General features: G+C 40.5%; 5 protein-coding genes and 1 non-coding gene across 6 annotated transcripts; 2 read left to right on the top strand and 4 right to left on the bottom strand.

Moving 5' to 3' along the window:
- Positions 1–1904: 1904 nt before the first annotated feature.
- On the top strand, positions 1905–4634 carry LOC138979222 (uncharacterized). Its single transcript, XM_070351999.1, has 4 exons — positions 1905–2074; positions 3408–3612; positions 3972–4051; positions 4392–4634. Exons 1-4 carry the CDS (start codon positions 1966–1968, stop codon positions 4565–4567), a joined length of 570 nt encoding a protein of 189 aa, XP_070208100.1. The 5' UTR covers positions 1905–1965; the 3' UTR covers positions 4568–4634.
- A 5344-nt stretch (positions 4635–9978) lies between these two features.
- Positions 9979–10115, bottom strand: LOC138979315 (U4 spliceosomal RNA). Its single transcript, XR_011459995.1, has one exon. It is a non-coding gene; the product is annotated as a U4 spliceosomal RNA (small nuclear RNA).
- Positions 10116–12514: 2399 nt separating this feature from the next.
- On the bottom strand, positions 12515–17948 carry LOC138978455 (gamma-aminobutyric acid receptor-associated protein). The gene is made up of 3 exons (XM_070351199.1): positions 17588–17948; positions 15515–15712; positions 12515–14293 (listed from the first exon to the last, which is right to left on the bottom strand). The coding sequence occupies exons 1-3, from the start codon at positions 17675–17677 to the stop codon at positions 14228–14230; spliced, it is 354 nt and encodes a 117-aa protein (XP_070207300.1). The 5' UTR covers positions 17678–17948; the 3' UTR covers positions 12515–14227.
- Positions 17949–18813: 865 nt separating this feature from the next.
- Positions 18814–26829, top strand: LOC138978454 (60S ribosome subunit biogenesis protein NIP7 homolog). Its single transcript, XM_070351198.1, has 5 exons — positions 18814–18973; positions 19261–19347; positions 22271–22412; positions 23962–24102; positions 25561–26829. The coding sequence occupies exons 1-5, from the start codon at positions 18918–18920 to the stop codon at positions 25678–25680; spliced, it is 546 nt and encodes a 181-aa protein (XP_070207299.1). The 5' UTR covers positions 18814–18917; the 3' UTR covers positions 25681–26829.
- Positions 26830–32440: 5611 nt separating this feature from the next.
- Positions 32441–40500, bottom strand: LOC138978453 (DDB1- and CUL4-associated factor 17-like). The gene is made up of 6 exons (XM_070351197.1): positions 40217–40500; positions 39445–39554; positions 36490–36577; positions 35032–35127; positions 33986–34141; positions 32441–33135 (listed from the first exon to the last, which is right to left on the bottom strand). The coding sequence occupies exons 2-6, from the start codon at positions 39537–39539 to the stop codon at positions 32875–32877; spliced, it is 696 nt and encodes a 231-aa protein (XP_070207298.1). The 5' UTR covers positions 39540–39554; positions 40217–40500; the 3' UTR covers positions 32441–32874.
- On the bottom strand, positions 40205–49975 carry LOC138977816 (DDB1- and CUL4-associated factor 17-like). Its single transcript, XM_070350424.1, has 9 exons — positions 49824–49975; positions 49620–49681; positions 48959–49000; positions 45939–46038; positions 44397–44545; positions 43870–44047; positions 42088–42201; positions 41494–41629; positions 40205–40353 (listed from the first exon to the last, which is right to left on the bottom strand). The coding sequence occupies exons 1-9, from the start codon at positions 49935–49937 to the stop codon at positions 40205–40207; spliced, it is 1044 nt and encodes a 347-aa protein (XP_070206525.1). The 5' UTR covers positions 49938–49975.
- Positions 49976–60969: the final 10994 nt, after the last annotated feature.

Here is a 60969-nt window from a genome sequence, read left to right as displayed (position 1 = left end):
CGCCCAGCCGACCACGAAGGGCCGGCATATCAGGGCGGTGCTGCTTTGACATAATTATAACGTGCGCCACACACAAGACAGAAATCGCAGCACAGGCTTCATGTCTCACCCAGTCACATTATTCTGACACCGGACCAACCAGTCCTAGCACTAACCCCATAATGCCAGACGCCAGGCGGAGCAGCCACTAGATTGCCAATTTTAAAGTCTTAGGTATGACCCGGCCGGGGTTCGAACCCACGACCTCCCGATCACAGGGCGGACGCCTTACCACTAGGCCAACCGTGCCGGTATTATAGAATATATAGAGTCGAAGTGAGAAACAAAATGCTAGTAATAACATAAGTCCAAAACATTATTTGGCAAACGAGTCCGTACCACGGAACCACACACACGTACACCAATAAAACAAACTCCACTCAGAGATACTAGGGAGATTTAAAAGACAGCACGTTTCGTTTTGCAGCTCGTTTCGTTTGGTGAATGAGTCACCCCGCGAAACGGAACGTGAAACGAGACGGCATAGGCCGCAGACAAGATTTAGATGTATTCACGTTTCGTTTCGGAATCAGTGAAGGAAGGGCGATAAATCTTCAAGTGAAATTATCACGTCTGTCCTCGATCAGAATGGAAAAAAAAAACCTAGGAGGTGGTCCAGAATCGGGCATACTTTGATTATTTTCAGTCCAAATAAATCACACAGACTTTGTTTATACAAAATCACATACGAAGCCAGAATAAAAATTCGATGCGATGACCTACTTCTGCTTCGCCATTTGCTTTCTCACCATGAAGTTGGATAAATGTACCAGGATCAGCACCCTTCAAAATATTTCAGTTCACAACAGTTGTCTACCTCCAATGAACACATTCTCAGCGCTGAAAGACTGTGAAAGGGTTGATGAATCTAGCAATGCATAAAATGGCCAACAAATAAAACTGTTAGTGTGCAAAAATACTCACAAAAGTTGACGAAATATTGTTCGTTTTTTGGGGGTGGAAAACGTGACTGCGTTTTGACGTTCCACGTTCCGTTTCAGTTGACCTTCACCTTTCCAGCGAGAGACCCCCGAAATGATGACGTTTACCACAACTTCAAAACGAAACGTCCCGACGTTTCGTTTTTTAAATCTCCCTACTACTGTTGCAAGGGGATCCTTGCTACAGATCTCTGCTCCACTGTTACCGTCCAACGAAGCATCCAAATATCGGAGCACGTAAAATGAAATTGAACAAAAGCATGGCGGCTGCCAAACCAAAACACTGATCTAAAAAAATATAGATCAGTGAACTGAAAAGGGGAAAGGGAAGTAACCTGCGGGAATTCCCGCACACGTCAGTGGGTTTCGTCCCCTGGTTTCGTCCCCTGGCTCGGTTTGTCCGTTAAAAGCTAATATCTTCCGTTTGACTACGGTTAGGAATGTAATTTTGTGCATACAAAAAACAAAGCCTATTCCTAACTATTTCACAAAATTTGAGCTTAATTGACCCAGAGATACAAGTCTTACCCGACAAACACCGACCGACTGACTGCCCGCCCGCCCGCCTCAAGCAAACCAACAAATAAACAAACAGACAGAGCAAATCCAGTAAGCCCCCCCATTATTCTAATGGCGGCTTAAAAATTGCTATAAAAAAATGAGAAAGATGGGAAGGTATAACAAAAATTATCTCTCTCTCTTAAATCGTGAAATCACTCTCAGTCCCGCCGCCCCCCCCCCCCCTCTCTCTCTCTCTCTGTCTCTCTCACACACACACACACACACACGCACACACACACACACACACACACACACACAAGAACAGCCACACCAGGCCTCTCAGTTTCTGCAGCACATTCCATTATCGATCCAGGAATTCCTATCCGGCGCTGATCCGCACTTGGTGGCATTTTAGGCCCGAATCGATCGTCTGCTGCATTTGTAATGCGATGGTGGCAAACCACAGCGAAAGCTCGAAGACATCATGAAAGATCTGGTTGTTTGCATCGCGTTTTCGCTTTTTCTGACTTTCACTGGATCTGAAGAAGTTCGATATGAGACTGAGGAGGAGCAGAAACCGTGCTCATATTTCTGTAAGTAGTTGGGATAGTTGCTTTTTGACGTTGGTTGTGCCTTCAAGTTACTATGCTAGTCAGTTTGACAGTCTTTAGGTCGATAATACAGTTGCTGCAGAAACAACCGAGCATTTTCAGAGAAGGCTTATATTTTCGGTATTTGGTGACTGTGTCTGCATTTTTTCTGAGGAGTACGGGGGGGGGGGGGGGGGGGTCAGGTATTTGTTATACCAGTCTTGTGATCAGGTCATTGCAGGAACAACCTACAAATGTCAAAAAATGCATACTGTCCTGTTATAGTGTAACAATGTTAGATTTTGTCAGAGGAGAAGTAGAGGATACGGGGGTGGGGGGGGTGGGGGGTAGGAGAGGGGGTGCAAAGCAGATTTGTGTGTGCATAAAATGACTACAATGATTAGTGTCTCTTAATTTTGTTGTAATTTTTCTCTCTGGCTCTGGAATACTCGGCATGCTGAAATGCTAGTTGTTGACTCAAGGGAAGTAAACGTTGAAATACTTCATTGCCTTGCTCTGTAAAGTCTTCTCCCTTGCTAATCTTTCAAACTACTGTAACGGGTACTATAGTTTTGCAATTAAATTACCGAGATGCCTTTGAGGTGAAGAACACACACAATACAAACAGTTTAAGGACGTCGCTAGGATTTTATTTTCTTCCTCAAATTTGTCAAACTGGCCATAAATGTTTCGGCAATTTTCGGAAGTTAGAGTTGTTAAAAAGCCGTTTTGGCCAAGCCGAAAGTTCTCTGGCCAATTCGCTGTACTGTAAATAAGTCAATCCTAGAATGATGAATTTGAGAATGATCAGTAACTTTCCTAATTAATGAAATCAATATAAATAAAGTTACGATTGCTGTCGGCAAGATCATCTGCCTTAAAGTCACCATTCTCTTTATTTGATCTATTATTCCGGCTTTAAGTGCTGATAATCATGTATAGCCTAACGCTAGCACGCGAAACCCGTGCAAATTAAGGTTCTCAAATCTATAATCTAACTTGTTTTGAAATTGCACAAAAGTCAGACCATTTGATCACTTTGTGGACAAGTCTTGCATAAGCTGAAGGCAATGTATACCAAATATGAAATACTTCGATCAACCGATGTATATAAGCATGGATAAGCATTTTTTGTGGGTTGCATTTTTTGGGGGGCCACCGTGTAATTTATGAAGCGATTTGGTCCTTAATGTGACATTGAAAGAGCTGGTGTCTGTGCAAATTAGTCCACTTTTCAATGGTGTAAACTTTTAATTCTAAGATGCAAAAGAAACAGCTCAGACAATAAGCATGATTTTACTGAGATAATGATGTATGAGCACCCATGCTGTTTCAGATGCAGATCGTTACGCGAAACCGGAAGGAGGTTTAGTGAACTGCTCCTGGTATTCCAACCAAGCCTGCTGCAAACGGACGGAAGTGACGTCAGTGTTTTCCAACATCGAACCATTGCATTCGGCCAGCCGCTCCTGTCGCAACCAGCTGAACTACCTGATGTGTTTCTTCTGCAGTCCTGACCAGCACCTGTGGTTTATCAAACAGTGGGTCAAGTTTATGAGAATTGATTGTGTGTTTGTGTATGTGTGTGTCAGTGTGTGTCTCTCTCTCTCTCTCTCTCTCTCTCTCTCTCTCTCTCTCTCTCTCTCTCTCTCTCTCTCTCTCTCTCTCTCTCTCTCTCTCTCTCTCTCTCTCCGTACCACCACCTCCTGTCTAGTGTCTACTTTTATACCTGTCCGTTTACATGGCTTTCTATATACCTGTATTTTTGTCTGATTTTGTTCGTCTCCTTAAAAGAACTTGCTTGTCTGTCGGGTGTTTGGGGTTTCAGTCTGTGGTTTGTCCTTTGGTAAAACTCACCATGGAATCGGAGATTATACTTTTTTTCCATTCTTTCTCACAGAAAGTTACGGGTGTGCGCGGAATACTGTGACTCCCTGTATGAGGATTGCTTGAAGGCTGGTGTAGGTAAAAGAACATTTGGTAAGTTTTAGACTTAAAATACTAATAGCAATTAATATTGATGACTGTGATGCACTATACCTCTTTGTTAAGACCCTCCCTATTTTTAAGACCTCATTTTGCCAGATATGTTCTGTAACTTAACTTACAAACCCAGGGTCCTCGCCACCCCCACACCCCCCCCCCCCCCCCCCCCCCCCCGGAAAAAAAATTAGAAAGAGAGAGGTTATATTAAGCAATAACATAATTATATCCCCCCACGCGGCCAACCCCGCCGGCCGAACCATCCCCCTCCGACCACAAACTCATACACGTTACTCAACAAAAACGTACGTTCAATTTTGTTTCCTTTCTTTCACAGGTGAGGAATACGACAATGGGACCATGTTCTGCGAAGCTCAGAATTTTGAAGTTATTGATGGGGCCAGCTGCTTTGAATACGACCCGGATGTGTTTGGAACGGCTGCCTTGACAACCGTCGATTTTCTCTTGTTTTCTGTTGTGCTCCCTTTCTTAATTAGTTTGTGTGTATTGTAGTTCTCTCTCTCTCTCTCTCTCTCTCTCTCTCTCTCTCTCTCTCTCTCTCTCTCTCTCTCTCTCTCTCTCTCTCTCTCTCAAATGTTCTCCCACCTACCTGTATCTGTTTCTATGGTAGTATTAATAGTACTGTAGCAGTTGTAATTCGTTACCAAAGATTTTTTTGACTTTGACAGGGCTGCACACCCCGTTACCAAAGATTTTTTAAACTTTGACAGGGCTGCACATAGGGCCAGGGAGGGGGGGGGGGGGGGGTAGGGGGAGAATGGAGGAAAGGGGGGGATTTTTAGGGGGGGAGGGGTGGGGGAGGGGGTCAGAGGAATTGGAGAGGGGTGTTTCGATTCACACGTTCAAAGCGAGAGCTCATTTATGTCAGTGCAGGTGTATGCAGTAATCTGCCCAGGTGATGCCTATTTGTTTGGCCACGTACCAGTCAGATCTTGCCCTGACAAACATACACGAAAGAAATAGGTATATTAGAAAACACTAGTGCTATTGTGAAGAAAACATTCTAATATCTATTTGAATGAATTACAACTTATAAACAGCGTTCTAAAATGCAGACTAAAAAAATATTTTTCTGAAGAAATTGAAGAATCAGTTGTTTAAACCTCCAACTTTAACTGTTTGCAATGTGGGCTGGGATTATGCCATGTAGTATTGTGTTTTATTGGGTTGTTATGGGCGATTTCTGATGTAACCGATGGTTGAACCGTAGCTGACTGTGATTAATATACATGGCAATGATTATCATTAAGTACAGAACATAGTTTCTCATTGTATTTTTGTATAGACCTTTGTCCGCTTTTGATATTATTTTGTACAGATGCATATGATATGAAAGTTTTAAAATGTGTTCATTTGCCTTCACTAGATAGCTGAAACATGAGTTTGTGATTTCTGATTTCAATGTAGTTTTTTTTATTTTATTTATTGTAAAGCTTGTGCAAAAGATGAATCTATCTTAAATTTCGCGTCAAACAGGCTAGCTGGTGGTTCATGGAGACACTGAATTTCTTCTGAAATTATGTTTGTTTCTTATACATAGTAATATTGGAATTATATTAATACTATTTGTATGAGCACTTTGCATCCACGTTTTTCTTATAATAATTTACAAATAACATACCCCCCCCCCCCCCTTTCACCAGCAGCACACCCACCACCCCTACCCAACACCCCGTTATAATGATCAACACACTGCCACCGTCCTACCCACGTAAAAGTGTATTGCAAGTTGTTAGTGTAAGCCTCAATCCAGGATGCAAAAGAATTCCGAGATGTTTCCCTCTTTCATTATTTTCCATTATAATTGTGTACATGAATTTATCGACTGCATTCATCGAGACAACGAAATATACTGAAGATGGCTATTATCACTGTGTGCGAATAGAAAAATAAACTTGTTTAAACATTCAACAAATGTCTCTCTCTCTCTCTCACTTCACAAGTGTAAATGTGTCACAAATGTGAGTTTGTTGTGTAGTGCAGTAAGTGTCAGCTGGTATAACTCAGGTCAGAAAGTATGTATAGTAAATGCCTGACCCCAGCTCATTATTTAATCAAATTAGTAAGACAGATATAAACAAATGATTCCAAGTCTGTCAAGAATATTTTTATCAATAAATGACAAACATACAAAAACAAATCTACATGCCGCTCAATGAGAACCCTGAGCACTGACTATGACCAAGTCAGGATGAACTTAAAGGCCAACATCCACAAGAATTTTTCTCCTGGAGCGACCTAAACTTGAACCCGTCGCTATTCTTGCATGTCTGTTTACTTCGTGCTGCACGCAAAAATTGAGCGACTTCCTTGCTGCGTGGATTGACGAAGCTGTTTTATTCTCGTGACTGAAAACACTGCAGTGCGTGCAGTTTTTGACGAGCCGTGGTCTCGGCTCGAAAGCTGTTTGTGGAGGCTGCGTGCTATAATTAGCTGACCTGCTGCGCGAGCAGTCACTGCAGAGTTTTGAGATAACTTTGTAACACGTTTTATTTTATGCTCCTCAAGAATACAACTTTGGGCAACGTGCCACGTAAAACTACACGCAACAAGGATTCAGTAGGTACCAAACATGCCTTGGTCAGAATGTAAATTAATCTTTATAAAGAAGTAGGCTACTTCAAACGACAGCCACAGCCACGGTTGGGTTCACGGCATCAAACCGATGCGACTCTCCGTCATATCATACACGTAATCAATCAAATAGATGACTAATAAACATGTAAACTACATGTATACGTCTATCGTCGGACATAAGAAAGTGGAGCTTCCCCCTGGCCTGTGCATGTGTTGTTCGTTGTGCGTGTGTAAATGTACACAACAAACTGACCACAAAACTGAGACAGACCTCTTTCGCTTCAGTCTTGCAGAATTTAAAGACGAATACAGGTAGAGCGTGCATTATACTAACTGTTTGGTAAAAGTATCAAACGTTTCTTTTTATAAATAAGTGGCAGGCTTACAGGAATACAAAGAGGCGCAAGTTGAAAGTAATGGATATATCTCTGGAAGATGCCATCAGTCCAAGTTGTCAAATGAAATCAAAGATGACAGAAACAGAAGTTTTCCATACAAATGTTGGTGTTTCAAAGGAAGTTTGCATTCTTTCAGATAATGATATAGACGAGGTGGCTGTTTGTTATGAAGTTTCAACAAGCCAACATTCAAATGATTTTACTTCATCTACAGATTTTTTAAATTCAGCACTTCATAACTGTGATTATGAACTTGGAATCAGAGAGAGACCGTCTTTCCATTGTCATTCATGCCATAGATTTTTGTTTCAGAATCAATGTTTCACATGGCGTTCACAAGAGAGCATGCGAAGTTTCCGACAGTCTTTAGGATTTGTAAAAAAGGCCGTGTTTTGCTGTACATGCAAAAACTACCTGTCAAAAGGGAAAGTGCCTAACAGATTGCAACAACATTCCTATTTTAAGCTCAGCCACACGCCGACATGGAAGTTCAATGGTACTTTCAAACTTTTTCTTCTCTTCGTCGTATTTAATTTCTTTCTATTTCATAAGTCGAGTGCATATGATTTCGGCTCGTGTTCATCGTGAGATGGACTTAGTTTCTTGTATTCTGTGGGTTCGACAGATTGACTAAATGTTGTAATTTTGCCTTACGCGACTTGTTCTCTCTCTGTTGGCAGCGTGTAATGCAGCTGGTTAGAAATTAGAGTTTTATTTTGCAAAGTGTGTACCAAAAGTTTGTCATGAGCTGCTTTAGGTTTGGGGTGTGGGTTGGTTTGATATTTCCTCCTTGCAGATCAAATCTGTATTCATTTTTGATGTTGTGTCTTATTTTGTGAAAGGAAACATGCAGACTGACTGAACGCATATATATAATTATGTAACTCATAAACACATGGGTGTAGTTATGTTCAAGAACACACACACACACACCTGTGTAGATGTATCGTACACCTGATATATTACTCAAACAAAATTGAAGTTCACGAAGAAATCGTTTTATTTCTGTGTCATTCAACATCTAGTTTGAATCAGACAAATTGAAACTGGTACAAATATTCAATAATGTTGCGATGTGGAAATGGACACGATATCGGAAAAGATAGACAACGGCAAGATCATTCAAGTATGTACATGCTTGTTGATGTCTACTTAGGCGATGCTCAGAACACTAGTTAGATCTTCCGAGATTAAAAAATGACGATGATCTGTAAACAAACCAGGACAAGGAAAGAAAGACAAAACGTATTTGAAAACAAATCATACTATACAGATTGACAAACTGAAACTTCGAACTCTGTTGATATTTCACGGGAGATGAGGTATGGTGCAAACGTATATAATTATACTGACTACATTTTGTTACGTACTCATCAACAACAACAACAAGAAGAGCAAACGCTCGATCGAGTCACTTTCGCAGTTCTGAATATTATATGAGGCATCAGATGGACAGGAAGAAATTGCTATTCACAACACAATGAGTCACGTTCACATAAAATTTGAGCCCGGTCACTTTTATAGTTTCCGAGAAAAGCCCAACGTTAAGTTGTGTGTTGCCGAACAGAAAAGGCTAGTTATCTCCCTTGTTTTTCTGATAACGTTCGTAAAAGGCTACAGATGTAAATACTTTGATGTAAAGAATAATCCTACAAAGTTTCAATCACATCCGATGAACTTTGTCAAAGATATAAAATGTCTAATTTTTCCTTTGACGCTGACCTGTGACCTTGAAAAAGGTCAAAGGTCAACGAAACCATCGTTAAAGTGTAGAGGTCATTGGAGGTCACGACTAAACAAAATATGAGCCCGATCGCTTTGATAGTTTCCGAGAAAAGTTTGTCAAAGATATAAAATGTCTAATTTTTCCTTTGACGCTGACCTGTGACCTTGAAAAAGGTCAAAGGTCAACGAAACCATCGTTAAAGTGTAGAGGTCATTGGAGGTCACGACTAAACAAAATATGAGCCCGATCGCTTTGATAGTTTCCGAGAAAAGTCCAACGTTAAGGTGGTGTCTACGGACGGCCGGCCGGACGGCCGGCCGGACGGCCGGCCGGACGGCCGGCCGGACAGACTAACACTGACCGATTACATAGAGTCACTTTTTCTCAAGTGACTCAAAAACCGATAAGGCACACACACACACACACACACACACACACACACACACACACACACACACACACACACACACACACACACACACACACACACTTTGCTGGTTTGCTGATGTCACAGGAAACGAATGAACAATAGAAAGCGTGATAAATTCCTGGCCAGAAATCAGTTACAAAGACCTGAAAGTCTGCTGAATGGAACTGGTTAATGTACACATTTGAACTGCTGTCAAAATTACTATGTAATACGATATTCGGGTTTTAAAATTGGTAGCACATTACAACCAATAATGATGTTTTTTGCTTCGGCATTGAAGCAATGTTCACTATTTACTAACAAAATAATGACGAAATAAACACAATTTAACCAAATCAGTGAGGCAGAGGGGACAAAAAGCCGAGCGGGTGTGTGTGTGCGCGTGTGTGTGTGTGAGCTAGTGTGTGTGTGTGTGTGTGTGTGTGTGCCAGTGTGTGTATGTGTGTGTGTGCGTGTGTGTAGAGCGATTGAGACCAAACTACTGGACCGATCTGTCGAACCCACAGAATACAACTTCACGCACTGCAGTGTTTTCAGTCACGAGAATAAAACAGCTTCGTCAATCCACGCAGCAAGGAAGTCGCACAATTTTTGCGTGCAGCACGAAGTAAACAGACATGCAAGAATATCGACGGGTTCAAGTTTAGGTCGCTCCAGGAGAAAAATTCTTTTGGATGTTGGCCTTTAACCCTTCAAAGAAGTCAGGTGTGTTAAAACTACGTTGCAGAAGTAAAGTACAGAGAAGAGTAGATTATTTTCAATTGTATATTAGTTCCCGTAGGAACCGTCAAAAATTGCGTTTGCCGACCCGAAGGTCGTCCACGCGGGGTATTGGGAATAGTTTTCAACTAGCAATAACCACGTCTCGGATAAACCTCATCGACTATGGTACCGCCACTGCGCAAAGCTACCGATTATGCAGAAAGTTTGAAGCCCGACCAAAACAAGAATTGTAAACATTAATGGTGTTTAACATAACCATTTTTAAAGTGCCAGAATTTGTTTGTTGCTTTCATTTAAATAACAATGAATCCTTAATTGCATGCACAGTTATAAGTTTTCATTTCTTATAAAATTCTAAAGACTTTTTTTATGAAAATCTACCCTAAATTGTTCAAAAACTGCACATTTAATAAACACAGTTGCGCGCGTAGCTTCTACGTTCTCGGGACTACTTCCGCTTCGTGTTGGTTCGTCGATAGCTCACGGGTAAAGACACAGAAATACTTTCACTGACCGTTGTTGCCTTCATCTGACCTTTAATGCCTAGTTGTTATGTAATAACATGTTAGAAAGCAAGCAAATTACAATTTAAAGCAGGATCGATGCATCAAAAGGTAAAATCGCCTCGATACAGGTAGCACAAAGTACGTTTCGTCGATGCAAGGGAAAGTACTCTTTCATTTTAGCTCAGATCCTTGTTACCTCCCCTGTAAGAATTTCAGGTGTGCCTGCGACTGACGAATATAATGTATGTGTAATTCTGTGGTGTCCCTTTATTGTTGTTGTTGCATTTCGTTTCTTGGTACTTATGTGTATTTTGCTTGTTTGTAATGTTGTATGTTTCTGTTTTTTTTCTCTTTTGGTTGTTTTTGTGTGTGTTGGGTTTGTTTGTTTTGGAGGGTACGTACAAATATAAAAATGTTATATCATCGTGCTAAAATCAAAAAAAGCAAATGCCTATACGACCTGCCTCTGTCATATCCGATTACAGTGGAACCCCCCTTTTCAAAAAAAAACCATTAGAACACTCCCTCCCAGTTCAGATAGAAAAATCCTTTTTTTAAATTAGATTTTCTCAGATTTGTTTTGAGGTCCTGGAGGATTCCACTGTATATGAACATCCTCCTCCCCCTTCCCAAACAAAATAATAATAATAATATTTAAGAGAACTTGTTGTCCATATTGGTGAAAATGTTGTATGGAAACAAATGTCTAAAGGTGGAGAAAATCATATTTATACCCACCTTGTGAAAAATGATGTCAATTTAAAGTGCATGGAAAAATGGCCTAATTTAATAAATGTTGATGTAAATGTTAGAAAAGTGTTTTTTGACAATAATGAGAACTACACAGAACATGTACCCGAGATGGTTCCAATACAGATTATTACATAGAATTTTGCTGTCCAAATGTTAATGTTTTTGTGAAAATTGTTAAACAAAGATTTTTGATTGAAAAGTATAATGCTAGTGTAAACAATAATTATGGTAAATTTTAAAGAGATTGGTGTTTATATAAACACTTTTTCATTGATGCGTAGGAAGATTTCATTGATACATTATGAAGATTTTGTAAGTGACTTACCCTATTCCATTTACCCGCAAGTTCATTACACAGATTATACAGTATGTGTACGCCTATATTTGTACCCGATGAATCTATTGAGGCAATATGTTGCAACAGTGCCAGTATATTCTAAAGTGTGACCACGGTCCCCCATATTGTCCATGTGTGTGTATGTACGTGAAGTCAATGAATAGTCAGTAATACTTTCTGTTGATAAACCTTGTGAATGCTGAATGTTATGTTCATGTGTATATAAAAATAAAATAAAAACACACATACACAACATATTCAAGATAACTTTCAGGTCCGACTTGCTGACACAAACTTAAACCTAATGTGACCTGTATCAACTCATTTAGTTATCCAACCTTGATAATTTCTCTCATATACAAACTTGCATCAATTACTCAAGTGAGTCAAAAAGTGAACCATTTTCAGACTTTCTGGTAGAGTATGCTCTAAATGCTGCTAGTAATCTTCAATGTGTGTAGAAATACAGTGGTGGATGGAGGTAAATTAAATGATGCTACAAGAAAACGTCTAAACGAACAAACAACTCCTCACACAAAAGAACAATGCAACCTCATTCAGGTTCTTTCACGAAGTATTATATCTATATACTATAGCACTGTGTATAGGTTTCCTTGCATGCAAACTAATGTGTGCAATTTGTTGACAAATAATCTTCCATTCCTTTCACTGGTAAGTAAATGTTATGCCTGAACACACTGTAATGCATAAGGATGTCTTCTGCAAATATATTTGTGTGGTGGTTGCAATGTGTCACAGATAAATCTGCACAAACTTGGAGGTCATGACAAGCATTAACTTTTCATTGCATTACTGGCTAGTTTCTGAACTTTTCGTTTTCCTGTTTTGGGATGCATGCAGTACAATCAGTCATATGTACAGATAAAGATGGCAGCGTTGTGGTACACGTAGAAGGAAATTTTGTTGTAGCAATCCCTTCACACCTTTACCATCTGCAAATTCACCCAATTTACAGCACACACAGACCATATTTTTTCCATTTTTATTTCCCAAGACAAATCACAGTTTAGTTTTATAATTCACAGAGACACTAAAAGCAAACTGCAATATCAAGTGCAACTGCTGTATGCCAAAAACAAGTTGACCACAATAAAAGCTAATGATTTTGAGGAAACAGCCTTTGTGTCGGTGAAATGACACATAGTTCTAGTTGAATGTTCACAAATGTTCAAGTCTTCTTATCTTTTCAAGGAGGTTAAAAGTAAAATAAAGATGTTGATTTTTTGCCAGTTACAGCCCTTGGCCTAAATAACTGAAGGAAGTCTTGGGAATGCCTTTTTTAACCTATATATATTCTGTGTACAAGCAAACATCCCATTTTCAAGACACACATTCCATGAAACCAAAAAACCACACTCGTGCAAAATATGTACACATGTACCCAAAAATTACAAGATAAGAACAGCAAATATGACAACAAATCCCTCCTGTTTGTCTAAATCCATCTGGTGTCAAATTCATTAGTTTCAAAGATTCTATAAAATAACACCAGTTACAGTGTACTGAAGATAGCTTTGCAAAAAACAAGCTGCAATTACACCCATCCAAGTATATTTCTGGCTTTCATAATCAGGTGATAGCTTGACTCTGAAAGTCTTAAACAGTGTGGACATTTTTATTTTAAAGAATTACATGGAAGATGTTGAGTTTCAACTTGGAATAAGTTCTTTGCTCACTCAGCCAGTATCATAATTACGATATTTTACCACCCACAAGAGGCATCTGTTTTACTGTGTTATGTTCATGAAAAAAATAGCGGAAAATAATTTTGAACAGCGGAGAAACTGAAAATCTTGTTGGAGAAAGTTACCTACAAGACTGATCATAAAAACTTACAAAAATGACTAACCCTCTGAGTCTCCTCATGAAACAATTCAACACCCACCTTAGACCTACATGTACTTCTAATAGTAATAGTAGTACACACATAAAAGCAAGAACGAGTTGTAGACCTAGGAATAAACAAAATAGCAAGAAAAAAACGCTATGCACGACAATAAGAAGAGAAAAAATAAGTACAGAAAAAGACTAACACTTTTACATGTGGCAGTTTCTTACAACACAAATGTTTATTACTTATAAGTTATAAATACATCATATACTATCTGACGGTTGACATGAAGAAAACACCATGAGGCAAGCATACTCTGCATTTCCTTGTGACATTCCTTCAAACCCAAACAGCCTGGATTTTTTTAACAGCTCCTGCAGAAATGACACACGTAACCCCTGCCATTAAGAACAGGAGCTTAGGTTATGTGTCCTCTTGGCCGATATCATCAACACGAGATCTGAGGTGGCCACTAAAAATAGTCACAAACCGCCTAAGTTCAACAAACACAAGAAAAACCACACACACATTGCTGGCCTGAGTGATAAAACCAACTGCAAAATTCAAAAGGCTAGGACAAAAATCAAGCAGAAATTTTTCAGACTTAGGGGATGAAAAGCCATTGAAAAAGATGATCGGGTAAGAAGGGGAGGGTACGCTAGAAGGGGGCAGCACTTGGACTGCAGTGACTTGCTAGCGCACTGCATTGGATGGCGAAATATATGTACACAATGAAGTCACAGCTGGTCTGACCAAACGAAAAATTGCTTTTCCCAGCATCAGCCCTCATGATGATAGAACAGTGGAGCCAGTAGATGATCTCTAGGTCTATGCAATTGTCAGTCAAAACTTAGGCTCCATACACACTCTCGTCGCTGTAGGCAATGTACAAGAAAAAGTCCTCTTCGTGGTGTTCCTGAAAAATGAATAAAACAACAATTATAACAAGAAGAGCAAACGCTCGATCGAGTCACTTTCGCAGTTCTGAATATTATATGAGGCATCAGATGGACAGGAAGAAATTGCTATTCACAACACAATGAGTCACGTTCACATAAAATTTGAGCCCGGTCACTTTTATAGTTTCCGAGAAAAGCCCAACGTTAAGTTGTGTGTTGCCGAACAGAAAAGGCTAGTTATCTCCCTTGTTTTTCTGATAACGTTCGTAAAAGGCTACAGATGTAAATACTTTGATGTAAAGAATAATCCTACAAAGTTTCAATCACATCCGATGAACTTTGTCAAAGATATAAAATGTCTAATTTTTCCTTTGACGCTGACCTGTGACCTTGAAAAAGGTCAAAGGTCAACGAAACCATCGTTAAAGTGTAGAGGTCATTGGAGGTCACGACTAAACAAAATATGAGCCCGATCGCTTTGATAGTTTCCGAGAAAAGTCCAACGTTAAGGTGGTGTCTACGGACGGACGGCCGGCCGGCCAGCCGTGGACAGACTAACACTGACCGATTACATAGAGTCACTTTTTCTCAAGTGACTCAAAAACTGATATTGACCATGCAATTGTGATGTCATCATCGAAACTCTATGCTGAGAGTGAGACTGAGGAGTTTTTTGTACAATGTAAGTTGTATCAACATAAATAAACAGAGTATAGTGATGCTGAACATCTTCTTTCACTGTATACGTTTATTGAAAACAAGCAACTGACCCACAAGGTTACGTTGCATAAATTATGCCTTTTAACATTCCCAACACTTACCTTCTTTGGGATCTGATAAGACTATACCAACTTTTTAAGACCTTACTTTTTTTCTCCAGATTTTCTGTTCATAACCTCTGTAAATTTGTCTCAAGACTCCCTCCTTTTTAAGACCCGATTTTGGGGGGTTCTACTGTACTAAAAGAAGGCATCACAAACCGTGGCAGGTGGGAATAAGATATATTGTAAGTTTTCGCTCTGACAATGTGACATGTTCAACTGTTGACTTTTAACCTAACATTATGATTAAGAAGGCTTACTTTGTATTTGACAATAATAACATCATCTGTCAGCAGATGTGTAAAACTTGTTATATTACATTGCACTTAAAAATGAAAGAACCTAAATATTAAGTACGGAAGAGCAAATCCCTCCTGTACACTTGACATACTTATGTTTCACACAATATCAATGTACCTGATAAAGGGCGCCCATGGTTGCAGATGTTGGGGGGATGACGTTATTGACGAAGAAGAAAAGAGCATCCTCGGGACGAAGGTGAATGCGTTTCCTGATCAGAAAGTAGAACTGGCCAACTGTCAGATCTGATGGCACCAAGTACTTCTTCTTGTCCAAATCACCCACACGTGCCTTTGGCGCTTTCTCCACAATGACCTGAAAAAGTAATTTCCATGGTAACTGTAAATGGCGACTTTCATCATTGTCCTGACATCTATTTCTCTCATGCTCAATAATAAAATCAATTTCACAGGTCCGCCACTCTTCTTTCTCATAATAATTACTATCTTTATCATTAATTAGACATTTTCAGAAAAGAAACTGTAGGAACACTAACAGGGGACTGACCTGAAAATATGTGAGTTGTAACATAACATTAACAATTAATTAACACCACAGATTGGCTGAATCTGTGTTACTGTTAGTGTGCTATGACATGTCTCTGACAGTGAGTACCGTATTACATTATTTATACTTATAGTTATTTGTGTCTATAAGGTTATAACATGAAACAGCATTGTACCAGTCATAAGCAGTACCCGTCATAAGTAATGTATACAACTTTAAATTTAATCTCACTTATCAAACTATTGGTCTGATCCCTGGCCAGTCGACCATTTGAATTTGATATTTTTGACACGTTGACTTTCCCACGAAACAGACAAAGCTATTAAATTTGGACTTATACATAATTTCAGTTCAGGTCCAACTGACCTAATCCCATGGTCCTCTGAGCCTGAGAACAACACCGATTGACTGAAAGTTAAAATAAAAAATGTCAATGGTTGTGGCTATATCCACGGGTCCGTGTCTCTAGTCCCCAGGCTATATCCACGTGACTGACGTCATCGTCGCACGAAAAGCCTCGCGTTGGCACTCTTATCAAGCGCCATTTTGTTTTTACCACGAAACAATCAACTCTTTTGACAACCTGGAAAGCCTTACAGGAGTGCACTCATGTGCAACTTTCGAAAAGTTCGTCGAGATCGATAGCAGTCATCAGGAGTATCGCACAAAATATAGATTCCTATTTTTCCCCTAACGGACATGTTGTCTTCGTAGCTCAGACGATTGTGATTTGCCTAACAGTCCATGAGACCTCCGGTTCGAGCCTGGCCTCAGTCTTTTTGTTGTTGTTGTTGAAATAGATTTGTTCACTTATTTTTCCCCCCTCTTAACTTTCCTTTCTTTTACCTTTTGCTCTACTCTTCTTTTCTCCAAAGCATTTCGTTGATAGAGCTGAGATTGCAACAAAAATGCACTCCTGCAATTTTCACCGGTCACAACGGTAGGACGGCAGCCGGCTTTGTTTACATTTTATCACATAAACTCCCCTCTCCGCTGCTGATCGAACTTTGGATCCTGTATTCCACTCATGGAGTGTAACTCGTTATTTAAAAATAAAAGGGAATTTTGACTTTTATTAAAATTTGACAGCTGAAGTCAGTGAACTGAAGTGCCCAACCGAAAGCAGGAAAATATAAGGCGAGAGTAGCGTCCTTGAGTACGATGACGTCAGTAACGTGGATATAGCATCGAGTCTAGAGACACGGACCCGTGGATATAGCCACAGCCAATGTCAATACACCACATTCGCCTACCAGTTCCACATTAAGATTAAGAATAAGAAGGATTCTATTTGTAAACTCTTGTTTAGTGCTTGCAGTTATCTTGTCACTAGCTTTCTTCGTTGCTATTCGTTGTTTTGACAAAACTACCAGTACCACAACGCCCTGAACAATGGAATGGGGCAGAGTGGTCAGACTCAGTGCATTGCTTGGTTCGGTTGTTCAACGTTCAAGTTGTTGTCCACCATGTCCATGAACAAAAAAAAGTATTTCGTTCAAAACAGATTTTAAATCCTCCCATATGAACACTGAATTGTACATCCATGAGGAGAAAAATTGATTAATAAATGCTCCAAAGCGATGGGCGAACGTGCTGGAACTGTTGTTTTGTTTGGCAATGGCATACGTCACCCTCAACTGTTTACGTCTGTTCCCAGAAAACGTTCAAAGCAAAAATACTTACTGGGACGCGATCGGGGTACTTCTTGCGGATTTTCTCCCCCTCTGCGCGTCTTTTCTCAAAGGGATGCTCTTCTTTGTAATGCCACTTCATGGTGTACACTGATTTCGTTCAAGAGAGGAAAACAAAAAGGTTTCAGTCAGCTGTTGAATTCTGCTTCGTAAATGAAAATGGCGTCCTGTCTGATGTAAACAGTTTCTACATGCGCCCCAAATTAGTCCTAGGTACTTGACAAGCGTAGACCGCTTCAGAACTGCAGATACAACTAAGCAGTAAAACAGAGACGAGAACAGAGCTTTTAGAGACAGCGCCGGTTGCATCTACAACTAAAAACACGTAGATTATTGTGCAATGTGCGTATTGATATATGCGAATCACACGGTCATGACGTCAAGTCATAGTCACATGACTAGATTACTTGTGCTCTATTTTTAGAACAATAACAACAACAAAAACGGCAACACGCCAACAGTGACAACGATGTTCATCCATGACTTTGCTGGAAAAAAAACAATGTGTGCTTAGATCAGGATTTTGTTTCAACGAAAAAACTCGTTTTGAAAAGTGATAGACTTGTACAAAATGCACTTGAAATTATGGGAAGGGGCGTTTGATTTATCGTTGCATCTTTTTAGACAAATCTAACAAAAAATATACCAAAATAAACCAAAACACTTTGATAAGCCTCACTGAAACAGCGCAAACAAACACAAAATTAAAACGACCAAAAGTCCTTTGTAAGCCTGCACATGCTTGTGTCAATAAATTCCGTTTCTATCACGTAAAGTGTTTTGTATATTATTTATGATCCTGTTGTTTCTTTCTTATAAACTTCACTGCCCACTGACAATCCTGCTAAGAATTGGTGTATGTTTCTTCTCAGAACGGCCTTTCCGTGACTTTTTTTTTCAAGCACTTACTTGTTTAGATCCCTCACGGGCAACATGCGTCTTTTCGGTTCTATGGTATAAGGTCAACTGCAATCCTCCGACTGGTGAGTCGAGAATCTGCGCGTCAATTCCACTGCGTAAATTCATTCCCTATCTTATATGACATATATTGTTTGCCTCTACTCTCTTGGTGTACCCAACCCTCTTAGCAGGCTCAGTTTCTTCCCGTTTTATCAAAGATCCTTCTTACAACGAATTATAATATCCCAACCAAAATCTTACAGTTCTCTTACACTCGTAACATATTAGGGTTATTTTCTGTAAAAAGAATTATTCTTCCCGAGTTCTCTCCCCTGTGTATGTGTCTCAAAGGGACGCCACTCTTCTTTACTTGTCATCACACGTGTTTCTAAAAGTGAAAGAACCACACACACACACAAATCATGCGGCCTCTTACAGAAGAAGAAACAAAAACCTTCTTTGAGAAATTGTCCAAATAGTAAGTATTTTGCTTTCGTTGAGATCATGTTTGACTACCCCCCCTCCCCCCCTCCTGAAATCAATAAATATCCGATTGAAAAGAACTAGAAGGGCTGAATGCTGAATGTTATATTTGTTAGGGTTTTGTTTCTACCTCTGCTAGTGCTAAATACAATATATTACAAACTACTTCATGTATCACCAAAAGGGAGTATTCATATACAATAAAAGGGGTTTGGCATACAAATGTGAACTGCAAGCATAAGCATCTTCACATGTTAATGTGTTTTTGTTGTTTCTTTACAGTATCGGTGACAGCATCGCACTGCTGCTAGACAGACAAGATGGAGCATACTGCTTCCGTCTGCACAAGGAACGGGTATACTATATCAGGTGAGAATGAAATTGAAGCATTTTAAACAAATTATGTTTTTCATTTCAAGATAGTTTTGTTCTTTTTGAGTCACTTGAGAAAAAGTGACTATGTAATCGGTCAGTGTTAGTCTGTCCGGCCGGCCGACCGACCAGCCGGCCAGCCGGCCGTCTGTAGACACCACCTTAACGTTGGACTTTTCTCGGAAACTATCAAAGCGATCGGGCTCATATTTTGTTTAGTCGTGACCTCCAATGACCTCTACACTTTAACGATGGTTTCGTTGACCTTTGACCTTTTTCAAGGTCACAGGTCAGCGTCAAAGGAAAAATTAGACATTTTATATCTTTGACAAAGTTCATCGGATGTGATTGAAACTTTGTAGGATTATTCTTTACATCAAAGTATTTACATCTGTAGCCTTTTACGAACGTTATCAGAAAAACAAGGGAGATAACTAGCCTTTTCTGTTCGGCAACACACAACTTAACGTTGGGCTTTTCTCGGAAACTATAAAAGTGACCGGGCTCAAATTTTATGTGAACGTGACTCATTGTGTTGTGAATAGCAATTTCTTCCTGTCCATCTGATGCCTCATATAATATTCAGAACTGCGAAAGTGACTCGATCGAGCGTTTGCTCTTCTTGTTTAATGTTATCCTTATTTGTCACTGATTCAGTGAATGTCTAAAAGGTATATGTCCAAACCTGCCTACCCTTACGATTTTGGCGTAATTTACTACGATTGTTAACCCAAACTACGCCATCACGCTTTCCACAATGGAAACTACGACTTTTAAGAAACCAAAAGTACGATTTTTCACATCTCATCTCGATGTAAATCCGATCTGTATTGTTGCTCTCGCAGAGCTTGCGTTTGCACCTGCGCGAGATCGTTTGGGCAATATCCAGTCATTTCCGGTCTGTTCAGCCACATACAAACAAGATAGATGATGCCGTTCGCATTACAATGAATTAGCGACGCGTTGAAAATCTGAGTCCCCATGAGACAGAAATACAAAGGCAGCTAAATGGAATCTTGGCCATGCCCAAGACCTTAATCAAAAGGACCAAAGCCGGGAACAGACTACTTCCAATTCAGTAGGGGGGCGACTATCCTCAACCCGGCGGGTCCCCAGGTGGCGGATAGGGGAACGGCCCCCAGATATGGGGGCCAGCTGCGAATATAGAATAAGCAGTCCCGGACCAACTAGCGGTGTCTCTACCAGGACGGGGTGGGTTGGCAGATGGCACTGACTACCCTATAAATGCCCTACGTGTCCGATGACGGTTACACCATGCGGGTAAGAGCCGCATTAAAAGCTCTAGCCCCGGGGTTTGACCCCCGGTAAGAAATCCCCCATGTGTTTCCAGGGTTAGGTTTTTGAGCCAGGAACTAAGGGCGGGGTAACCCCGAAAGAAACCTAAGGGCTGAAGTCGGAGGATCTGGGCCAATAGGCGCACCTTAACCAACCACAGATCCACGCAAAAACGCAAAATGAAATGTCGACAGTCCGAAATGCACGCGATGGTGCTCGCCCTGTGAAGTCCCGCCAGGCAGGTGCAGCGCCGGGCTCCATGCCTCAAAGGAGCCCAACCTCAGCTACTGGTGGTCCCTCCGTCCCAGCTGTCTTGTGGAGCCAGGGGACAGCCTGCGGGGGAGAGCAACTAGCCGAAACATCAATATGGCCACAAAGCTGAAGCTAGTTCCCTCCCCCCTATCTCCGTGTGGCAAGAATCAGACAGCAGAGCACATCCTGCAGGATTGTCCATACCACAGTGCTCTGAGGGACACCACCTGGCCAGAGGAGACAGCGCTACAAAAGAAGCTATACGGCCCCAGAGAGGACTTGGAGAGGACAGCACGTTTCGCCCTGCAGTCCGGACTGACGATCTAACAGCGAACGACAAGAAGAAGAAGAAGAAAAGGACCAAAGCACGTCTTGTGTTCCCTTTGCCACAGTGACTTTTCGTGTGCACACATTGGAAAATATTACTGTGCATAGCACATCAAGACAAATTATCACAAGGATGCAGTAAAGAGAGCTCGTGGAAACCAAAAGACAAAAGACATTCGAATTACCTGTTTCTTTATCAGGAAGTCTGAGTCGAGTGATACAGTAACAAAACTGGAGGGAGAAATTGTCCGAGCAGAAGTGACAATGTGCGCAATGATTGCCGAAAGGAATCTTGATTATACTTTCGTCCACCAGATTACTCTTTTTGGCTTGGCTCATTACACCTTGTAATTTTGGGGGTAGGCAGGTCTGCATGTCATTCCGAGATGAAAAAGACATGCTGAATGTGTAGGACGTCAGCCGGCCTTGTTTATTTCACATGACACATAAACTCCCTACTGACTATCCCCCTACCCTCTAAATTTCTGCTGATCGAACTTTGGAACCCCACATTCCACTCATGGAGTCTTTTTCGTGATGAAATTTGAAAAGTTGTTTTCGCCAAAGCTTTCTTTTCTCATTCAAGGGAGGTAACTACTCGATGCGTTTTCTCATTAATCGAATTTTGGGGTTAAATCTAACGGCTTCACTTGTAATAACTTGACCGGCTTTTCTCCCTCTGGATAATTGTACCTATTAACCTTATAAAATTGGCATGGAAGCATTTGATCAGTCTGGGGTTTATTTTGGCTGACGCCCGGCTGACGTTCTAACTTCTACCTATAGCTACAAGTATCAAAAAGTACACATTGCTTTCACAAGTTCTGTACCTGAGTTGCAGAATGAATCAAAAATAGTAAAGGGGTGTTTTCTGGGCATGCAGTTGACTCTTTTGAGGTATTTTTTTCTGTTTGGTTTTGGTTATATGTTGTCTGTGTTTTGTTTGGTTGGTTGTTGTTTGGGTGGGGTGTTTTTTCTCACACTTGTTTGAATGCATTATTGTTAATTCTGTTTACATAAGATTTCTTCCAAACTTTCTCTACAGCGAAGAATTGATGAAAAAGGCAGGCAACATAGCTGGAGAGAATCTGCTGTCATTTGGAACTTGTTTTGGCAAATTCACACGCAAAGATAGAAAGTTTATGCTGCATGTCACAGCTCTGGACTATCTGGCGCCTTATGCAAAAGTGAGTTTTAATTTTTATTTTATTTTTTGTTTAAAATAAACGTTGGCTTGAAGTGGTGTTGGTGCTAAAAGGATCCTGTTTTGAAGTTACTCATACGTTGCAGACATGCTGAAACTGTGTTCGAAACATAATAAGAAACACCCCCCGCGGGTTAGGGGGAGTCCCATATTGGTTGGGACGAGAAAGAATTTACCCGATGCTACCCAGCATGTCGTAAGAGGCGACTAACGGTTCTGTTTCTCCTTTTACCCTTGTTAAGTGTTTCTTGTATAGAATATAGTCAATGTTTGTAAAGATTTTAGTCAAGCAGTATGTAAGAAATGTTAAGTCCTTTGTACTGGAAACTTGCATTCTCCCAGTAAGGTCATATATTGTACTACAGTACGTTGCAAGCCCCTGGAGCAATTTTTTGATTAGTGCTTTTGTGAACAAGAAACAATTAACAAGTGGCTCTATCCCATCTCCCCCCTTTCCCCTATCCCATCTCCCCCCTTTCCCCGTCGCGATTGACCTTGAATGGTTGAAAACGACGTTAAACACCAAATAAAGAAAGAACATAATAAGAAACGAAATGAGATTTTGTGGTAAAACTTCAGATTGAGTTGTTTCAAACTGTAACATTCCTTTCAGCCTTCTTTAAGTGATTAAATGTAAAACAAAGAAGATAAATGTGTGTTTTTTGTGTTTTTTATTGATTTGATGTTACTTTGTTAGACTTATAAAATATGAAATAAATAACAAATTATACTTTTTTAGTATAATTTATGTTCTGATTACTTCAACATTTTTCTCTTTCTTTTGTGGTGCTATTATTCAAACATTGAATTTTTTTTCATATTTAAGTGAAAGGGAAGGAGGGGGGTTATAAGTCAACTTTCTCCTTCCTTCTTCACCCACTCCACCCACAACCATCTCTCGTTCACTTGGTCCATGCCTAATGTGTTCATATGGAGTGTCCCCCCCCCCCCCCCCCCCAACTTTTTGGTTTACATTGTACAGTATAGAGACATAGTGCTTGCTGCCTCGCGAGCCCAAGAACCCCCACGCGGGTTAGGGGGAAGAATTTACCCGATGCTCCCCAGTAAGAGGCGACTAACGGATTCTGTTTCTCCTTTTACCCTTGTTAAGTGTTTCTTGTATAGAATATAGTCAATGTTTGAAAAGATTTTAGTCAAGCAGTATGTAAGAAATGTTAAGTCCTTTGTACTGGAAACTTGAATTCTCCCAGTAAGGTAATATATTGTACTACGTTGCAAACCCCTGGAGCAACTTTTTGATTAGTGCTTTTGTGAACAAGAAACACAAGTGGCTCTATCCCATCCTCCCCCCCCCCCCCCCCTTTTCCCCGTCGCGATATAACCTTCGTGGTTGAAAACGACGTTAAACACCAAATAAAGAAAGAAAGAAAGAGCCCAAGAAAAATGTCCCTCTTTCTCTTTGCATCGCTGGCTGCAAAACCCCTCCTCCCAGACATCGAGGGTGTGTACTGAGTATAGTTACATTTAAAACTGTTAGTGTTAATGATGAAGAGCACATGTTGTTTCTCCAGTACAAGGTGTGGCTGAAGCCGTCAGCAGAGCAACAGTTTCTGTACGGTCACAACGTGGTCAAGTCAGGCCTGGGACGTATCACAGAGGGAACATCAGATCACCAAGGAGTTATCGTCTACAGTATGAATGACATGCCCTTGGTCAGTGCATTTCTCCCTTGGTCTACTCAGTCAACTGTAATGTTTTAAACATTTTTTTTTTTTAAAGTAGTGCTGTTTCTGTTGGAAAAAGTATTGTCTGATTGGTCCCTTTGGAATTACTGACAGGGGTGGTTTTATCGAATGGTGATCAACTGTCAGGCAGGTTTGAATGGCTCCCATGGGGTCGCCTTCACGCGGCGGGAGCGTTTAAACAGAGCTACCCCACCCCTTTACTTCTCTTCTTTTGTCTTATTTCTGCCTTACCAGTCCTTTCACCTATATTTCCTTCCAAGAAAACTCTCCCTACTATTCCCTGCAGTTTTCCAATTCTTTTCTTGTTGTCTTATTTCTACCTGACTGGATCCATCACCTTTATTTCACTTACCAAAAGTCTTCTTTTCCACATCCTTATTTCTCTGCACCCCGCATGTCGTAAGAGGCGACTAACGGATTCTGTTTCTCCTTTTACCCTTGTTAGTGGTTCTTGTATAGAATATAGTCAATGTTTGTAAAGATTTTAGTCAAGCAGTATGTAAGAAATGTTTAGTCCTTTGTACTGGAAACTTGCATTCTCCCAGTAAGGTCATATATTGTACTACGTTGCAAGCCCCTGGAGCAATTTTTTTATTAGTGCTTTTGTGAACAAGAAACACTTAACAAGTGGCTCTATCCCATCTCCCCCCTTTCCCCTATCCCATCTCCCCTCTTTCCCTCGTCGCGATATAACCTTCGTGGTTGAAAACGACGTTAAACACCAAATAAAGAAAGAAAGAAAGAAAGGTTTGAATCTACATGTAGATAAATATATTATTCTGGTCAGTGTTTGGTTATGTCAGTAAAGCGTGTCATTTTGGTGTTGTCATTGTGTTTCATTCTTGTATAAGAACATTCCTGTACTTTCCGGTTGAGGAATTTTTATAAATTCATTCTCCTGATAAGAGCAATAGAGAATCTCTAATGTCACCGGCATTATGTGCTTGCTACAGATGAACAGTAGGCACTGTACTGGCCGTGCACTATTTTTGTTGTGTTTAAGTAGTTTTATTATCTCAGAAGGAATCTATGAATCAAGAAACTAAAATTTAGGTGCACATCTGTGGCTCTTGGGCAGTGTTGCATGCACAATATCTTGTTCTTGCCATCTCTGAAATATCACAAGCACAGACACACACACTTAGTCTTAGATCCATTCTTATATATATAAGATTTGTAAGTTGTATGTATTATGGTCATATATTGAACTACGTTGCAAGCCCCTGGAGCAATTGTTTGATTAGTACTTTTGTGAACAAAAAACAATTAACAAGTGGCTCTATCCCATCTCCCCCCTTTCCCCGTCACGATATAACCTTGAACGGTTGAAAACGACGTTAAACACCAAATAAAGAAAGAAAGTTGTATGTATTCTTATATCATGTAAGTACAGCAAATCATGGATGATCTCCCTTTGTGTTGCAGGGCTTTGGGCTGGCAGCAAAGTCAACAGAAGCGTGTCGTCATGCAGATCCCATGATGGTGGTCTTGCATCATCAAGCTGACATCGGAGAGTACATTCGCAATGAAAATGCTCTTGTTTGATCATCTGTGCGCGTGTATGTATGTATGTGTGACCATAGACCATTTATCCTGGACCGCCAACTAGCTCTCTCTCCGCTCTTTCTCTCTATTACGAGGTAGCGGCCTCTCGCATTTAGGAACCTACGCTTACAAGCCTTTCAGAAATCAGGGGGACGTGATATCCGGTGTCGATTGTAAACATGGACGAAGTTGCCGAGGTAAGTTCTGAAAATGCTAAAATAAACTCAGCAAAAGTGCATATGGAACATGTTTTTCGATTTAGTTTGGAGTTTTGGAAAATCCAGTTCATTGTCACCTCCCATTGTCACAAATAACTGGAGCGTGCTTTCTTTTCACTGTCTTCAAATCGCTGGCCTTTCAAACCGGACTCCCGCAGTGGGGCACTGCGGTTATGAAATTAAAGGCCCCTCCTGTTTTTGGAACCGCAGGAGCTTTCTAGTTTGCTGTTAGGTAGATTTTTGGTTCCTCTTTCCTGTCATGCTCTCTTTTTCTTCATGAATTCTTTTCTTTTTTCTGCCTTCTTGCTCATTCACCTGTATTTTTTCCAAAAAACTCTTCTCTTGCCGCTTGTCTCGCGATTCATGTATAGTTTAATCTGTTAGTGTTCTGATGTAAGTCCAGCAGTAGATAGGTTAAGCCTATTTTAACATACTGGAAACTGGTAATCTTCCAGTAGGTATTAATTTAGTTTTACTAAAGCCTGCTGGGACACAAGTAATGGGTTAGTGCATTTGTAAACAGGAATCGCTTGACAAGTGGCCCCCTTCATCCCCCCCCCTTCCTCGTCCTGATATGGCTCTGCGTAGTCGGCTGGACGTTAAGCAACAAATAAACAAACAAATTTCAAACCGGACGCGACGCGCCCCTGAAAGTCGCGAGTCGTAACCTCGAAGTGTCACGTGACGAGTTGGCGGTCCAGGCTATTTGGTCTATGGTGTGAGTGAGAAGTGTTTGTGTGTGTGTGTGAGACAGTAATAAAGAGATATTGACTGTATGTTGAGGAAAGCCTGTCTTTTACATACTGTGTGAGTAATGGGGAGGAGGAGGGAGGAATAATGTGCAGGTGAAAGCACATTGTTTTGGTTAGCATGAGGAATGACATTGATGTAAGGAATGGTTGGGGTTTTTAAATAAAAACAAAAACTTGCCTTTTCTCTGTGTTTGTTGGAGGGTATGTGTCGGTCAGCTTGTTGTCGTTGTTCACAAGATGAATGAACAGCTAAAGAATGCGAGGTATGAGAGCCATAAAAAGAACAGAAATATGACTGCGTGTGTGTGTGTGTAAACTTTTTTATGGAAAAACTATCTCTCACACACGCACACCGTGTTGAAACGGATGCAAATGTAACAAGTCGCGTAAGGCGAAAATACAATATTTAGTCAAGTAGCTGTCGAACTCACAGAATGAAACTGAACGCAACGCAACGCAGCAAGACCGTATACTCGTAGCATCGTCACTCCACCGCCCGTGGCAAAGGCAGTGCAGGTGGAATTGACAAGAAGAGCGGGGTATTCGTTGCGCTGAGAAGGATATCGTTTTAACTTTCTGAGCGTGTTTTTAATCCAAACATATCATATCTATATATTTTTGGAATCAGGAACCGACATGGAATAAGATGAAAGTGTTTTTAAATTGATTTCGAAAAAAAAAATTGATAATAATTTGTATATATTTAATTTTCAGAGCTTGTTTTTAATCCGAATATAACATATTTATATGTTTTTGGAATCAGCAAATGATGGAGAATAAGATAAACGTAAATTTGGATCGTTTTATAAATTTTTATTTTTTTTTACAATTTTCAGATTTTTAATGACCAAAGTCATTAATTAATTTTTAAGCCACCAAGCTGAAATGCAATACCGAACCCCGGGCTTTGTCGAAGAGTACTTGACCAAAATTTCAACCAATTTGGTTGAAAAATGAGGGCGTGACAGTGCCGCCTCAACTTTCACGAAAAGCCGGATATGACGTCATCAAAGACATTTATCAAAAAAATGAAAAAAAATGTTCGGGGATTTCATACCCAGGAACTCTCATGTCAAATTTCATAAAGATCGGTCCAGTAGTTTAGTCTGAATCGCTCTACACACAGACACACACACACACACACGCACGCACATACACCACGACCCTCGTTTCGATTCCCCCTCGATGTTAAAATATTTAGTCAAAACTTGACTAAATATAAAAACGAGAAGAAGCGGGGTAAACCTCTTTTATCTGAAAAGAAAGGCAAACTCTTCATAACAATTTTGCTTTTATACACATACATTCTCAAAAGTGATTTTTACAAGCTCGTTTTACTGCTTGTAAGGCGCAACCAAACGCAAACATTGAATAATTTTGATTGATATAACGGATCGATGATAAAAGAACGGTTATCACTATGTCAACATTCACCTCCCGCGGGTTAGGGGGAAGAATTTACCCGATGCTCCCCAGCATGTCGGAAGAGGCGACTAACGGATTCTGTTTCTCCTTTTACCCTTGTTAAGTGTTTCTTGTATAGAATATAGTCCATGTTTGTAAAGATTTTAGTCAAGCAGTATGTAAGAAATGTTAAGTCCTTTGTACTGGAAACTTGCATTCTCCCAGTAAGGTCATATATTGTACTATGTTGCAAGCCCCTGGAGCAATTTTTTGATTAGTGCTTTTGTGAACAAGAAACTATTAACAAGTGGCTCTATCCCATCTCCCCCCCCTTTCCCCGTCGCGATATAACCTTCGTGGTTGAAAACAACGTTAAACACCAAATAAAGAAAGAAAAAATGTTAACATTCTTCGAACACGGAACATAATACATGTACCTCACAAAATGACAGACAGAGGTAGAGAGAGAGCCGTTTTAAAAGTTGCAAAAACTTAAAATAATGTAAAATAGAGATAAAACTGAGGTTCTCAAGGCAAAGATTAAAAGAGCTTCACACATGATAATAAAAAAAAGAATTTGCCATGCAACCTTCAGAATCTTCACTAATGAGGCAAAGTCAGTAAATGCACTTGTAATTGTGTTTGAATATGAAGAAATTCAATTGTAGTAATGGTTGGTACATGTACATGCATGAATGTTAATCTTTCAGTGTGGTTATGATATGCCCCAGCACTCTGCTCTGTGTGTGTGTGTGTGTGCACTTATTCTTTTTGTTTTATCATACTTCTAATGCCCCATAATGATTGTGACCATAGGCCTCACACATTGCAATCCTTATGCGTGTACCCGTTTTTCTCATCAACGCATATGCAATATCATTCTATCAGCATAATCTAATTTCCACAAAAAGATCATCATAATGAATCAAATTTGTCAAATAACTATATCAACATGGAAACAAGAAAATCTGAACATTTTGGATGAACCATGGCAACAATTGATGTTAAGACCTGAGCTGCTACATCCTGAGTTAATTCAGTGATACAATTAATTACTACATGATCTCAACTGCCAATGAAACAAACTCAACTCTTCGAAACTAAAGGACAAAAATCAACGCTGATCATGAACTAGATGTTCGGTCCTTGTGACTTAACCAAACATCAAACTGCTAGGTTTGAGCTGCCAGCTTGCTAGAATAAAATGGAAATTCAACAGCTTTCTGTTGGAGGAATGTTATGATACACACACAGCTTGTGCTGCTTTTACACTTTATACTTTTTTTTTTTTTTTAAATGGAGCATAATTATAAAGTAACGCACACATTTTTTATACATATTCCTGAAAATATATAATAACATGACATAAAATCATAGACAGACGGGCAACAACACATGCCCACAACAACCTCCCCAAAAGGACCCCTGTCAAGTTTTGCCATATAATTTCCCTATGCAAACAACTTCTTCCTTCATGGGCTAAAACTCCCAGGGCTTTTACGTGTATGACCGCTTTTACCTCGCCATTTAAGCAGCCATACGCTGATTTCACGGGATGTATGCTTGGAATTTTCGTGTTTCTATAACCAACCAAACTCTGACATGGATTACAGGATCTTTTCTGTGCGCACTTGGTCGTGTGCTTGTGTGTACACACAAAGGGGGATAAGGCACTTGCAGTTCTGCACATAAGTTGACATGGGAGATTGGAACAATCTCAACCCTTAACCCACCAAGCGTGGCTGAAATTCAAACATACGACCTTCCGCTTAGGAGGCTGCTGTCTTATCCACTAGGCCATTGCGCCCGTCGTGCAAACAACTGTTTTGGGGGAGTTATTATATATATATACAGGTCAGACTAGGTATGTTACTGACTGCGAGATCTTACAGGTTTCAAGGCATTTATTTACTGATTCTTGAGACTTGGCTGCAATGGTTATCTGAATTTACAGTCTGAGCAGGGTCAAGATATACACACCAACAGGGAAAAAAATTTAAAAATGTGCACAGCTGTTTGGTTTGAAACAACAACAATAAAATTAAAAATAACACAACAAAACATACTTAACTTTCTTTACATTAATAATCTCTCACCAAATTGGGGAGAAGGTATTTTCACCTTCTAACAAAAGGAATTTGGAGATCATGTACACTCTTCAAAAAAAGTTAAGGATCACTTTTTTACAAGCACGCCACACAAAATAGAGAAGACCGATTTCTGTCATTTTTTAAAAATTATATAATTGAACAACCAGGGAGTAATGACAAACAAAGCAAAGATCGAACGCGGCAGCGACAATTTAGCTAGAGTGTGTCAAACGTGACAACCCTTGAAAATGGAATTGTCACAACAATGTGAATCAGTGTCGATAACGCGTGTGCCCTCCGTTGTGTGCCAGGTATTGAACACATCGTTGGCGCATGGAGTGGATCAGGTTGCATATGAATGCTCTGGGAACTCCATTCCACTCCTGCTGGAGCTATTGCAGCAGTTGACCCAGATTGGCAGGAGGAGGGTGATTTTGCTGTACCCGACAACAAAGCTCGTCCCACATGTGCTCTATGGGGTTCAGGTCCGGGCTGTTGGCTGACCACAGCATCCTGTTGACCCTGGCCTGCTGGATGAAGGTGTTTACAGCTGCAGAGCAATGGGGAGGTGCGTTGTCATCCTGAAGAATCGCACGAGGGCCGATCGCTTGGAGGGCTGGAATGACCAGGGCTTGCAGGATCTCATTCTGGTAGCGGACACAGGTCAAGTTGCCCACTACATGGTACAGAGGTGTCCTTAGACGTGTGCTGATCCCTCCCCAGACCATCACAGAGCCTCCGCCAAAACGCTGTCGTTCCAGAACAGCGCCTTCTGCGAAGCGCTCTCCGCGACGCCTCCACACTCGGAAGCGACCATCAGCAGGTTCCAAGCAAAAGCGGGACTCATCTGTAAACAACACCTGAGCCCACTGCTGACGTTGCCACCTCACATGTTGAGTGCACCAGGCTTGGCGAGCTGCTCGGTGATTAGCAGTCAGGGTTGATCCTCGGACTGGACGCCTTGCACACAAGCCAAAGCTGTGTAAGCGGTTTCGGATCGTCTGACCACTAACAACAGTGTTGGTGGTAGCTTGTAGGCGTTGCCTAATGTTGTTTGCCGTAGCCATTCTTTGTTGCATGGCCTGCCTCTGAATGAAGCGATCCTCTCTTTGTGTGGTGACTCTGGACCGACCAGAACGTTGTCGTTCCTGCACTCTTCCAGTTGCGTGGATTCTCTGTTTTAGTCTGATGATGACAGAGGGAGCCACTGCAAGCCTCTGGGCCACTTGCCTGGCAGCAACACCATCTTGTAGCCATCCTATTGCCCTTCCTCTATCCAAATCGCTCAGTTTTCTTTGTGGGGGCATGTTGCTACTGTGCATAATTGCGTCAGCGTGTCAACCTTTAAACACTGACAAGCTGGTGAGCGATGTTCATAGCCAGGACCCTGTTGTAGCACGTGCATCACAACCTTTTGCCCTGGCATGCGTTCCGCAAATTTCATGGGGCTATAAAAAACACCCTTTTTCTTCCAAAATGCAGAAGCTTTTGAGAAGTCCCACAAAGCCTCAAAGGGAAATAACTCTGCCTGCCAAACAAAATTCTAGGTCAAGACTTATTGTTCATTTGTTAATTCAAACACATTAATCTTTTAATTATTATGTCGATGTTTAATTTTTTGGCAATTTTTTATAATTAGATCCGTTTTTTCAACCGATCCTTAACTTTTTTTGAAGAGTGTATATGGTGGGTTTCCATAAACAGTGGAGGCGAATTCAGTAATAGAGCCGCCTTGTTTTGTTTAGCGTGTGCTGACAAAACAAGCCCCTGCTCGTCAACCGTTAAACGGTTTGTCTTTCGCCGCTAGCCTGCAGGCGAGTTGCCGTTGTTTATCTCTGGTGGCCACTGTTTATAATTCAGAATCTCGGAACCGAGTCTCAGTAAAAACTCTTGGAGAAGTCTGCAAAGCGAAGACCAGAGCATTTTTGCTATGTATGTGGGGGTTTTGCAGACGACATTTTGAAGCATACGCCGCGTTGCCATGACTGCATCGAAATGTTGTATTAAAAACTTCGATAAAGTATCTCAGTTGCACATTTTAGCAAGGTCAATCATTATGCTAATTTAAAATCGCTTCAAGCACTTATTGATTAAAACCAAAACTGTGATCTATCTAGAGAGTATTGCCAGGATGGTCACGAGCTTCCGTCTTAAATAAACGGGATTATGTATGGATGAATCATTGCATTCAAGTGGCTGTAACACAGGCTAAATATATCAATTAGCACTGCCTGTAAAGCACACAATCTCCCTCCAGGAACTCCACCTACAGGGAATCCCACTCTTTTGGTCGACATAGACCCCATCAGCGCTACTTTGGTACCATCTGAACAATGAATTGGTACAACATGCAGATCTGTGGCTGCCTGTGGCATTCTCGAAGCCAACACTACAGCAACTGAAATGTTCCATCATAATGAACAATTCAACCCTTCTCAATCCACAGAACAGGAGTTGCCCCCGTTCATAACAAAGCCTGCTACTGGATTAGGAATGAAAATACTGTCACTGCTTTTTTTAGCCAACATCACAATAACTGATATGATTCACCATCATGAACAAACCAAGTCTTCTCAATACTTGGTCATCGTTTCTCCAAGCCAACATCATGACAACTGAAACGATTCACTGTAATGAACCACAAAACAAACTCTTCCAGTTCCAAACATATCACTATCTCACATGTTCACCTGGGTAAAATTCTTCTAAACCTATCACTATCGCACATGTTCATCTGGGTCTCTGACGTCGTCTAGATGCCAATGCTGCTAATTGACGTCTGTGCGAAGTTCGTACTCGAGGGTTTTCCGGTGCACTAAAGTCAAAATCCAGTTCGTCCTCAAACCTACCCCCCGGTTTTGGCCTTGCTGAGGGTTTGTTGTCGTGGCAACGCTCAAAGAGCCGGTAGACTTGGCAGAGAAATTTTCCATTGGTTGACTTGATGATGTGAATGATGGTGTCCTTGTCCAGAATGACTGTGTGCTCCAAATACTGAAGAAAATAAATGGAAGAAAATTAGAACAAGAACAAAGAAAGACAAAATGAAAACAAGGACAGTAAGATTGCATTTGTACATAAAATCTGCATACAGTGGAACCCCCCTTTTAAGACCCCCCAATTTAAGACCCCCTCCATTTTAAGACCTTGTTTTCTCAGACTTTCTGTTCATAACCTCTGTAAATTTACCTCCATTTTAAGACCCCCTCCTTTTTAAGACCTGATTTTCTCAGATTTCTGGAGGTCTTAAAAGGGGGGTTCCACTGTATTTTCAAAAGGAAAAGGCTGTTTATGCAGTGTTGGCTCCATATGAACAACTTTTCTTTTACTGGGATGCCAACAGCGTGTTTCCACTCGTTACAGTAGAACCCCCCTTTCGAGGCAATCAAATATCTGAGAAAAGCAGGTCTTGGAAAGACGGGCGAGTCTTAAAACAGGTATATATACAGAAGATGAAATGAACACAAAATCTGAAAGAGCAATGAGCTAAATATTGCTCAGCTTGCCTCAACTTCAAAGAATACAACTCTTCCAAAGCCCATACAGACTCTGACAGCGTTATTTGCAAATATCATCTATCATTAGAAAAGATAGCAATTGTGTTTTAAGAAAAAAAAGCTTAGACAGCAGAGGAGAACAAAAACAAGATTTTCAGTCAAAACTAACACAAAAGCTAATAGGATGACAAGTAGATCAAAAACATTTCAACAATGTCTGCAATAATCAGGTCTTAAAAAGGGGCTAATTTCACAGAGGTTATGAACAAAAAATCTGAGAATACAGTCTTTGAAAAATCTAATATAATTCAGGGGGTCTTCAACATTCCACTGTTTTAGCAACTCACATCAGACCATGGTTCGTCCAGTTTGACGGACTTGAGAAGGCCACCTGTGAGGTTGTCGTAGATTCCCAGGGTTCCTTGCAGCGCGTTGGGCTGGTGGACGGTGTAGCACACCATCAGCACGTCAAGCTCATCCTCATAGTCCACCTCATGAATCGTCTGAAAATAAATACAAGAGAGCGGTATTGCCAGGATTTAATAACCAAAAGAATTGTAAATGCTACAATGGCCATACAAGTGTAAGAGAGACAGACAGACAGACAGCCAGAGAGAGATAGAGATACGGACACAGAGAGAGACAGACAGACAGCCAGAGAGAGATAGAGATACGGACACAGAGAGAGACAGACAGACAGCCAGAGAGAGATACGGACACAGAGAGAGACAGACAGACAGCCAGAGAGAGATAGAGATACGGACACAGAGAGAGACAGACAGACAGCCAGAGAGAGATAGAGATACGGACACAGAGAAAGACAGAAACAGACTGATGGAGATCGAGACACAGACTGACAGAAGCAGACAATTTGGCAATTTTTCAAAGTTTCAAAAAGTTCTTCACCTTTCATATCTAATGAAAAAAAGTTTGGCAGATCTACTGAAATGTTATCCCGATTCAAAAGAAGTTCTGGTGTTTTGCCAACTGCCAATGCCAATCATCATCACTCCAACTGTCCCTGCCATGACAGACATCCGTTGCTCTCAACAACAAAAAAGCTAGAAAGCTAGCTAGCTGCCTCCTAGGCAAATAGGCAAGGGTGTATGGAAGGATGTTGTGCTAACCACACTAGAATCAAATACAATGGTTGATATCGAAAGAGTCGGCGGTTAACATCCAAAAGGACTGCAAGCTGAGCAGATCAAGCCATATCCTCGCCTTCTTCAAGTCACTCACGCTTGCATGCACACACACACGTATACACCCTCAAACACACACACAAAGACACGCACACACAAATACACACACGCAAAGATACTGTAAAAAATTAAATAAAGCCACTATATTTCAGGTTGGGGGAGGGGGTGGAATTTACAGTAGCACAACCCACCGTACACATGTTGGCACCAGTAATTTCATCCATGGAGAAACGGCGCTTCACCTGACGACCAGAGGATGTGACGATAGGCATGAGAGGCCCTACAGCCTGCAAAACAAAAAACACAGTTTCTGTTAATCATTTGCGATGGTTTGACTCAGTTAATCTTATTTTGCAATTTGATTACGTTTCAGTTTTGCTTGCATCATTTTCTATCAACAGGACTTTTTTCCCTTTTGTTACATTAGGTAATTTTCTTCTGGGCTCATTTTCTCATGGTCACTTCTGTCTTTTTTTACTTAAAATGAAACCATAACGTTGAAGTCGGTCTATTTTCCTTTCCTTTGTGTGAGTAAATCTTTATTGTCATTTTATTCTGTTAACTTTTTTTCAATGAGAAGAACGAAATTGCCTTTTCATCATAAATGACGGAGAAGGGTTTTCAACTTGTTCACTCCCCTCACGTTATGAATAACTATCTCACACGATGAACAATGCTGAGCATGCACTCTCACTGTTTTGTGTTGTCTTGGCCCAGAAAAGCGACAGGGAATCAAACAGATAGGGAATGACACAAAAGCAAATTCGACTCATTGAAATAAATGATGCCGTTTTATTTGATTCTACTTTACTTTTATCATGCAATTTAATTAAGGCACACTCCTTTTCGTGAAAACAGGGCTGCTCACCACCTCAGACCTGGTCAGGCTTTCACATAGAATAAGACCATATCCCTCCACTTGGTCACTTACCAAAAATGCAACACTGTGGTTGCATGCCATGGTGAGTTGAACTTTTGTGATGAATTAATTTCCTAAAAGCCACTGGTTGCATTTACAAAATAAATTTGTCAAAAAAGTGTCACTGTGCACAGGGAGTACCTTCTTCTTCTGCGTTCGTGGGCTGAAACTCCCACGTACACTCGTGTTTTTGCACGAGTGGAATTTTACGTGTATGACCGTTTTTACCCCGCCATACGCCGCTTTCGGAGGAAGCATGCAGGGTATTTTCTATAACCCACCGAACTCTGACATGGTTTACAGGATCTTTTCCGTGCACACTTGGTCTTGTGCTTGCGTGTACACACGAAGGGGGATAAGCCACTTCGCAGGTCTGCACATAAGTTGACCTGGGAGATTAGAAAAATCTCCACACTTAAGCCACCAGGCGGCCGCGGCCGGGATTCGAACCCTCGACCTTCCGATTAAGAGGCCGGCGTCTTACCACCCCGCCACAGCGCCCGTCACAGGGAGTACCAAAGCTGTTGACTTGTGGTGGATGTGACCAAGCAGAGGGATGGTCTTATCCCATGCAAACCCCTAGCCAGATTTGAGACAGTGAGCTGAACGGTTTTCACAAGAAGGAGTGTCTTTGAGCGAGCATGTCAGCATGGCACACACTAAGAGAGTGGCCCGGTGGTGCCAAATCAAAACAGTCCTATCATACTATGGTGAATGCCAGACCAAATACCTGGAGACGTGGGTACTGCAGATTTATGGTGAAAGCAGGCAATAGAACAGAACCTCCGTCCTCGTCTGTCTCTTTCAACCAGAACACCCTGTGTAAAAAACAAACAGCTCTTAATTGCTATCATGAAGAACATTTACAATCACAGCAATTCCATTCTGTCATCTGAATACAGTGAAAACCCCTGCCCCCCCCCCCCCCCCCCCCCCCCCCCCCCCCCGTGAGGGGGCAGGGGGGGGGAGGTCTTAAAAGGGAGGTTTCACTATATACACACCCTTTTTGTGCCAAATGAATAATGAAATCACATTCTTTCTTTCTTTATTTGGTGTTTAACGTCGTTTTCAACCATTCAAGGTTATATCGCGACGGGGAAAGGGGGGAGATGGGATAGGGGAAAGGGGGGAGATGGGATAGAGCCACTTGTTAATTGTTTCTTGTTCACAAAAGCACTAATCAAAAAATTGCTCCAGGGGCTTGCAACGTAGTACAATATATGACCTTACTGGGAGAATGCAAGTTTCCAGTACAAAGGACTTAACATTTCTTACATACTGCTTGACTAAAATCTTTACAAACATTGACTATATTCTATAGAAGAAACACTTAACAAGGGTAAAAGGAGAAACAGAACCGTTAGTCGCCTCTTACGACATGCTGGGTAGCATCGGGTAAATTCTTTCTCGTCCCAACCAATATGGATGAAATCACATGCTTTCAGTCAACAGTAGTTAAAAGTTAACAATGTTCATAAAACAACACTTCTAGAGGTTTTATACAACTGTTGCAAGTTAACTTCCATTTACAGAGCATGTACAACCTACAAAATGTCTAACACAGAGTTTTATGTCACAGGGCAGTTTGTAATGTTACGTTCTATAAGACAATTGTTTTTAAAGGAAATGGGAATCTAAAGCGTCATCCTTTCTAGTAAACAACCTTACACTCAGGCTTCTTTTTACATTTAGTCAAGTTTTGACTAAATGTTTTAACAAAGAGGGGGAATCGAGACGAGGGTCGTGGTGTATGTGTGTGTGTGTGTATGTGTGTCTGTCTGTCTGTGTGTGTGTGTAGAGCGATTCAGACTAAACTACTGGACCGATCTTTATGTAATTTGACATGAGAGTTCCTGGGAATGATATCCCCGGAAGTTTTTTTCTTTTTTTCGATAAATGTCTTTGATGACGTCATATCCGGCTTTTTGTAAAAGTTGAGGCAGCACTGTCACACCCTCATTTTTCAATCAGATTGATTGAAATTTTGGCCAAGCAATCTTCGACGAAGGCCGGACTTTGGTATTCCATTTCAGCTTGGTGGCTTAAAAATAATTGATGAACTTGGTCATTAAAAATCGGAAACTTGTCATTAAAAACATTTTTTTTCTAAACGATCCAAAAACAATTTCATCTTATTCTTCGTCATTTTCTGATTCCAAAAACATATACATATGTTATATTTGGATTACAAACAAGCTCTGAAAATTAAAAATATGAAAAATATGATAAAAATTAATTGTCCGAAATCGATTTAGAAACAATTTCATCTTATTCCTTGTCGGTCCCTGATTCCAAAAACATATAGATATGATATGTTTGGATTAAAAACAAACTCAGTACGCTAAAAATAATAGAAATAAAGAAAAGCGTGTTATCCTACTCAGCGCGACCATTACCGCACTATTCTGGCTTGTCGATTTCACTGCCTTTGCCACGAGCGGTGGACTGACGAAACTACGAGTATGCGGTCTTGGTGAAAAAATGCAGTGCGTTCAGTTTCGTTCTGTGAGTTCGACAGCTTGACTAAATGTTGTTATTTCGCCTTACGCAACTTGTTTTTTTTACAGTGCTTCTGCATACCTAACACTCACTGGTTGTTATGAAGCTGATTTAGTGTGAAACAGTTAATCCAACAAAAAAACAATAACGGGGAATGAAAAAAAAGTACACACACACATTAACCCCCCCCCCCCCCCCCCCACCATACAACCACAAACAGCAACATAACTGAGTTGCTTCCCCTGCTCCATGAAATCCTTGCAGCAGAAGTTAATTGCCTCTAGCCATACACTCTTAGGGATATGTTGTTTATTGGCGTCGACAGTTGACAAACCATCAAAACTTCTTTCAATTAATTAACTGAGAAAGTTGCCCTCATTTCATCAGATCTAACTTCTTTTTCACAGTGGGGATAATGGACTCTTCAGAAAACTGCTGAAACCTTCATGGCCACTTCGGCAAATTATCAAAAAAGAAAAATCAATCCTAGCAGCATCCCTGTATATAAAAACAAGAAGAGCAAACGCTCGATCGAGTCACTTTCGCAGTTCTGAATATTATATGAGGCATCAGATGGACAGGAAGAAATTGCTATTCACAACACAATGAGTCACGTTCACATAAAATTTGAGCTCGGTCACTTTTATAGTTTCCGAGAAAAGCCCAACGTTAAGTTGTGTGTTGCCGAACAGAAAAGGCTAGTTATCTCCCTTGTTTTTCTGATAACGTTCGTAAAAGGCTACAGATGTAAATACTTTGATGTAAAGAATAATCCTACAAAGTTTCAATCACATCCGATGAACTTTGTCAAAGATATAAAATGTCTAATTTTTCCTTTGACGCTGACCTGTGACCTTGAAAAAGGTCAAAGGTCAACGAAACCATCGTTAAAGTGTAGAGGTCATTGGAGGTCACGACTAAACAAAATATGAGCCCGATCGCTTTGATAGTTTCCGAGAAAAGTCCAACGTTAAGGTGGTGTCTACGGACGGCCGGCCGGATGGCCGGCCGGACGGCCGGACGGCCGGCCGGACAGACTAACACTGACCGATTACATAGAGTCACTTTTTCTCAAGTGACTCAAAAAAGGGGGGCGAAGACAAAGTACTGACGGAGATGGACAGAGTGGGTTGTACTTTTTTCATTTTATTTTATTTTATTTTATTTTTTTAATGAGTTTAATCACCTAACAGCCTCAGGTCCAATGTGAATGATGCGGCTTGAATCGTCAGCATGGAAGACAGCTCTATCAAACTCAATGCTGTCGCTGTCAGATTCCATGCTTCCATCCTTGGCCTGCAAGAAAAATGCATAACACTGGATTCTAAAACTTCTTTTTTTTTTAAATTAGTAATTGTCAGCAAAGTAAAGTGTATTATTTTAAAATGCCTTTGACACTAACTCACAATATTATCAAACTGTAATATTTCTAGATGCTTTCAACACTGACTCACGGAATTACCAAAGTGTAACCTTTCAAGATGCTTTTACCATCGACTCTTAAAATGAGCAAAGTCTGATCTTTCACAATGCTTTAACCACCAATTCATGAAATTACCTAAGAATAATACAGTGGAACCCTAAAATTTAAGACTCTCTCCTTTTTAAGACGTTGTTTCCTCAGACTTTCTGTTCTTAACCTCTGTAAAATTACCCCAACTTGAAGACTCCCTCCTCTTTAAGACCCAATTTTCTCAGATTTTTGGAGGTCTCAAAAGGGAGGATCCACTGCATATCTCTTTTACTATTGACTCACCACGAGGATCCACTGTATATCTCTTTTACTATTGACTCACCACGAGGATCCACTGTATATCTCTTTTACTATTGACTCACCACGAGGATCCACTGTATATCTTTTTTTTGCTATTGACTCACCACGAGGATCCACTGTATATCTCTTTTACTATTGTCTCACCACGAGGATCCACTGTATATCTCTTTTACTATTGTCTCACCACATCTCCACTGCACAAAGAGTGAACGCTGAAGTAGCCCTTGCTGCCGACAGGGGAGGTAAGGTAGTGCCAGGGGTGACCCCCAATTTGTACGTTCCACTCCTCGCATCGGGTCACAAACAGGCACCGCGGCAACTCTGTACACACAGTACAACACTTATATATACACTTCAAGGGGTTGAAGTTTAATAGACAGCTAAACCTGACTATAACGACCACCTAAGGGACCAGCCAAAAGTGGTTGTTATACAGTGGAACCCCCTTTGTCTTTGAAGACCCCCCAATTTAAGACTCCTTCCCATTTGAGACCTTGTTTTCTCAGACTTTATGTTCAGAACCTCTATAAATTTACCCCCATTTTTTCTTCTTCTTCTTCTTCTGCGTTCGTGGGCTGAAACTCCCACGTACACTCGTGTTTTTGGCACGAGTGGAATTTTACGTGTATGACCGTTTTTTTACCCCGCCATTATAGGCAGCCATACGCCGTTTTCGGAGGAAGCATGCTGGGTATTTTCGTGTTTCTATAACCCACCGAACTCTGACATGGATTACAGGATCTTTTTCGTGCGCACTTGGTCTTGTGCTTGCGTGTACACACGGGGGTGTTCGGACACCGAGGAGAGTCTGCACACAAAGTTGACTCTGAGAAATAAATCTCTCGCCGAACGTGGGGACGAACTCACGCTGACAGCGGCCAACTGGATACAAATCCAGCGTGCTACCGACTGAGCTACATCCCCGCCCACCCCCATTTTAAGACCCCTACCTTTTTAATACCTGATTTTCTCAGATTTGTAGAGGTCTTAATGGGGAGATTCCACTGTACTTATAGACAGGTGGCTGCTATGGAAAAGTGATATAGAACAAAAATCGCCAGGGATCGTTTGGGGTGGTCGTGATGGGCAGGTGGTTTTTCATGAGAGGTCACAGGACAGGTCCCACTGTACTTACACTGCAAGGGATGAACACTTTAAACAAACTTTTGATTTTAAAAATGCAAACTGAAACACCTTTGTGGGTTTTGCCGCAAACATCTACCTGATTGTTACCACATCTGTACAACATACACACACACAAGACACACAAGATAACAATAAAAACTCTCACAAAAAAAATTGTTGATAAAAAAAACCTCACTGGGTGTTCAAGAAAAAATTACCATCACAAAACCAAAGGAAAATTACATCACCTGGAATGATTTACAACAATACACTTAGACTTAGTTGTTGTTCAAGGTAAGTTTACTTTTCTTTGTTCAAATGTTGAAACTTTCTCACCAGAAGTCTCTGAGATACGAATGGCCAGTGTGCTTACAAACGAAGCTGTGACCTGTACATTACCTGTAATTTTCATGTTGATGTTGAGGGGGGCGCTGTCACCGTAACGAGAGTTACGCAAGGCTAGAGGCTCTACCTGCAACATTTTGACTACATGTACCACTTTATGCATGTAACGCATGTGAAAAAAATCAGACATTCACTCAAACACCCAAGTAATGAGTCCTAGTACCTCCCATACCCAACACAACTTACAGTGATTTGAACACAAAAACACAAGATTTTAACAACAATTCATAATTTGCAACCTTTTGTCAACTGCCCTTGCAGAACAACATCCCTGAATACTGACATATCGACGTCGTCATGGAATTTTGGCGTACCTCATTTTAAACAGCTTTTCAGGAGAAGGACAAAACTCATTACTTTTATTATGAAATAGTGTTTATATTCATTCCGGGTATGCATAGAGAGATAAAAGAATGTTAAATCATGCTGAGAATATGATTCACGGAGAATGATTTACTTAGTCTAAACTTCAAAGGCATCAAAATCGCAAAGAATCAGGTTTCGCCAGATGACATCGATATTTACCTTGTATTTTGCCAGCATATGCTTGAAATCGTAGAGTCGGACATGACGAGACTGATGCATGACAGCAAGCAGCCCCTGACACATCATCACATCTGTCACGTCAGCTCCAAACACCTGCCACACAAAAATTGAATACACATAGTAAGCACTCCTGTTTGTTTTTTTGTTTTAAATCAATAGTGCAGTGGAACCCCATTTTCAAGACCCCCCAATTTAAGACTCCCTCCTTTTTAAAACCTTGTTTTCTCAGACTTTCTGTTCATAACCTCTGTAAAATTACCCCCATTTTAAGACTCCCTCCTTTTTAAAACCTTGTTTCCTCAGGCTTTCTGTTCAGAACCTCTGTAAACTTACCCGCCTTTCAAGATCCCTCCCTTGTTTCCTCAGACTTTCTGTTCAGAACCTCTGTAAACTTACCCCCATTTTAAGACCCCCTCCTGTTTAAGACCTGATTTTCTCAGACTTTCTGTTCATAACCTCTGTAAAATTACCCCCATTTTAAGACTCCCTCCTTTTTAAAACCTTGTTTTCTCAGACTTTCTGTTCATAACCTCTGTAAAATTACCCCCATTTTAAGACTCCCTCCTTTTTAAGACCTTGTTTTCTCAGACTTTCTGTTCATAACCTCTGTAAAATTACCCCCATTTTAAGACTCCCTCCTTTTTAAAACCTTGTTTTCTCAGACTTTCTGTTCATAACCTCTGTAAAATTACCCCCATTTTAAGACTCCCTCCTTTTTAAAACCTTGTTTTCTCAGACTTTCTGTTCATAACCTCTGTAAAATTACCCCCATTTTAAGACTCCCTCCTTTTTAAAACCTTGTTTTCTCAGACTTTCTGTTCATAACCTCTGTAAAATTACCCCCATTTTAAGACTCCCTCCTTTTTAAAACCTTGTTTTCTCAGACTTTCTGTTCATAACCTCTGTAAAAAGTATCCCCATTTTAAGACTCCGTCCTTTTAAGATCACATTTTCTCAGATTTTTGGAGGTCTTAAAAGGGGGGTTCCAATGTACATGTATGCAAAACAATCAGTGCACATGTGTCTTATTTAGAAAACTGTCTGGATAATTGTCGAATATGTAGCACAAACAACAGGAAAAATAGCAGGGATCATAAATCTTTCATCTCCAAAAGCGGCTGATAGAAAAATGTCTTGCAGTTTTACAGGCAGGCAGGATGTGCCGAAGAAAAATTTCCATTTTAATGGACAATAAAGTGCTGTTATTGTTATTGTTATTGTTATTGCTCTCCCAACCCACACTTTGTTTTGTATTTACTCTGATTTTTTTTTTTTTTTTTTTTTGAGAGGCAAAAGGTTGAAGACTGCCATGACTTTGACCAAGTTGGCGGGATAGAAAAATATCTTGCTCTCCCAACCCACACTTTGTTTTGTATTTACTCTGATTTTTTTTGTTTTTTTTTTTTTTGAGAGGCAAAAGGTTGAAGACTGCCATGACTTTGACCAAGTTGGCGGGATAGAAAAATGTCTTGCTCTCCCAACCCACACTTTGTTTTGTATTTACTCTGATTTTTTTTGTTTTTTTTTGAGAGGCAAAAGGTTGAAGACTGCCATGACTTTGACCAAGTTGGCGGGATAGAAAAATATCTTGCTCTCCCAACCCACACTTTGTTTTGTATTTACTCTGATTTTTTTTTTTTTTTTTTTTTGAGAGGCAAAAAGTTGAAGACTGCCATGACTTTGACCAAGTTGCCGGGCCCCTGGGTTGGTGGACTATGTATTTCTAACAAACACAATTCACTCAGGTTCTCAAACACTCACTTTTCTGGTGACCTCAAACATGCAGACAAACGTGATGGGCAAGGTTGTGAAGACTGCCAGGACCTTGACCAAGTTGGAGGGCCCCTGGGCGGGTGGCCGGCGCTGACGAGGCGGTAATCTGGGGCATAGTGTGGTGGACAGCACAATTGACTCTTCCGTCTGCAGCCAGTTGATATGTCTGCAATTGGACTTTGGATTACACAGAGGCAACCCCAGATTGATATATACTAAAATATTGCTCGTTGACCAGTGGTCTGACATCAAAAAAGGATAGGGTTTTGGTTTGCTTAGTTGATTTGTTTTTTGGTGGGTTTTTTTAGGGGGGGGGAGGGGGGGGGGAAGCGTCAAGAAGAGCGGGAAGAGGCAGAGGGGAGGGGGGTGCATTCAGTGGAACATCCCTTGTTAAGTTCACCACAGGGACATAAACTCTCCCAAAAAACTTTGACACTAACATTTTCTTTGTCTGCGTTCCCAAACCTTTTTTTCTTAATTGCATTCTGCAACTTTCTTAAGGTTATATTACTTACTTGAAATTGATGACATCAGACAGCAGTAGGAGAATCTCAAAGCCGACGCGACCCGTGTTAAGATCCACCACGAGCAGAGAGGAGGAGGTAATGGCGTACATCTTGTTCCCCGGCTTACCAGTCCACTGGCCTGACTTGTGTATCGTTGTCTGAAGAAGAAAAACACAGACATAAAAAAATTGTTTCCGTTTGCTGTCCAGACACTCAGCAGGTTACACCGTTTTAAGAACTATAGACAAAGAAATGATGCTGATGACAAACAGAATCATTATCATTATTATTTTTCACAAATAGAAAATCTACGAGAAAAACACAAAGGCTGTCGAGCTGGAGATAAGTTAATCTTGGAAAGAGCTGTTGAGTTGTGAAGATTTTTAAAAGCTTTTCTAAAATTCTTTCAAAAAGAGAAAAATCAGATTCAAGAGAAGTGGGGATGAATAAACAATGAACAAAAATGCTTTAATTTCTTCGTCTATGATTGTGGGCTGCAACTCCCAAGCACATTTTTTTGTATTACCGTACTTTCCGGGTCATAAGGCGCGACTTTTTTCCTCGAGTTCGACCCCTGCGTCTTGTATAACGAAGCGCCTATTCCGTGTATGAAATACGAAAAAAATCAAAGAGACCGCTTGAGTACCAGTCAAACAACTTGTGATAATGCATGTTTCAGCTACTAGGTACTGCCCTGCCTTTGATCTGGCCGGACACACAGATTTCCACTCTGTTAAACTCGGTCACTGACCGGTCACTGACCCCGATGCAGGAAGTGTTTCCTCTCTCAGATATGACAGGGGAACCACCTCTCATGGGAAGAAGGTGTGTCTTTTAACAAGGCCACCCAGCTATCACAATGCCTTTGATCTGGCTGCACACACAGAGCACACATATTTTCACTCAGTTAAAGTCGGTCACTGACCGGTCACTGACCCCGATGCAGGAAGTGTTTCCTCTCTCAGATATGATAGGGGAACCACCTCTCATGGCAAAAACTGGGTCATTTTGGTGCGCCCTATCGGCCCCCTGCGTCCAATGGGTGACTGGATTACAATTTTTTTTAAAAAGAAGGGGGTGCGTCTTAGATAACGAAGCGCCTTGTCACCCGGAAAATACGGTACACCAGCAGTGTATGAGACTAATTTATTGCCCCCCACCTACTTGGTAATTTGACTTAGGAAGCAACACTCCATTTTTAGGGTATGAATACTTGGTATTTTCATGTTTCTATAATCACACAAACTCTGACATGGATGACAGGATCCTTTCCACTTGGTCTTGTGCTTGCTTTCTTATGCACACAAAGGGGGAATAAGGCACTAGCCGGTCTGCACGTAAGTTTACCTGGAAGATCTGAAAAATCTTTATGCTTATCGCACCAGGCGCAGCCAGGATTGGAACCCTGTGCCTTTCAAATTGATGGTCGGCATCTGAATTATTCTGCTAATTTGCATCAGTTTTTCATTTTAAATCTAATTACTGGAACTGGACTAACAAAATAAAATGAAGTTCTCAACAAAATAGGAAAATAAAACGCAGCTTACTCACTGGCTTACTCCGTGACAAAACGGCATCGACAATCTTACGCGGCAACTTGTCTTGAGAGATGGAGAACTTGGGAACTGGAGCTCCATTATGAAGGCCATATCTGCAGACATTTTAGCTACACATAAAAATACTATAGAATAACTGGAATAATTACCTTCATGTAATCTCTCTTTCTCTCTCTCTGTAAGTTAGCAAGAAGCAATGTGAATTCTGCTTTGGTCATGGTACATGCAGTGGCTACATGTCTGTATATATTGCATCTTCTCATCTGTTTGTGAATACTTGTCATCTTTTTCTTTTCCCCTTTTTATATTTAGTCAAGTTTTGACTAAATATTTTAACATCGAGGGGGAATCGAAACGAGGGTCGTGGTGTATGTGCGTGTGTGTGTCTGTCTGTCTGTCTGTCTGTCTGTGTGTGTGTGTAGAGCGATTCAGACTAAACTACTGGACCGATCTTTATGAAATTTGACATGAGAGTTCCTGGGTATGAAATCCCCGAACGTTTTTTTCATTTTTTTGATAAATGTCTTTGATGACGTCATATCCGGCTTTTCGTGAAAGTTGAGGCGGCACTGTCACGCCCTCATTTTTCAACCAAATTGGTTGAAATTTTGGTCAAGTAATCTTCGACGAAGCCCGGACTTCGGTATTGCATTTCAGCTTGGTGGCTTAAAAATTAATTAATGACTTTGGTCATTAAAAATCTGAAAATTGTAAAAAAAAATAAAAATTTATAAAACGATCCAAATTTACGTTTATCTTATTTTCCATCATTTGCTGATTCCAAAAACATATAAATATGTTATATTCGGATTAACAACAAGCTCTGAAAATTAAATATATAAAAATTATTATCAAAATTAAATTGTCCAAATCAATTTAAAAACACTTTCATCTTATTCCTTGTCGGTTCCTGATTCCAAAAACATATAGATATGATATGTTTGGATTAAAAACACGCTCAGAAAGTTAAAACAAAGAGAGGTACAGAAAAGCGTGCTATCCTTCTCAGCGCAACTACTACCCCGCTCTTCTTGTCAATTTCACTGCCTTTGCCATGAGCGGTGGACTGACGATGCTACGAGTATACAGTCTTGCTGAAAAATGGCATTGCGTTCAGTTTCATTCTGTGAGTTCGACAGCTACTTGACTAAATATTGTATTTTCGCCTTACGCGACTTGTTGATATTGTTTTTCCTTTTGTGACATGGGCAGAAGGCCTAGCTCAATAAAACATTCGTCTGTTCGTTCTCTCTCTCTCTCTTTCTTTCTTTCAGTAAGTGATACCATGGTTATCAATTGCCCAAGCACTCTCTTTTAATATTCTTCTTTTTCTTAGTTTTGAGATATGTGCCTGAGACACTGGGAAAAGGTCATGCATCTTTATTGAAATCTTGTCCTGCAAAACATATTCAGACAAGATATAATGGATGTGAAAATGACTTTAATCCTTTTTTTTACATTTAGTCAAGTTATGACTAAATGTTTTAACATAGAGGGGGGAATCGAGACGAGGGTCGTGGTGTATGTGTGTGTGTGTGTGTGTGTGTGTGTGTGCGTGCGTGTAGAGCGATTCAGACCAAACTACTGGACCGATCTTTATGAAATTTGACATGAGAGTTCCTGGGTATGATATCCCCATACGTTTTTTTCATTTTTTTGATAAATGTCTTTGATGACGTCATATCCGGCTTTTCGTGAAAGTTGAGGCGGCACTGTCACGCCCTCATTTTTCACCCAAACTGGTTGAAATTTTGGTCAAGTAATGTTCGACGAAGCCCGGACTTCGGTATTGCATTTCAGCTTGGTGGCTTAAAAATTAATTGATGACTTTGGTCATTAAAAATCTGAAAATTGTAAAAAAAATATTTTTTTTATAAAACGATCCAAATTTACGTTCATCTTATTCTAAATCATTTGCTGATTCCAAAAACATATAAATATGTTATATTTGGATTAAAAACAAGCTCTAGAAATTAAATATATAAAAATTATTTTCAAAATTAAATTTTCGAAATCAATTTAAAAACACTTTCATCTTATTCCTTGTCGGTTCCTGATTCCAAAAACATATAGATATGATATGTTTGGATTAAAAACACGCTCAGAAAGTTAAAACGAAGAGAGGTACAGAAAAGCGTGCTATCCTTCTCAGCGCAACTACTACCCCGCTCTTCTTGTCAATTTCACTGCCTTTGCCGTGAGCGGTGGACTGACGATGCTACGAGTATACGGTCTTGCTGTGTTGCATTGCGTTCAGTTTCATTCTGTGAGTTCGACAGCTACTTGACTAAATGTTGTATTTTCGCCTTACGCGACTTGTTATATCTTCTGCAAATAAAAACCATATATATATCATTCAGCTGATAACTAAATGCAAAAAAACCCTGTTCAGCAAAACTAATGTGTCTCATGACACAACCTTCAAGGACTTGAAACTGGAAGAGGAATCTCTGCAGAAAATATGTGTAGATGTTTAACACTTCTTGTGCTTCAAGTGTTGAGAATGAAAAATATATGCTGCAGGGTTTCATTTACTAGTGCGCCTTGCGCCATTGGCACATTCAATCTAAAAATGTCCCATCACAATTCCCTTCAGTGTGTCAAAGGGCGCATTGAGATTACGTACCACTGCGCTACCAAATGTACACTTTACATCGGATTACACACACACACACACACACACACACACACACACACACACACACACACACACATAAATAACACGATGTAGCGGCTAATTCTCAGATGGCACCATATTGCACCATTTTGCATTTTTGGTCAAAACGCGTACAGGCCTCTCTGGTGCTTCTTGCCTTCAAGTTCAACTATATGTCCCATCGGAATTTGGTTGAGGGGAACAAATGTCCCATTGCCTTTATCTCCCAGGCTAAACCCTGTGCTGCGAACATGAAAATGTCACCTTTTGTATCAAACAAAACAATCATTTTAATATGAAGAAGATCCAAGCTGGGTACAAGGGGGCATAACTGATGATGATTCATTCTGTTGACTTACCCACTGTATGCTGTTCTGTAGTTGTCTAAAAAGATGGTATTGCTGTAACAAAAACATGTTCATTTTCATTTCCTTGCCTTTGGTGCTAATTTTAAACAATGGTTGGCCTGAACAGTCTGCAAACATGTTCATTTTCACATGTAAACAAAATAAACTAAACGTGCTATTAATTTTTTTAATTGCTACCTCTCACAGAGCTCTACAAGTACAAATGTGACCCTCCACCACGAAATGAGTCGCATGTCACCTCGCGCGGTTCTGCGCTAGGCTTAATATAAGTCCGGGGAGTGTCTGGTAACAGTGTGAGGGTCACCTTAGTCACAGGTTTATAACTCAAACAGTTTTTGCTCTTCTCTGAAATGGTTTTCACCACTGGATAGAGCATAAAAAACTCTTTAGGAAAATGTACAAATATGAAAATCATGCAAAGGTGACATGTGACTCATTCCGTGGTGGAGGGTCACAAATGAGAAAAAAATCACAGACAGAATATGTGACACCTAAGACTACTACCATACATTTCTGATCATATTACACACATAACTTTCTAATGAAAGAATAATATATTATATTTAAATTATTAGACTTTAGTTTCTAAAAAAATAAAATAAAAAAAAGTGTTGAATGGAAGACTCCGAAGGGACATGATAATTAGTATTACCTTTCACAACATATCAACTGCTTGGAGGACTGTTCCCACACCTTTCTGAATTCATAGTTACCCTGTAATCAACAAAAAGGAATGTTATTAACAAGATGCAGCATTTGACATATCTTGCTTTCTATCTACCGAAATCGAAAGGAGACGCAGTTATCCCCCTTGCAAGTTTAACAAGCACAAACATTAGAAAGATTGATCATCTACCCGACAGACAAGTGTTTTCAAAATCTGCAAATTTTTCCTGAGGCTATTTTTGGGGTAGTACTCTCTTCTGATAAGTGCGTGCAGCACATTTTCATCTCTGATCTGCTGTTTCATCTTGCTAGGAAAGTGCTATCTTCGCCCAGCGCTGTCTTTGGAAGCCATTTTGTTGCGTTGTGGGACTAGGTTTGTTTTCCACTACCAAAGAGCTCGAAACTATAGTATTCACAGTTATCTCCCCTGCACCGTAATACTGATCTACATCAGATTAGTTTCAAATGATCAACGTAAACTTACAACTATTCAGATACGTTATTATTATTACCTTCCTACCTGTGTCAACCATTTTGCAAATAACCACAGATCCATCCAGCCTTTACACATTGACACAGGTGTCATGTACGTGACATTGTTCAGATCAAAAACCATTGAGAAAATGTCCAATCTGGATGCTCTTGACTTACCCCATGTCACCCAAAAGCTTGGATCTGCACAACTGAGATGGCTTCACAGGAAAGTAGAAACTTCAAAACTGAACTGGCCAAAGAAAATAGAGAAATCCAAAAACAAAGAGATTGCCAACGTTTCCAAAAATCAGAATTAAAAAAAACAAAAAAAGCTGGGTCGAAATATCTGTGACTAACGTATTGTTTTGTCAATAACAAACGTTCAAACAAGTAACTGTTACCTTTCTTTTTTTTTATTTTGACCAAAGAAAAACCAAAAAAACTTGACTAAATGTAATGACATTTCTCATTGCAAGTTATGCAAAACAATGTCATGTCACACAGTGTTGCAATCAGTGCCGCACGATTTGATCATAGTGTTATTTAACCCCCAACTGGCTTTAATTAGTTCAGTCTCTGCAAAATTGTTGGAGACTGCATCAGTCAGTTTTAAAATCTTTGGGTTGATAATGCCTGCGTAATCGTGGTAGCTGACCAGGAGTTTCTATCATGAACTAGGCCTACATGTAATGCCCTTGCGATATTTCAGGCGGGTCATATAGTACAGGGTGACACGAAAAAAACAGATCCCACCAAAAGTTTAATATTTTCTGAAATAATCAGCCGATTCTTTTATTTTTTCAGGTGAGCCAAGCTGAAATGATGTTCTAACAGCCCACCAAGTTTGAGCTTCAAGATGTCATGGACAACGGAGCATAAGACATTTATAGTCGAGGCCTATTTTCGGTCGAATTCTATCCACGCTGCTCAACTGGAATTCAAAAGACAGTTTGGACGTAGAGACTTTCCTGTTAAATCAGTTATCTATGGATGGAGGGATAAGTTCAGAGACCATGGGACTGTCAATAACCTCAATAGTAAAAACCCTAACAGGGGATCCCACTCTGGTCGACCTAAATCAGCAAGGACACCGAGGAATATTGATTCAGTCAGAGAGTCTGTTGTGCGCAGCCCGAGCAAATCTGTTCGCCGGCGAAAATAGGCCTCGACTATAAATGTCTTATGCTCCGTTGTCCATGACATCTTGAAGCTCAAACTTGGTGGGCTGTTAGAACATCATTTCAGCTTGGCTCACCTGAAAAAATAAAAGAATCGGCTGATTATTTCAGAAAATATTAAACTTTTGGTGGGATCTGTTTTTTTCGTGTCACCCTGTACTACTGTTGCTGATGATTTATTAACTGATTGAAAGACTCGAGAAGAAAATATATCACAGTATGTCTTTTAATTCATGCTGAAGATGCACACAAGTCAGTGTGTGTCTATCTATCGATGTGTCGGTGTGTGTCCTTGTCAGTGTGCGTGCGTGCATGTGAGAGAAAGATGCTCTGTATTAGTGCTTTCGCAATTTGACTGCATGCCACGGCAATCCCGGCCTTAGTAATGAGTGAATTATTCAACTCAGTCGTCCATCCATTGCCAAGCTATTGTATTTTATAACAAGTCGCGTAAGGCGAAAATACAACATTTAGTCAAGTAGCTGTCGAACTCACAGAATGAAACTGAACGCAATGCCATTTTTCAGCAAGACCGTATACTCGTAGCATCGTCAGTCACCCGCTCATGGCAAAGGCAGTGAAATTGACAAGAAGAGCGGGGTAGTAGTTGCGCTAAGAAGGATAGCACGCTTTTCTGTACCTCTCTTTGTTTTAACTTTCTGAGCGTGTTTTTAATCCAAACATATCATATCTATATGTTTTTGGAATCAGGAACCGACAAGGAATAAGATGAAAGTGTTTTTAAATTGATTTCGAAAATTTAATTTTGATAATAATTTTTATATATTTAATTTTCAGAGCTTGTTTTTAATTCAAATATAACATATTTATATGTTTTTGGAATCAGAAAATGATGGAGAATAAGATGAACGTAAATTTGGATCGTTTTATAAATTTTTATTTTTTTTTACAATTTTCAGATTTTTAATGGCCAAAGTCATTAATTAATTTTTAAGCCACCAAGCTGAAATGCAATACCGAAGTCCGGGCTTCGTCGAAGATTACTTGACCAAAATTTCAACCAATTTGGTTGAAAAATGAGGGCGTGACAGTGCCGCCTCAACTTTCACGAAACGCCGGATAAGACGTCATCAAAGACATTTATCAAAAAAATGAAAAAAACGTTCGGGGATTTCATACCCAGGAACTCTCATGTCAAATTTCATAAAGATCGGTCCAGTAGTTTAGTCTGAATCGCTCTACACACACACACACACACAGACAGACACACGCACATACACCACGACCCTCGTCTCGATTCCCCCCTCTACGTTAAAACATTTAGTCAAAACTTGACTAAATGTAAAAACCCACTCAGGTCTTTTCTACCGTGCAACCAGAGATCTCTACAGTATCTCTGGTAGCTCTGGGGGCCCGGTAGCTCAGTTGGTAGAGCACTGGACTTGTGATCGGAAGGTCGCAGGATCGAATTCGGGCCGGGACGGACACGGGTCAACTTTATGTGCAGACCCAGAGACGGAAGCCATGTCCCACCCCCGTGTCATCACAATGGCACGTAAAAGACCTTGGTCATTCTGCCATAAGTGCAGGTGGCTGAATACACCTAAACACGCAGACACCTGGGTAGCGCGACTCCGTTGCTGCTAGCTTTCCACTGGGAGGAAGCGACCCGAATTTCCCAGCGATGGGACAATAAAGTAATGAAAATGAAAAAAAATGAAAATGGTGCAACGCAAGGGACTGAAAACATTTCAATTCACATCTGGATAAGAAATTAAGTTGACAGTAAATTCCGCCATTTTAATTCACATAAATCTGGATAACTCGGAAGTATAATTGAAAGTACATGTAAATCATAGTTCAGCCATTTCAATCCAAGTCTGATAAGAAATTAAATTAGAATTAAATTGCGCCAGGCGGACATCGACCAAGGCATGATAAAAGCTAAATAAATTGGAAGATACCGGAAGAAGAAAGATTGGGAAAGTAATAATAATAATAATAAAACATTCTTTTATAGCGCTGTTCACCGCCAAATGGCAGTCTCATGGCGCTTTACATTAGACATTAAAATTTAACATTTTACATATAAAAAGTTTTCTCGTAAAAAATAACATACAAGCATTAAAAACAATTCATAGACGACGACCACTTATAGACTTTATATAAGATAATGTAGAAAAATTGTTTTTAAAAAGATGAAAAAAAACCACGTAAGATAAGTAATAGACACATAGCTACACATAAAAAGTCTGACAATAAAACACAACTCACATAAAAGCGTACAGATCTAAAACAGAACGAAGATGTAACACAGAGTGGCAATAGGTCACAACAAGGCCTTTTTATATTTAGTCAAGTTTTGACTAAATATTTTAACATCGAGGGGGAATCGAAACGAGGGTCGTGGTGTATGTGTGTCTGTCTGTCTGTCTGTCTGTGCGTGTGTGTGTGTGTGTGTGTGTGTAGAGCGATTCAGACTAAACTACTGGACCGATCTTTATGAAATTTGACATGAGAGTTTCTGGGTATGAAATCCCCGAACGTTTTTTTCATTTTTTTGATAAATGTCTTTGATGACGTCATATCCGGCTTTTCGTGAAAGTTGAGCCACTGTCACGCCCTCATTTTTCAACCAAATTGGTTGAAATTTTGGTCAAGTAATCTTCGACGAAGCCCGGACTTCGGTATTGCATTTCAGCTTGGTGGCTTAAAAATTAATTAATGACTTTGGTCATTAAAAATCTCAAAATTGTAAAAAAAAATAAAAATTTATAAAACGATCCAAATTTACGTTTATCTTATTCTCCATCATTTGCTGATTCCAAAAACATATAAATATGTTATATTTGGATTAAAAACAAGCTCTGAAAATTAAATATATAAAAATTATTATCAAAATTAAATTGTCCAAATCAATTTAAAAACAGTTTCATCTTATTCCTTGTCGGTTCCTGATTCCAAAAACATATAGATATGATATGTTTGGATTAAAAACACGCTCAGAAAGTTAAAACGAAGAGAGGTACAGAAAAGCGTGCTATGCAGCATAGCGTAACCACTACCCCGCTCTTCTTGTCAATTTCACTGCCTATGCCGTGAGCGGTGGACAACGAGTATACGGTCTTGCTGCGTTGAATTGCGTTCAGTTTCATTCTGTGAGTTCGACAGCTACTTGACTAAATATTGTATTTTCGCCTTACGCGACTTGTTATATTTAGTCAAGTTTTGACTAAATATTTTAACATCGAGGGGGAATCGAAACGAGGGTATGGTGTATGTGTGTCTGTCTGTCTGTCTGTCTGTGCGTGTGTGTGTGTGTGTGTGTGTGTGTGTAGAGCGATTCAGACTAAACTACTGGACCGATCTTTATGAAATGTGACATGAGAGTTCCTGGGTATGAAATCCCCGAACGTTTTTTTCATTTTTTTGATAAATGTCTTTGATGACGTCATATCCGGCTTTTCGTGAAAGTTGAGGCGGCACTGTCACGCCCTCATTTTTCAACCAAATTGGTTGAAATTTTGGTCAAGTAATCTTCGACGAAGCCCGGGGTTCGGTATTGCATTTCAGCTTGGTGGCTTAAAAATTAATTAATGACTTTGGTCATTAAAAATCGGAAAATTGTAAAAAAAATTAAAAATTTATAAAACGATCCAAATTTACGTTTATCTTATTCTCCATCATTTTCTGATTCCAAAAACATATAAATATGTTATATTCGGATTAAAAACAAGCTCTGAAAATTAAATATATAAAAATTATTATCAAAATTTTTTTTTCGAAATCGTTTTAAAAACACTTTCATCTTATTCCTTGTCGGTTCCTGATTCCAAAAATATATAGATATGATATGTTTGGATTAAAAACACGCTCAGAAAGTTAAAACGAAGAGAGGTACAGAAAAGCGTGCTATCCTTCTCAGCGCAACGAATACCCCGCTCTTCTTGTCAATTCCACGGGCACTGCCTTTGCCACGGGCGGTGGAGTGACGATGCTACGAGTATACGGTCTTGCTGCGTTGCGTTGCGATCAGTTTCATTCTGTGAGTTCGACAGCTACTTGACTAAATATTGTATTTTCGCCTTACGCGACTTGTTTTCTATAAGGAAGTAACGAATGCGTGCAGACAATTCGCAAAGGAATCCGAATCGAACTTCACGGTATCTCGCCCATCGGGTTACTATGGGAACACAGCGGTGTTTAGGCCGTGACGTGAAAAATAAAATACCGTTGTCATGGAAACACACTTCCGTGTACCGTGACCAAACTGCCAAGTGGCCCGTCAGCCATTGGGACGGGGAGAAAAAGGCGAAGAGATGCAGAGACAAGGAATAAGAGGGAGGGAGTGAGAGAGATCTTTGAGAAATAATGGATACAGTAATGCAGACACAGAGGGAGGGGGCAGAGAGTTCTGACACATAGCCTAAGTCATAATGATAGGCTACATATAATTATATGCCGGAGGGGAGAGAGAGGGAGGGAGGGAGATAGATAGAGAGAGAGAGAGAGACTGAGAGACTGAGTGAGAGAGAGAGAGAGAGAGGGGGGGAGAGAGAGAGAGAGGGGGAGAGAGAGACACACACACACACACACACACACACACACACACACACACACACACACACACATGTGTTTGAAATGAAATCATTTGCACCGTTGCCTTTGTCTTCTTTGCGTGTCTTTGATGTGCTCGACTATCAAAGATGGCGACGGAAATGTGAACGGGTTAGTTACACCATGTATCTGTGGTTTGCTAACAGCATCGTTTGCTATAGCAAGAAAAAAACAAGTCGCGTAAGGCGAAATTACAACATTTAGTCAAGCTGTCGAACTAACAGAATGAAACTGAACTCACTGCATTTTTACAGCAAGAGCGTATACTCGTAGCATCGTCAGTCCACCGCTCGATGCACAGGCAGTGACATTGACAAGAAGAGCGGGGTAGTAGTTGCGCTGAGAAGGATAGCACGCTTTTCTTTATCTCTATTCTTTTTAACTTTCTGAGCGTGTTTTTAATCCAAACATATCACATCTATATGTTTTTGGAATCAGGAACCCACAAGGAATAAGATGAAAGTGTTTTTAAATCGATTTCGGAAATTTTATTTTAATAATAATTTTTATATTTTTAATTTTCAGAACTTGTTTTTAATCCGAATATAACATATTTATATGTTTTTGGAATCAGAAAATGATGAAAAATAAGATAAACGTAAATTTGGATGGTTTTAAAAACAATTTTTTTTTTTTTTACAATTTTCAGATTTTTAATGACCAAAGTCATTAATTAATTTTTAAACCACCAAGCTGAAATGCAATACCGAAGTCCGGCCTTTGTCGAAGATTGCTTGGCCAAAATTTCAATCAATTTGATTGAAAAATGAGGGTGTGACAGTGCCGCCTCAACTTTTACAAAAAGCCGGATATGACGTCATCAAAGGTATTTATCGAAAAAAAGAAAAACATTTCCGGGGATATCATTCCCAGGAACTCTCATGTAAAATTTCATAAAGATCGGTCCAGTAGTTTGGTCTGAATCGCTCTACACACACACACGCACAGACACACACAGACAGACACACACACACACACACACACACATACACCACAACCCTCGTCTCGATTCCCCCTCTACGTTAAAACATTTAGTCAAAACTTGACTAAATTTAAAAACATTCCAGGGCCGGACTACCGGGGGGGTTATGGGGGTTGCGCAACCCCCCCCCTAGCCTAAACATGTACCTTACTTATTTAATTTTTTTTTTATTATCGCTTATTTTATGCCGTTTCATGCAAGGAGCGACCATTTTCCTATCTCAGAATATGACCTACCCGTCAGCTTCAGGGGGCGAAGCCCCCTGACCCCCACTACGAGGGGGGGGGGGGGGTGGGTTCTAGGGTTTCCGGACCCCCCCCCAGCCAAAAAATAAAAATATTGAATGAGGTAAGCATTTCTTTATTTTACATTGAGTTTCAATTTTTGGGGTATTAATCAGTGACAAAATCTGCTGCCTAAAACTGGTAATGATCATCCTCAGAATGCACCAGATTGCACCATTTTGCATCCTTTTTTTCAAAATTTTCCGGGGGGGCATGCCCCCGGACCCCCCTAGCAAGCTAGGCGCTTCGCGCCGTCGGCTCGGCGCTTCGCGCCTTCACACCCATATCTTCACAATATACTTTTGAAAAAAACCAGTCATAAAATGAACTGATCCGCCCCTGCCGCCAGGGGGGACATCCCCCTGGGCCACCACTGGCAACCCCCCCCCTCCTCTTCGCCTAGTCCGGCCCTGCATTCTGGCGCGTTTTGTATTGCCTGTTCGAAGCAAAAAGAGCGTTTCCTATCGGCCCGACAACTGCAACACAATTACAGGAGAGAGAAAAAAAGAGCCAGAGAAAGATATAAATATGGACACGACAAAAATGAAGAAATCGAAAACGTTTAAAGAATATGTTTACAAAGATGCGAAACACGACATAAGCTCCATTGTCTGTTCTTGTTGACACTTCGCCGTTCGACCGTTTCATTGAAAAGGGGGATAACTCGATGTCTGGCATTATAATGTCCTTGTTTTGTTCTTCACTATCTTTTCAGTTGTTTGCTGTTAAAACGTTTGTCCTGGCCTGAAACAGAGCGTCCGATCGTCAAACACTATTTTCTAGTTGCCAAGGAGACGGTAAACATTGTGTATGTCCACAATCACTAAAGAAATGACCCTGCGAAAAGGAGGATGGAGGGAATACTCATGAAAAGACAGTGAAAAATGACAAGGAACGGTGTGTTTGTTCCGAGCCCAAGTGTATTTCATCAAACTGAAGACATTGTGCGATGTCTACCACGATGAGTACCCTTTCGACCTTGACCCCCTTTCTTCCCCCCCCCCCCCCCCCACCCACCCACACACACACATCCCAAAAACGCAATCTGCCCCCTTCCCCCCGCATCTGCCCTACCTCCCGGTTCCACCAACCCCACCCGGCCCCTACCCCGTTTTCTTTACTGTCAAAACATCTTCACATCTCACTCCATCACCCTAGTCTGGATCTTGATCGTCCGTGGGTTTTTTTTCCCCTCGAGAATATATCTGCATTTTCCTGTTTGTTCGTTCGCTTTTTAGGGGAATACCACAGAAAACTGAATTGATAGTGTACATGTACTCGATGTCACTCGGAAAAAAAGAGGAAAAAAACTAAAACAAATTAACATTCGAACTGTCCAGAAAAGGAGATGGTGCGAAGATGATTAATATGGTCTACCCTTTTCTATTTTTACGTCATGAAGTTCTTTCGTAAGTATTAGTTTACACACACACACACACACACACACACACACACACACACACACGCACACGCTCAGGTAAAAATGGCAGTTTGGTTTAGTATCCTTTAACATCGCACAAAATTAATGGTTTCCCCCAAACGGCCGCACAGTAATAATTTATTACATTGCACCATACATATCTGGAAATTAAAGAAATAAAAACTTTACAATATATTGGAACACAACTTGCATTCAAAGACGTTACTTGTAACAAGACTGTTTCCATCAAGCTGTATAGTATCTTCTACCTTGTACAGAAACACAAACTTGACAATAATATATAATGAAGCATAACCTGCAGTCAAAAAGCCTACTGATGGACCGGATGAGTACTGGAAGGTTAGCATTATAGGAGGTGATCAATAAAGCAAGCGAGGTCACATTTGGTAATCTGTGCTTCAACCGCCCCCTCCTGTGTTGCCCCCAGCAACCGTATGTAATATTAATGAAGTTCGTGACTCGAAAGTGTTCGTTCGCACGTATGCATTACAAGTTGGATGATAGTGTGACCTTACAGTGACGTCATAGAAGCACGGTCCTCCCCGTGGAAATTGTTCCCGTCACTATCTCAGAGCATAGACCAAATAGCCTGGACCGCCAACTCGTCACGTGACCCTTCGAGGTTACGACGCTCGACCGACTTTCAGGGGCGCTTAGCGTCCGGTTTGAAAGGCCAGCGATTCGAAGACAGTGAAAAGAAAGCACGCTCCAGTTATTTGTGACAATGGGAGGTGACAATGAACTAGATTTTCCAAAACTCCAAACTAAACTTAACAAAACTCATCGAAAAACATGTTCCATATGCACTTTAGCTGAGTTTATTTTAGCATTTTCAGAACTTACCTCGGCAACTTCGTCCATGTTTACAATCGACACCGGATATGACATCCCCTTGATTTCTGAAAGGCCATGTAAGCGAAGATTCCTAAATGCGAGAGGCCGCTACCTCGTAATAGAGAGAAAGAGCGGAGAGAGAGCTAGTTGGCGGTCCAGGATAAATGGTCTATGCTCAGAGATAGAAGACCAGGGCTGAAATGCACGAAGCGAAAGTGGGCGCCACCCAACCGTGTGAGAACAAACCGCGGGATCTGATTGGTTGAAACCACAACAAATCTCTATTTCAACCAATGCAACACTGCGGCCGGCTCCCACCCGGTTGGTAACTTTCTCGTTTGCCTCGGCCCTGCCCTCCAATTCAGTGATGGTTTAAACAATGTATTCAAAAAATAACAGATTACAAAGCCGCATACAATCACTCTAATACATTGAGCACAACAAGCAAAGTTTTGTACATGTGTCCTAACAAAACAATATTGAAACAAACATTGGGTGTGCACGTTAAAGATCCCACGATTGACAAAAGGGTCTTTCCTGGCAAAATTGCTTAGGCACAGTTAATAATTGTCTACCTATACCCGTGTGGCTTGGAATAATAGGCCGTGAAAGGTAAATATGCGCCGAAATGGCTGCAATCTACTGGCCGTATAAAATTCCATCTCACACGGCATCACTGCAGAGCGCCTAGAACTGTACCCACGGAATATGCGCGATATAAGACTCATTGATTGAAATATCTGATTTGGCAGACGATAAGGGGATCTGTAGATCTCCACTTGATCACTTGCGAACAAATCAACAGTATGATTGCTTGCTGTACTCTGTGAAGAGTTGCATTTTTTTTTTGGAGAGATTAATTTCTTAAAAGAGCAGTAATGGCTTTTCGAAATTCGTTCATCAAAAAATTCCCACTGTGCACAGAGTAAACCAGGCTGTTCATTTTTGGTATGTGATCATGCAGAAGAACGCTCTTATCCCACGAAAAAACCTGTTCATATCTGAGATGGTGAGCCTAGCTGTTTTCAAGGGAAGGAATGTGCCTTTAACCAAGGTAGTACCAGTCTCCTTTTCGGCCCCTCAGATGAGAGGATACGTCCCATTAACGGATTCTATACGTTCTTTGTATGTTGACCAAAATAGGACATTTTACACAGATCGAGACAGTCAGTGTTCCTCCGAGACCGCGCCAGCTTAGCATCGATTACCTCGATTTGTCACATATGAACATTGTTTTTTGTTACCCAGCTGGTTATGAATGAAAACTCATGAAAATGATGACGTTTCGTCCCTTTGTTTATCAACTTATCCAAAGTATCCCTCTCATGAACGACCACCTGCGATGTAGAGACACTTTTGGCTGGTCAGCAGCTCAGATAGCCGTGTAACTGAAACGAGAATGGCGGTTCTTCATCAAAATGCTGCTTAAAGGCACAGTCCTTCTCGTGAAGGAGGTTAAAACAAAAGCTCATATCTTTTCACACCTACTATGAAGGATTGTGTCTTAAGTAACATGTACGGCAGATAATTGAGTGACTCGACACTACAGACTCAGTGTTTGACAT

Source organism: Littorina saxatilis, linkage group LG10 (assembly GCF_037325665.1).
Source record: "Littorina saxatilis isolate snail1 linkage group LG10, US_GU_Lsax_2.0, whole genome shotgun sequence".
Classification (NCBI taxonomy): domain Eukaryota; kingdom Metazoa; phylum Mollusca; class Gastropoda; order Littorinimorpha; family Littorinidae; genus Littorina; species Littorina saxatilis.
The sequence above is the reverse complement of the archived record's forward strand: the minus strand, read 5'-3'. Positions and strand labels throughout refer to the sequence as shown.

Excerpts from the sequence above, each read along its gene's own strand:
- LOC138979222 (XM_070351999.1), top strand. The coding sequence starts at position 1,966 with ATGAAAGATCTGGTTGTTTGCATCGCGTTTTCGCTTTTTCTGACTTTC. Across the intron at positions 3,613-3,971 it reads CACCTGTGGTTTATCAAACA|AAAGTTACGGGTGTGCGCGG; the intron begins GTGGGTCAAGTT and ends TCTTTCTCACAG. Across the intron at positions 4,052-4,391 it reads TGTAGGTAAAAGAACATTTG|GTGAGGAATACGACAATGGG; the intron begins GTAAGTTTTAGA and ends TTTCTTTCACAG.
- LOC138978455 (XM_070351199.1), bottom strand. The coding sequence starts at position 17,677 with ATGAAGTGGCATTACAAAGAAGAGCATCCCTTTGAGAAAAGACGCGCA. Across the intron at positions 15,713-17,587 it reads AGTACCCCGATCGCGTCCCA|GTCATTGTGGAGAAAGCGCC; the intron begins GTAAGTATTTTT and ends TTACTTTTTCAG. Across the intron at positions 14,294-15,514 it reads CCATGGGCGCCCTTTATCAG|GAACACCACGAAGAGGACTT; the intron begins GTACATTGATAT and ends TTCATTTTTCAG.
- LOC138978454 (XM_070351198.1), top strand. The coding sequence starts at position 18,918 with ATGCGGCCTCTTACAGAAGAAGAAACAAAAACCTTCTTTGAGAAATTG. Across the intron at positions 18,974-19,260 it reads TTTGAGAAATTGTCCAAATA|TATCGGTGACAGCATCGCAC; the intron begins GTAAGTATTTTG and ends GTTTCTTTACAG. Across the intron at positions 19,348-22,270 it reads GAACGGGTATACTATATCAG|CGAAGAATTGATGAAAAAGG; the intron begins GTGAGAATGAAA and ends CTTTCTCTACAG.
- LOC138978453 (XM_070351197.1), bottom strand. The coding sequence starts at position 39,539 with ATGGAATCTGACAGCGACAGCATTGAGTTTGATAGAGCTGTCTTCCAT. Across the intron at positions 36,578-39,444 it reads ATTGGACCTGAGGCTGTTAG|GGTGTTCTGGTTGAAAGAGA; the intron begins GTGATTAAACTC and ends TTTTTTACACAG. Across the intron at positions 35,128-36,489 it reads TGCAGTACCCACGTCTCCAG|GCTGTAGGGCCTCTCATGCC; the intron begins GTATTTGGTCTG and ends TTTGTTTTGCAG.
- LOC138977816 (XM_070350424.1), bottom strand. The coding sequence starts at position 49,937 with ATGAAACAGCAGATCAGAGATGAAAATGTGCTGCACGCACTTATCAGA. Across the intron at positions 46,039-48,958 it reads TACAGAACAGCATACAGTGG|ATATGGCCTTCATAATGGAG; the intron begins GTAAGTCAACAG and ends AAATGTCTGCAG. Across the intron at positions 44,048-44,396 it reads TCTGATGTCATCAATTTCAA|ACATATCAACTGGCTGCAGA; the intron begins GTAAGTAATATA and ends GTCCAATTGCAG.